This window comes from Grammomys surdaster, unplaced genomic scaffold, assembly GCF_004785775.1.
Source record: "Grammomys surdaster isolate TR1022 unplaced genomic scaffold, NIH_TR_1.0 958, whole genome shotgun sequence".
NCBI lineage: Eukaryota > Metazoa > Chordata > Mammalia > Rodentia > Muridae > Grammomys > Grammomys surdaster.
This window is the reverse complement of record NW_021605377.1, coordinates 2,243,783-2,315,871: the sequence shown is the minus strand read 5'-3', so window position 1 is coordinate 2,315,871 and position 72,089 is coordinate 2,243,783. Positions and strand designations below refer to the sequence as shown.

Sequence of the window (72,089 nt, the reverse complement as noted above, 5' to 3'; positions counted from 1 at the left end):
AATCACAAATGAAGAAACATATTTGTCTTCTAGATGTCCCTTTATTTTGATTAATGGAATTATCTCCAGCTGCATCCATTTTCCTACAAACGACACAATTTTATTCTTCTTTATGACTGGGATAAATTCCACTGTGAACATATCCCACACTTTCCTTACCCATTCTTCTATGCCACATCTGTAGCTTAGCTATTGTGAATGGTACTGGAGTAAACGTTGACCTGAAAATGTCTGTGATATGTTGACTTGAACCAGGAGTATTTATAATAGACCATACTGTACACCTAATTCTACTTTTGGGTGAAACCACCATGCTGATTGCCACAGAGGCTGATCCAGTTTCCACTCCCAGTGTGATGCACACACAACACTGGCACTTGCTGTTGTTTATTTTCTCAGTGGCTACCATTTTGACCTATGTAAGATCAAAATCTCAATGTAGTTTTGATGTGCACTTCTCTGATGACTTAGTAGTGCTGAACATGTTCTCATGTTTCCTGGCTATTCACAGTCAACCTGTTGTGAACTGTGTTCATTCTAAGCCCATTTATGGACTGGGTTGCTTATTTTCTTGTTGTTTAGTTTTCTACGTTCTTTTTATGCTCCAGATATTAAGCTATTAATCCTCATCACATGTAGAACTTCCAGAGGAACTTTCATGTAGTCCCGGGTCTAGAAGTCTACAACGTAAGCATACAAACCAAACAATTAGTGATAATAAATCATAAAGAAATGTATTTTAAAACAATCTTAGTCCACATATAATTTCCCTACTTATTAAATATGATAGCTGTGGTTGTTTATTTTTACATAAAGAATTAAATCTTGGCTGAATATTTGCTACTACAAAATGCAGAACAACTTTAATATTTTCCAGAGTTGATCAGTATCTTTAATAATTATCAATGCTGAGTGTGTGGCTTTATGCAAACATGTATTAAAAAATTCAGAAGTGTCTTTAAGACCATTGTGAAAAATGGTTGGAAATTCTGTCTTAATTCCAAGCCAAATGTATTTAATGACTTTTTATGAAATTCAAGTCAGCAACTCAAACAGCACTAATTTAAATCAAAATTTTCAACATAACACACCAAAGATTACTAATTTGAAACTAGCATGCTGAGGAGTGATAGTAGGAAAATATTGAAAGTTTTTCTTTCTGTAATTAAACCACCATTTTAAGATCTGAGAATTCTGTATACACATGAGTGCACGAATGCATGCACACATGCACGCACAAATACCTCTATCGGTAGCATACAATGGTGTTGATTCTGAGCCAAGGTATTAGCATTGTGTAGCATGAAGCTATGCTTGGTGCAAAGAGTTCATGTAAGGTCTTCTCAACCAAGACTACTGTTAAGTCATATGATGCAACATAGGTGAGTGTTACCAGAAACACATTGGATTAATTATGCGTTTGATTTGGAATTGATTTTTGGTCATTGCACTCTCTGGATTTTTTTTTTAACGGTTGTCAAATTGTTTACAGGCCCCACATTAGATTACGACACCTCATGTGGTAACACAACCCATATTTTAAGTACTACACTCAGGTCACAGCATTGCTGTGGAATTCTCTAATTGGAGTCCCTTCAGCTAGACCAGTGGTTCTCAACCTGTGGGTTGCGACGTCTTTAGAGTCACATATCAGATATTTACACTACAATGCATAACAGTGGCAAAATTACAATTATGAAGTAGCAATGAAAATAATTGTATGGTTGGGGGTTCAGCTCCACACCGGGAGGAACTGAATTAAAGGATCATGGTGTTAGGAAGGTTGAGAAGCACTGCTCTTGACCTTTTCTGAATTCAATCTCAATGTAGAACCCAGAGTGACTCTGATGCATATGTAAAGATTACTTCCCTTTTCAACCTTGGCAGCCTTATATTTTTCCTTTATATACCAGAAACATATTATAGCACCAAGTCTTCATAACTGTCTGCCAGACTATGTGTGATGTCTTCTATGTCCTTTTAGTTGCCTCTTTCAGTTACTGCCCCTGATTTCATCATACCACTTCAGACTCTACAATTTCTCAAATATGTCAACTATGCTCCCACCATAGAGCCTCTGTACTCATTGTACCTCTGTGTTTGGATCATCTCTTCTCAGCATATCTTTTTATGGCTCACACCTGCATGATATCTCACCCTTCATATCTGTGTTCAAGTACATGGTCCACCTTCCCAATCACCACACTGAATAAATACTGCAGCCTTGCCCTAGTCTTGCCCATATTGTGCCTGCTGTCTCTTCCCTGATCTATGATTTTATTACTTTTTGTACTCAATTTCTTTGTGTTGCTACTTATTCACTTACTGTATTTATTGGGTGTCTTCACCTGTAAATTTGTGTTTTTTCATCTGTGTGCAAGTGCATGTATGTCTTCCTGTGAGCATGTGGATGGTGGCCAGAGGTTAACCACACATGTTTTCCATCAGGGTAGCCATTCATTTTGTTTTTAAAGATAGAATGTCTCTCACTGTGACCTGGTCTAACCTGATTAGGCTAAACTGGCTGACCAGTGATAGAGAGAGATCTACCTGTCTCTATCTCTCAGCACTGAGATTATAAGTGGATACTACTCTGTCTAGCTTTTTACATGTGTTCTAGAACTAATGATTAAAACAATAAATTTTGGACTCTATTGAGATTTCTCAGTGGATAAAAACACTGGCTGAATAACTCTGATGATCTGAGTTTGATCTCTGGAACTAACGAATAAAAAAAAAACTGAAAGAAGTTTTCTTCTGAATTCTACATGCATGGTATCACACACATATACAAGTGCATGCACACATGAGTATACACACACACATATACACACACACCAATAATAATAATGATGGTGGTGGTGATAATGATAGTGATAATTTTTTTAATAAAACAATCAACTTTGTATACACAGACTGAATTTTAATCATGGTTCTACCATTTATTTCCATCTCTCCGAGCCCCTATTTGTGCATCTTAGAAATAAGAATCACAATATCTAATTCACATAGTGTAGTGCCTTGCCTAACAATAAAAGGAGGCCACTATTATAGAAAACAGAACTTCTGGAAGTAAGATATGGGATGTGATGACCTGCCGTATAATTTGAGAGTGTGTTAATATCATGTTATACAATAGAAAATAGAGAAGAAACCTGGCTTAAGCTCCCATACATAACTAAAACTTGGCAACAGCATATTTGGAAGTTTAAGATGGATTGAATGTTACCTTCTTCTACACAGGTGAATTGATGAATGACACAGATAACTATCATTATAGCAACTGACCACCCTGACCTGATGGTTTGAAAGTGAGGGTTTGGCTTTGTAGAATGTGTAAAATATGTCCATGTGTACCGCAGAGCATTTTGTGAAGAATGGTTAAGAATCCGTACCTCTGGTATCTCAAGGTCATTTCGGCTGTCTCTAGTTCATGCATTCCAGAATGTCATCATTGACTTTGCACTTGACATTCTTCCCTGAGTCTGTTAAACTGTCCTTGGCAGCAAGGAGAAGCCATATGGTGCCCATCCATATGGATGGGCTGGCTGCATTTTAGAATCTTATTCCCTACTGATTCTCCTGTTGTGTGAATAGAATAACTTCTATTTAAGAGGGAAGATGCAGGTTTCCAGACTTTCATAGTATGTCATTTAGAAAAGAGCAGAGACCTGAAGATGGATTTTAAACAAAAAAGTTATGGCAGATGCCTCCAAAGCATTGGTTCACATTTCATATGCATTTCTTCTCCCCCAGCCCCGTGTGTGTGTGTGTGTGTGTGTGTGTGTGTGTGTTGTCCATCCCACCATCTCTGAGCTATGGCTTCCTTTCTCAAGGCTGCTTTATATGCGCAAAGTTGTGGCTACAACAACCTCAGCACTTCCTCATTTTAGATAGAAGAACAGAACAGATAAGGAACAAAGGGCTCATGCCAGCTAATTTGTTAGCCCATTGAAAGAACAATATTCAAAGATTCACCTAATAACTTCTCTTTGAATTTCATTAGATAGAATTTAGCAATTATTAGTATTTCTCATCTCCTGGGCAGGCTGAGAAATCACATATATTTCAGCTAAGCACGTGCTGCCCCAATAAAATTAGGTTTCTGTAAAAGGAAATAAGGAGATAGTAGATATTAAACAGTTTCTAGCCATCTCCTCTCCAGAAAGATTCTTAATTGCTTCATTGGAAAGAGGATTCAAAAAAGATAACTGTCACACTTCCTAATGATATTCCAGTTACCTTGGCATCAACATAGAAACTAAAATTCTTCCATTACTACTTGTTGAATAGCTGTTTGATACTAATTAAAACATTCCATCCTGTAGGGAGGCTTGTTATGACATGAGAAGTAAACAACTCCCAAGTCTAAGAAGTTGCTGAAGTTTACAAAACGCACAGGGCCCCCCTCCCCAAAGTCTATATGAGCAGTAAGGAATGATAGGGAGAAGCAACTCTACAATTTGACAAGCTGCCTGCAACCTACCAGCAAGCTGTGCTGATAGCTCCAAAGATACAGGTTTTTTTTAAGTCATCACCCAAGTGAGGATGGAATTTTTCTATAATGAACCTCTTCTTCAGCCATCCACTCTCGTGTAAGCAACTCCTCATCCATATTCCTGTAAATAATTTCAATTAACTTACTGGTTCACCAAATTGGACTCTACTGAAATTACTTTGGTCTGTCATTGGTTCCCTATCTAGGATAAGTAAAACATCTGTTCATCCTTCTCCAGGAATGTCACAAACTCAAGGTAGTGCTGTCAAGAAGTTATTTCTAAGACACTCTTCCCATTAATGCCACAATACTGCTGCTCTACATCACCTCTTGCTGACCAGATCTCCATTTGTATAACTGTTATCTCTCCCTGGGCATTGTGGGAGGAAACATTTCACAGTCCCCATCATTACAAGTCATCACTGTTGCAATGCCCCCTTGTGTGACCAAGGACCTTGTCTGCCTCTTACACTCACACAATGCATGCTGTAAACTGGTGTTTGGGGACTTATACTTGTTTTGTGCTTCAAAAACTCTTTAAGAATGCTTTGAGCACTCATTAGCTCTTTTGTGTCACCAGGGAGGTATTTGGGTACATTTTACCCTTGCTAACAACTTCTAAGGATGCCATTCCAATTTGCTAAATGATCCCCCAGTTGCCTGGGTGAGTTATACAGTTTCAGAAAGTACCTTACTTACTCTCACACAGTACTCCATCCACTCAGAAGAACTAGATTCGAAAACCCATTATAAATTTTCTGTTGTTGCTAATTCTTTTCTCATACTACCTGAGGAATGTAAACATTTCAAAGGCAGCAATTTGTCCTAAAGGCCAGGGCCAAACTCTGGGATAAAGCTATGCGAAATATGCATGCATGTGAACTCACACTCCTTCCAAAGCACATCTCTCTTTGTCTTTCATTTCCAATGCTGCAATTTTGCTCTCTGAACACAACATAATCCACATCAACTTCATGAAAGATGAGCCCTTGATTTTTGGTCTGACTTCCTTTCCTTCTTTGTGCCTCTACGGGGCTTTCAACCTGCCAGATATAATCCATTTTGGCCACAGAGTCTTCAGAGGACAACTGCCACCGAGTCTGTGCTGTGAGATGAAAAAGCCACAGAATGCAAATGCAAAACCTTGCAGAAGTGATGAGCAGAAAGTTGTCCCTCCCTGGGATGGAAAGAGTACAATATTGAAACTAAAATGACCAGTACAACAAATGACACAAGCCTCTGTGGACACAGCCTTAGCTGGTCATAAGGTTTAACTCCCCAAGGCTCCATGTCTTCACATCTCCCCTGTCATCCCCACTGACACATTTTCAAGAAAAAAAAAAAAGAGCCAAATCACCCTTCATGAGGATATGCTGATTCAGACAGACAGCTAAGCTGGGGTGCCTTTGTTGAAAACACTCTCTGGAACGAAATGAGTTCCCCTGTGGTCTGCTGCCCTGGTGCTGTTAAACTGAAACTAGAGAATCTCAGAGTTGCTAAGAGATTGTCACATTGCTGCAGGAAGACTTTACACAATTGGCGCCCTCGGGCAAGCAGTGCTGAAACTGTCAGTATTCAAGACTGTGTAATTTTTTCAGCTACTTCTTCATTCTGGTCTAAGTGGAGCACAGCCTGCTCTCCACACTTGCACAGTCAGCATCGACAGCATGGCTAGTTCGGAAGAAAGGCCAAGCCCAGGGCAACACAAGGAAGTAGGCAGACTGTCAGCACTAAAGCGGTGGACAGCTCCTGTGGACCACACTGAAAAGACAAGCTCCAGATAGACCACACTGGAAAGACAAGCCCAGACAATGCAGGAATGGGGAGAGAGCTCTAGAAACTGTGACTCGTCCCATAATAGGGGAGAGGGGCCCACTGAGCACCCCAAGAGTGGGTTTGTAATAGAAAAACAGATCAAGACAAAAGCAAGGGCTAGGGTAGATGCTACTCAGTTTGCCCTTTCCCTGCTAATCAGAGAACTTACATCCAGCATTACCAACTGATGGGGCAAAAGAGTCAAATGACATCACATACTTTCCCATAGTCCATCATCAGATTAAAAAACCATGTAACTCACTCAAGCACAGTAGCTTTCAGCTGGCTTCCATATGTGTCCTCCTCCTCTCCCTCCTCCTCTCTCTCCTCTTTACCCTTCTCCTCTCCCTCCTCTTCTCCCTCCTCCTCTTCTTCCTCCTTCTCCTTTCCCTCCTTTTCCCTCCCTTTTCATTTTCTTCCCTCCATTCTTCTGTTAAAATGACTCACAGACTGGTGACATAGTCCTGGACACTAGACATCCAAAGCCATAGATAATGGAGTCAGTCAATGTCCCAGTGACTCAAAGACACATGCTGTCCAGGGTTAGGAGAGAGCAGAAAGTATGTCCTGGAAGGAAATCAGTGAGGAAAAAAACAAATATGCAAGGGCAGAGTAGGAGAGATGCTAGGTGAACTCAAGAAGGACAGGAAAACAGCGTAGCTGCCTGATACCCTGCCAAGTCCCAGACAGACCTTGTAGTTATTCCTACATGTGGGTTCTCTGAGGATCCTGCACACTTAGACTCTAACCTGGAAGGCCTGACCCAGCAAGTCCCCCATATTCTGCACACACCTCACTGCTGTAATGAGCCAGTTGTGCCAGACACATTCTTTGCAGTGAAGGAACAGAGCAAATTGGGCCAGCGAGACAGCTCAGTGGGTAAATGCACTTGCTATACAAACTTGTCAACAAGAGTTTGATCTCCATAACCCATAGTGGAAGGAGAAAAATGATCCCTGAAAGTTGTCCTCTAACTTCATACCAAGGCACGCATGCACTTACACACATTCACACACACACACATGCACATGTACATTATACACATATTAATAATATTTTTACAAGAGTGAGTATCATAAATGTACCCATACACTGGGTCCAGAACCAGCGGGCCACCTGAGAACTAGCATCAGTTGGAGAAAAGCAGCCCACATGGTTCTCCCTATTTCACTCAAATCCTTCACAGTCTCTTGAACTGTTGCTGCCCTACTGTGGCCTGGGCTCCCCCCCTGCACTTCAGCTAGACCTGCTAGCTTTTTCTCTTCCACTCTGCATAGTTTTCCTCCACTTCAAAGACTCTACTTCATCGTGTCAGTCACTTCCTTATAATGCCAGCCTTCTGTGACCTGTCCTGGCCTCACCTCACCTTCCTCCATAGCTTCTTGATATGGATTCCTCCTATTCCAGACCCTACGGCTAACTGTACTTTCTAGTTCAGCTTCAATAGAGAGAGCATGATTAGCCCTGTTCATTCTTTAGCAGCAGGTCAGAGGCTTCTGGCCAGCCTCTGATTTGACTATTCTTGGAACAAAGCCCACCTATTATACAACCAACTCCAGTCAATAGGGCAGGGCCACGTAGCATAAAACTCAGCGATCCAGGCCTGTCTGATCAGCACGTGATAGACACTTTAATCGATACATTTCACAGAACTTTGTCATCCTCCACTGTAACCAGACAGTTATCTTGCAAAGCCATCTATCTTGCAATTATACTTTTATTAATTTTAGTAATTTTCTAAATTTTTCCTAAGTAATATATCTAATTTTTATAATCAGAAATGTTCCACTAAGTATTTAAAAAAAAAAAGCATCCTTTCATAGGTATTCTTAGTTAGAGTTTCCATTGCTGTGAAGACACTCCGTGACCATGGCAACTCTTATAAAGGACAAGAGTTAAATGGGGCTGGCTTACAATTTCAGAGGTTTAGTTCATTGTCATCATGGCAGGAAGCATGGTAGCATACAGGGAGACATGGTGCTGGAGAAAGTGTGGAAAGTTCTACAACTTGATCCACAGGTATCCTGGACTTAAGCTTCTGAGTCCTCAATGTCCACCCCCACAGTGACACACTTCCTCCAATAAGGCCACACTTCCTCCATCAAGGCTACACCTTCTAGTATTGCTATCCGATATGGACCAACCATTCAAACACACGAGTCTATGGGAGCCAGTCCTATTTAAACCACCTCAATAGGACAAACGAATATTGAGTAATTATCATCTCTATATTAAACCCTGTAAATACAGCCACAAATAAAAGAGACCATCTCTTTTATTTGCTGGGAAAATGGCTTAGTAGATAAGAACACTTGTTCACCATGTATGAGGATCTCAGTTAAAAAACCCCAGTGCCCACATACAAAGCCGGGCATGGTCGCATATACCCGTAACGTTTCAGGGTAGAGACTGGCAGAACCCAAGAGCTCATTTGCCAGCCAGGTCTCACCTAAACAGTAGTAAGGTGGAAAGAGTGAAAAAAATTAAAAATGCATCCAAGTTCTTCTCGTTCCACATGCCTGGGGATGCTATAGAACACACACACACACACACAGAGGAAGCTATCTCTTCATGGAGTATAAGTGGCCTGACAAGGACTGAAGAGTTCACAGTAGAGAAATGCTTTCCAGGGCTTTCCATCATGAAGAACTGTGTTCACATGCGAACACTTCTGAGATTGAAGGAGAGGCTGCTAAAAATCAGAGCAGATGTCCTGGTTCAAACTCAGCCTCAGGCTCCACTACAAAAGAAAGCCTCTCCTCCCCTGCTTTCCCTCCACGAAGGATGATGCCCTCCAGTGTAAGCCAAAATAAATCCTTTTTCCCTTAGGGAAAAAAAATAAGATCAGAATCCAGCGTGTAGTCCAGTGATAAAGTGCTTGCCTAGCATGTTCAAGGCCCTGAGTTTGGTCCCCAGGACTGCAAATAAATAAACATCATTTCAGAACTAAACTTAGACTGTGCTGAGCTAACTCAAGCATGTGGGGAACGATTTGGCCAGCTGCACGTTTCAACTGAGAACTACCAGGTATGAGGCCTCAATTCCAGCCTTCAACATTAATCAAGAGAATTGAAGACTGTGTAAAGAAATGATGTAGAGGCAAAAAGGTCCCTCAAATCTCAGCATCCTTCTCCTACACTTTAGGAAACATCCAGGATCCCCGTGCAGTGAGAACAGGGGACATGAAGAATATGGCAAGGATAAGCAGAAGGGGGTGTATACTAACAGGTGTAAATCACTCACCACAGGTGCAGGCTATACAGCTGGAGGCATTTACCATGTGATCAAAGTTGCTATGACACTAAATTCTGTGATATGGGCATGATTACACTCATACACTTGAACAACCAACAAACAAAACCAGTTTGTCTCTGCTTGAATTTTTTGGCCAAAGTATCACATAGAATTCAAATTGGGTCCCATTTTTCATGGCTAATTTCCCTATATCAACTCATCTCTTAAATTTTTAACTTTAGAAACTTAAGACACTAGTACACTATGACCTCATGTTTCCTTTTAAAATACATGTCAATAGCTGTAGGTCTTCCATAAAAGTCTCTTCCACAGCCTTAGCTTCTCTGTTTATCCCAAAGCATAAACAAAGAGAATGAATTTCACTGGATACTGCTTCTTGCAACAGTTTCCATGGTCCTTGTGTAGGTGGTATCTGAATTCACTGTGCCATTTGAAAATGGGAATTTTTTGGAGGTGATTAAAGAAAAATATCTGGAGGGTACCATTAGCCGAGGGGGGGGTAAAAAATCCACTCAAAATGCCAAAAAAGTATTTGTAACTAATTTTCTGCCAATCGAGTCAGAGTAATTCTATTGATACTAGATTAGTTCATTAAAGTAATATGTCAAATTCTGTCTTGACAAATAACATCACAACTCAAATATCTATTCACTTTAATGGGATTTGACCTGTATCTACTGTTTTTTTCGAACTATGAATTGAAAGAAAAGCAGATTTTGTCAGAGGGTTTTGTTGTTTGTTTGAGAGTTTTCTTTTCCTTTTTTTTTTTCCAGTAGTGATGTCTATACTTGTTACCCAAATATTGACACTCTGAATCAAAGTCACAAGGAGAAATAAAAAGGGCTTGAAATAAAGTCACCCCTAAGATATATTTTCCCTGCCCTGTGTTAGCAAAATTCATTTACAAACTAGCACTAAAAGAATGTCAAAAGAATTTTTAACAGAGCTATCAAAAATCCTATTGTGTCTGTGACGCATCTCTGCTTTGGAGCCTGATTGCATCTTTTGAAACAAACATCTTGGAGGACCTGTGTGGGAAGGGCTGCAATTGGAAGGCCCTTCTGAGATAGAAAATCTCTTTTCATCCTGAGAGAGTCTTTGTTGAAACAAAGATGTTCATATCCTGGAAATGGCTGAAAATTATTCACCTTTTGTGTCCTGTGTACTCAAAACCTGAGAGACGGGGAGATGGGAGAACATAGTTGGATGAAGAATAGAATGATTTTTAAGATGTGAACATTTGGGTTCAGTACACAAGCAGAATGGGTAATTTCATTTAACATAAAAAGGAAACAGAATCCTTTTGTCCCCGATAACTTAAGTGACAGATCCATCCAGGACTTGCCCCACTCTTCCCATTTGGATCTCAAGCCGCAATTCAAACCAGTGTTTTAAAATACTTAGGGTCTTTATTCTCCCTCCATTTCTCCCATTAACAGCAAAATATAATATTCTTTCATGTTGTGTAGCTGATAACAAAAACTGGCTAGCGTGAGAATACCCCACTGACTTCACAGTCGGCTTCGCGGAGCTGAGCTGTAGAGAAATAAATGCAACTATTTATTGTCTCGTGAATTATGGATTTTAGAGGAGTGTTTAATAAAGAAGAAAATATTTAAAACAGCTTCATTGAATTCTGCACATGCAGAAAACAAACAGGTCACTGGAACTGATAACGGATTTTGTTGGAAAAGTTAAATTGAAATATAATGATAGTTTGGAAGCCAAGATGGTACTACAAGGACAAATCCCAGCACGGCCTGCATGCAAGAAACCTGGGAAGCATAATTATATTTTTAAGTGGTTAATTTTTTTTTTACTTGAAGCTTTAGATAAAGAACTTTTCCTACTTCTCTGGCCTTTATTTAAGCTTCTGGGTTCATAGGGATAGCTCTCTGAATGGTGCTTCTTCATCTCCCAATGCCTCAGTTATTCAGGAAACTAGATTATCTTCTCAACCAAATTGTGAGTCACTGGAATTCTTCAAACCATGTCTTCAATGGATGTAGTGAGAGCACATGTCCACTGTTCTTCAGCTGTTCACTCCTTCAAATTTGCTGCTAGCCTGCCAGTATTGAGAGCTCTACTGGCTGGTTACAGTGAGCCTGGAGCAGCATCCGATCTGGGCTGGGATAAACAACTAAGCCACAAACAGAAATGCTAGGTGGTCCCAAGCATGCTGAAAGCATCCACTGACTCAGACAGAGGTCTAGCACTTCTTACAGAAGTTGATTCCTGATCCAGAATTGTAAGCAGGATCCATGAGCGGAAAGGGACAAGGGTCTCCTGGGCAGTGGGCTTGGCTTCTTTCCAAGGTCTAGACAACTAAGAAAAACAAGGAATAGAAGAGCTAATAAAAACAATTCAGTGAGGTTGATGCATGGATATACTGTAGGTGGGATAATCTTCACCGGCCTTTGGGTGAAGATTCACTCATTCACTCCTTAATGACAGCCTGGATATATAAATTTTGATGCTTCTGTTTTATTTTGCATTCCAAAGTGTTTGGAAGCATCCAGACTTTTAGTGTGAAACCATGACTAGGCCCAAGAGAAACCAAATAGATGATGCTGCTAAATTAGTACCTATCAATGGTTCAATATGTTCAGCATGTGGACACAAACATATTATACATCTTCCATTCTCTCTCATACTTCCTTCCTTAATCTTGGCTGATTCCTATGCCAAGCATATGATGTGATTCATAAGAGTAGAGAGTGGGAGAAGGAATGTGGGGGGTAGATATAAGGACATATTAATTCCTGATTGTTGATTATAGCCCACTATTCACAGAAGTGTCTCCTTCTGCACCCTAAACTATTAAAAAAAAAATCTTTCTGTCCATAGTTCCAAATCTACAGCTAATTAAGCTTCAGTGAGTATTTACCAAACCATAAAGCAAAGCTATTACCTGGGAAACCCTGTTACTTAAGGTCGAAGTGTACAATGTCCAGATAGCTTCTCTGAGTTCGGTGCAAAATGGAGGACTCCATTTTTTTCCAGAAGGGCTTTTTCTTCTCTGACCTTGCCTGAGGATACAGACACACACCCCCATACATATACCCTCTACATGAGGAAAGTCTTAAACATACTTCCTCTTTCCCAATATGAACCAACCCAGTAAGTACTTGGGATTCTTGGAATGCCTCTCCATACAAAAGAAGCATTCACAGTACATTATGCTCCAGCCAGTGATTTTTACATTCACCATGAAAACTCCTTCCCACTATCCAAGGTTCATATATAGCCCTTGGTCACCCCAAATAAAGGCTATGCACCCCAGCTGTTTTACTGACGATCATCTGACAGAGCTGTTTCATTGAATATCATCTAAAAGAGCTGTAACACTAAAATCTTCTTCCTTGGAAAAGGCCTTCCTCCGCCCCCATGTTCCCACCCCTACTCCCCGGCACTAACTCTCAGCTGGACTAGGATCCTGCTAACTCAACCTGTTCTGGACTCTGCTTCATTCTTCCATCCCAGTGTGCGCTGGACACCCTGAGGGAGAAAATGAAGGATGATGAAACGCACCTAGTCCCCAACAGGCACACCACAATTAACAGTACTGCTTGTTGATTTAACTTCATCATCTGGAACAGAACTTTCCTGTGGAGTGAATAAAACAGTCTGACGTCTCAGGTGAACATTTTAACAGAACATAACCAGTAGTTTATAAGTTGTCATACCACTAGTACCAAACTTCTTGTTCTAGGACGCTGCCCTTAAAGAATGACTTAGTAGCTCCATGAAGACTTGGCTGGACATCACCGGGTTTGACCATCATTGTAATAAACCTTTATGATGTCTAAATCTTAGCCAAAAATAATCCCACCTGACCAGTTTTGAGTTACGGATATGAAGTCATGGACACAGATGAGTGCCTGCTCCCACACAGCACTGAAGAGAAACCACACGAAGGTCCTTTTTTCTGTCTTTGGTTGGTTGTTTGACTGGCTGGGGATAATTTTGTCTTTGTTTGTTTCTTTTCTTGACTGCCTGGCTATTATAAAGAGTCTAGGTTTGTGGTCCTGGGCTGACTTAGACCTTGCTAAGTAGCCCAAACTTGTGATCCTCCTGCCTCTGCCTCTGAGTGCTGGGATTCTAGGTATACACATCAAAGCCAGCAACTCTTACTCCATTTTCTGTTTTAGAACCAACACCTGTGTGTCACACACTCACACACACCACCTTACTCGCAGCCTGTGACTCAAGTTGCTCTTATGGCAATGTCCAAGTGCAGAAAGAGAAAAGATCCAGAAAGAGAAAGCCCTGTATTGATAAACTCAGTGATGCTCTCCATAGCACGCAGTCCTTGGGTTTCCTCTTTTTCACTCATACAATCCATTGGAAAAATGTTTATCCTTTCCCTAAATGAAAGGCGAGCATCATTATACTCAAAATAATTATTCATTCTCACCAAGTACATATAAAGTAAACAAATAGCTTACAAATTTGAAAAATTAAATTTATTCCTGTATGATAGGCTTAATAATGTTTGATTTTGTTTCTATTAATTTGCATTTTCTAATTTTTCCATGATAAATATATTTTTAAAGATTCATTTATTTATTATATGTATGTGAGTACACCGTCTTTGTCTTCAGACACACCAGAAGAGGGCATTGGATCCCATTACAGACGGTTGTGAGCCACCATGTGGTTGCTGGGAATTGAACTCAGGACCTTGGGAAGAGCAGCCAATGCTCTTAATCACTGAGCCATCTCTCCAATCCCAATAAATATATTTTTTTATAACAACAGAAATAAGTTTACGTTTAAGATTGCGTGTGTAGCTGTATACATGACTCCATTATATGTGGATTACACACGTGAATATATGTCTTCTCCTAACTATTCCTACAAATCCTTTTTTTTTTCCTCTAAGATGAGCAGAAGGCAGAACAGTAAGGTTTCCAGCCACACCCAGCATCTCAGCAACCCTCCCCCGTGCTTCCTCTTCCATGCTATCTTTAAAGCTTTGCTTGGGTGTCTGTATATGGTTCTTGTGCTTTTTCTTTACCTCTTTTTTTTTTTCCTATTTGTTCTATCCTATTCTTGTTTGTGTGTTTTTATTTTAACTTATTTCATTTTTTTAGATGCCTGTTTTCTAATGAGAGAAAGAGAGAATGAAAGAAAGAAGCAAACAAACAAACCAAGGGTGTGGATTTGAGGTGAGTGGGGAGGAGGAGAGGAGCTGGGAGGAGCTGGGGGATGGGAAATCATAATTAAAATATATTATATGAAAAATCAATTTAAATTTTAAAATGTGAGTGTGAGAGAGAGAAAGAGAGAGAGAGAGACAGAGACAGAGACAGAGACAGAGTAAGATAGCTCAAATAACTGCGAATACATGGAAAAACACATGGTCAATCTACATTTTAAAACATGTAAATTTGGTTATTTTAAATACATGTTTTCTTCATTACCTTCCCTTCATTAGGCACTTAGTTATGCATAATAATCTTATTTGTGACATGTATATTGTATGTCAGATACAGAAGGGATTACAAAAAAAAAAAGATGAAAGGTCAGATCCAGATAGACATGTCCGATAGCTTTGATATGATCAGGAGTCTCTTCCTTACTGGCCTTTCCCAGCACTTCCTCTCTCTGGAAGACCACTGTCCCTCCCACTACTCAGCCCCTCTACAACAGATCCTAGGGATGGGCTTCCTAGCCACAAGGGCCCTTATAACATTTATTAGATGGCGTGTGGTTCACACATGCGTAAACTGTAATGCCGGGTCAACAGGGGCCGCCGTGCCTGAGGATCCCTGAAGAAGAGCTGTGTCTGTGAAGATGAACCCATTAAAGCTGCAGTGACTAGGCAGGTTGGGATGTTGCAGCTCCAAGGATAATTACCTTATCTCAGCTTTCACTGCCTGAATTGCCATGTCTTGTCTGCCTCTATGTCAGAACGAAGCTCCTGTTACTAAAACATTGAAACTTTTTGAAACTTGTTAACTTAGCAGGCTACTAGCTTCCTCCAACCTCAAAGCTAAGATGGCCTCAATAGATTGTGTCTTAGGCCAGTAGAAAAGCATCCCCCATCTTGCTGTAACTGCCTGTCTGACATACCAACCAATGTATTTTTTTCTTTTTTTTTTAATTGGATATTTTCTTTATTTACATTTTAAATGTTATCCCCTTTCCAGGTTCCCCCACCCGGAAACTCCCTATCCCATTCCCCCTCCCCCTGCTTCCGAAAGTGTTCCCCCACCCACTCCCACCTCCCTGCCCTCGCATTCCCCGACACTGGGGCATTCAGCCTTCACAAGACCAAGGGCTTCTCCTTCCATTGATGCCGGACAAGGCCATCCTCTGCTACATATGCGGCTGGACCCATGGGTCTCTCAATGTGTACTTCTTGGTTGCCAACCAGTGTATTTTTAACTCTGATTTATGACTTTCTTTGTTCTGTAAAACTATGAAACTTCATGAAACTGCTTCCACATTAAGGGGAAAAAGTTTTGTTTGGCACTAACTGCAAAGCTGGCTGGAATCTAATAATTCTTAGGCATTTCCCATCCTTAGGAATATCCCTCCAGATATTCCTGCCCAACTACCACTGTGCCCAGGAGACCCTCAGTAATATCATCTAAACTTCTTCACTGGCCACCAGTTAATGTTAAAAAAAAATGGAAATGTGGAAGTCAGGGAATATATTTTCCTGATCCTGTCCATTAAATTGTATAAAGAGGAAAATAATGAAAAAAATTGGTAGTCAATTCTTCGCTTTTCGTTTTTCCATCTCATTTCCATGTTTAAAACATACTTCTCAGAATGCAAAGAAAGGGTTTCTTTCCCTCTGTAAAAACTCAGAGGTTGAGGAGACTGTGCAACCGAAAAGAATATGCCCTGAGTGAACGCTGGGCAGGGGTGTACCGACCTGGCACTAGGTAAACACAGAGGGCTACTTCTGCTGTGTGAATGGACTTAAACTTTTCACTAAGAACACAGGGGTCTTCCCATGACAAGTGTTTCCTGTGCTCACTCTTCTGTGAACCACCATACTTCAGCATGATGCATTTATTATTGACTGCCATCAGTGCTGGGATACATGGACTTCACAAAAAAGGATATGCATCTATTTCTTTAACCTAGAATATAAGTCCTTTGCAATCTCTCTTGGGTACCTATACCCAGTCGCTTGTCAAACCGCCTGCTAAAACGGCAAATGCATAAACCTCAATTACGCCATTTTTACAGTTAAAAATAACGCGTACAGACAAATTTATAAACATTTTACAGCATGTGTGTCGAAGCGTTATTACCTCTGCGGTGTGCCCTATCGGGTAGGCACGTCCCCGCACTGAGTGTCAGATAATGGAGGAATATTCATTGAATTGAAAAGAGCAGTACGACATAAGATTACAACTTTTATATACAGGGGAAGTACATCATTGCAATGCCTTTTCTTCTTTTTATCTGCTTCCCCTTTCCCTTCAGGCAAAAGTATAAATGAAAAATACCTTCTCCCTTCAATCAAATACCACAGATAAAATGCCGATTGCTTGCTTGCCTGCTTGCAACAGAGGTATAACAAATGTTAATCTATTTCTACAGCCAACAGTGACAGGAGGCTGAGGAGGGAAGAAGGGGATTAGAGGAGCTTTTCCTCCATGGCATTTTTGAGACTTCAAAATGCTCTTAGAAGCTACTTAACAACAAAACCAGTTGATCCCATTGTTGTCCTTCAGAATACTGCTTCTTGTATAGCTCTGAGTGCGGGAGCTGTGTCGTGGTGGGGCCGGGTGGGGCGGGGCGTGACTGCCCGGCCCACGCATAGTTCCGAAACCTTTTAATTAGAGCACTTCTATGAAGTCTTATAAAAATCCTCCAGCCTTCCACAAAACTTGTGTCCCCTGGACCAGTTCCACCAAAGGCAGAAATCAAAGACCCCATCATCATTTCCAAGGACCGATCTGTCAAGTTGTATCTCTAAAACCCCATCTCTGCCCGGTTTCCACTCACCCAGTTCCACTATCGTTTCAGTTCCCGTCTGGAGTGGAGTGTGCTGGAGAGCCTCCCTACCCTCGTAGGCCCCACAGGACCCTTAGTGTGGTCCCATGGCTGTTAGCCTCGCTACTTAACTGTGGCGAGCCTTGACCCCCTCCATACTCACTGAGCATCCCAGACTCTGCCCAGTAGCTGCTAGAGCAGAGAAAAAAGAGACTGACTGTTAAGTGGGCATGGGTACCTGTGTGCCCTCCCATATGTTGTGTGTTATGTGTCACCTTGCCTGGGTTGTGTGCACAGTAGTTTGCTCTGTGTCTACCTATACTTTACTGGGAAAGTACTATTTACATTGGTTAGTATCAGTCCACTCCAAGTAAAGCAGATGACCCTCTGTAATGCGGGCAGTCCTCATCCAATCAGTCAAGACCTTGAAAAGGTAAACTGGGGTCCCCCAAGAGAAAGTAATTCTGTCTTATATTGCCTCTGGCCTACCATTGTAGTATCAGTTCATGGCAGAATTTCCAGCCTGCTGCTGACCTGACCACAGTGTTTCTGAATTATAAGTCCCCACAAATTCAGGAGCCAGGTCCTTAAAACAAGTATCTTTCTTTTCTTTCTTTTTTTGTTTATTTTTGAGATTATAATTTAATTGCAACATTTCTCCCTTCCCTTTCCCCACTCCAAACCCTCCCATATACCCCTACCTATGCTCCTTTAAATTCAGGGCCTCTTTTTTCATCAATTGTCACAACATGCATATATGTATTTATATATACATATATATTTCTAAAGTAACCTGTTGAGTTCACATAATGCTACTTATATGTATGTTTTCAAAGCTGACCTTTTTGTCACTGGACAAACAATTAGTGTGCTGGTCTCTGGAGAGAATCATATCTCCCACTAATGTTAAATGGACAGATATATAGGTAGAAAACTGGTACCGATAGATAGATAGATAGATAGATAGATAGATAGATAGATAGATACACAGATAGATAGATAGATGATAGATAGATGATAGATAGATAGATAGATGATAGATAGATAGATAGATGATAGTTAGATAAATAGATGATAGATAGATAGATAGATAGATGATTGATAGATAGATAGATAGATGATAGATAAATAGATGATAGATAGATGATAGATAGATAATAGATAGATAGATAGATGATAGATAGATGATAGATAGATACATAGATGATAGATAGATAGACAGATAGATGATGGATAGATAGATAGATAGATAGATAGATAGATAGATAGATAGATAGATAGATGCATGCATACATGCATTCATAGATGAGAAATCCATTATTTGTGGGATATAAAGATAGATCAATGGCTAATTGCTTGCTACTCAGCATGGAGACTTGTGATCACAGCACCCATGTAAAAAGCCAGGCTCAGAGACATCCATATACCCATTGCTGGGAAGGTAGAGAGGAGAATCCTGAGGACTCGATGATCAATCAATCTTACCAAAATGGCAACTTCCAGGTTCAATAAAACACTCTATTTTGAAAAGTAAGTAGAGTCACCTGACATCAGTTTCTGGCTTCCACAGGTGCACATGTGCATTCATGTACTTGTATGTGCACACACACAGAGAGGGGGAGGGGAGGGAGAGAGGCAGAGGCAGAGGCAGAGGCAGAGGCAGAGGCAGAGGCAGAGAGAGAGAGAGAGAGAGAGAGAGAGAGAGAGAGAGAGAGAGAGAGAGAGAGAGAGAGAAGATTGATTTCACTGGTTCTGTGTCTGCTTCCCTGGAAAAATTCTTCTAGATATGATTCCCCAGCAAATGCTTTCCCTCCTCATGGGATAGTGCCTCAGGCCTAAAAGGCAAACTTGATCACTCAGATCAAGCTGGGAAGCCTCTTCAATAAAGAGAACATTCTACCCTTCGGGGAATACTTTCTGAGGCTCAGGGATGTGACTGCACTCTGAGAAGCCTTCAGGGTCTTGTACACTGACCCATACTCTAAAGATCTGAAAGGAAAGCCGTAGCAAGTGGGCCTTCCCTTCCCTAACACTGAACCGGTGAACTCTGTCTCTTCTCTCAGCCTAAGGAGATATCTGTTCTCTCTCAGGTCTTGGCTCCTGAGGGGAAACAACTCTTCTAATTGGTGAGAACATGTGCAGAAGACCTTGGAAGCGGTGTATTGGTCATCTTTGGACTTCAGGGTAACTGAAATGCAGGCAGAGACTCTCCTTAAAGTCCCAGAAATGTGAGGGATCCTCTCTAAAAATGTCGAAGGCCAAACTTTACATAAATCTGTTTATCTTCTTTCCACCGAGCAGAAGATTGGGTAAGAGAACCTTCTGGCAAATCAAGCCTGTGTCACCTTGTTTCTTCATTAGTAACTCAGAGCTGTGACTCTCCAAACCAGAATAGGAATGATTTGAAGGACCTCACTTTTCCAGGTGACTCTGGTCGTTTTATGGTCCTGTTAGTTCAATGGGTAAAGGCCTGTTTCTCACACTCTTTGTTCCTTCCTTTCTTCATTCCCTCCTGGCCATTCTCTCTTTCTTTGTTTAGTGTCCCTCCAGGATGCACTTGACCTGAATTGTTCTAATAACTGCATTTTCTTTCTAATCTACATGTACTCTGTAAACCAAAAAAACAGCAAATCCAGCTCCATTATTCTCTCTGTCTCTCTGCCTCTCTCTGTCTCTCTGTCTCTCTGTTTCTGTCTCTCTGTCTGTCTCTCTGTTTCTGTCTCTGTCTCTGTCTCTCTCTGTCTCTCTCTGTCTCTGTCTCTCTCTGTCTCTCTCTCTCTCTCTCTCTCTCTCTCTCTCTCTCTCTCTCTCTCTCCATGAGTTCATGCACAATGAAGGAAAGTTTGAATTGCAAACGGCCAATTGACCTGTCATCCCATCTGTATTTATAACCTATATTCATCCAAGCAAGACAGCAAGTTTCCTGGGAAATCAGCTCTTCTCCTCCCGAGGTGCAAGTAAGAGATGATATAAGATGCTCTAGAGATTTAAAGGGATCTTTGTAGTAACCTGGAAATAACCTACTCCAGCCACTCCACTGAAGCCTAAGGCTCAGCCAATTACCACTGCTTAATTAATCAAGGGGCCCACTCAACTGAATGCCTAGCTGTGCTGCGAAACCATCATTTAACAACCCAAAGGTCTTCCTGAGATTGACACAGTGGCCCACCTGTGGTGAAATATTTAATTGCACCCTCTGACTTCAACTGGCTCCCTGGTTTTAACTGGTTATCACTAAGGAGAAATCAGAGGTAAAGGCTCTCTTCTCTGATCTAAGGAACCTCATCCAGAAATGAGGTTCTTCCTGGAGAGAGAGCCACACATTATGGAGAAATCGTTGCAACCCAGGAAAAGATTTGTAAGTAACTAACAAATGTCTTGGCGTCAAAAGGAAAATATGGCCTGAATACTTAGCCAGTTGACATGAACAGAGATTGACATTGCAATTGAAACATTATTTAAGAGTCCAAGGTACAACAGCGATCAGTATGTAACATATGAGAGAAGAATTTAAAACAAAAACTCCAAGGTACAGAGATAGCCCAAGTTCAAATCTTGGCTCAGAATTTATTACATATATCACCTTCTTGTCTTTAATTAAGCCTTAACGGTAAAGTGAGCATGCTCATAGAATTATGGTGAGTATTAAATATTGATAATCCTCTACTAATCTAAATAAAATGCTTAGCTAATAGCCGCTACATGGTAACTGCTCTACAAGTATTGTAACTAATTGTTATGTATTAGTGAGTCCTCTTAACAATTATCTCATACAACGGCAATTTCAAGTTGCTGAAGACAGCATCTGCACCATAGGAGAAAGTCTTCCTTTAAGATACAGTCTTACAAAAACTGGAGGAACAGAGGATGCCATCATTATTCAGGTGAAAGGAGGAAATTTGAAGGCTCAAAGGGATATAAGAGTCCAGGAAGCTAATAGCTCGTATTATTAGATGAGGTCACAGGATGGAGTCAGGAGACATCATCCGGCTTCCTGAATAGCTATTTAAAGGTCTCAGAACAACAGATACCTACCTGGGGATAAAATGGACGTTGGGGAAAGCCTACTGCCAATGACAAGAACACATGGTAGTATATTTACACAGTGGCACACATCTGGAAGCATAATGACAAAGAATTAAGTAAGCACATCAAACATTTGATTATGGGACATTCATTAAATGATCACAGAAAACAAATATGTGGAGACATTGAGAACTGTGGGCAAGGAATTGGCCAAAAAAAAAAGAAAATGGTAAGAGGAAAGTTCTAGGGTGAGTGAAACATCCTAAATAGTGTTTCATGGTGGTTTTTCAAAATTCATTGTCCTCAACATCTGTATTAATTGTATGTTAACATAAAGGAATGTTTCTCAAAAAAAGGAAATAAAACCTACAATGAAGAAAAGAGAAATATAGAAACAAGGTAACCATTGGCTATAAAATAATGCGGAAAGTATTGATTGGTTTTTGTGTATGTATGCTTTAAGAGACGGAATTAGATATTAAAGAGAAGTTGTAGGTGACGCTCAGTAGAGAACTTGCTGGGTACGTATAAGGCCTGGGACCCAGAAAATCAGTAATAAAAATGCTACACAATGAAATTGAAATCAGAAGCTGTGACTCTTTCATGAAAAGATTGGCAAATGCTTAAAATTGGGACTTTTGACCTTCATTATTCATGAACAACATAACAAGCGCCCCTAAAAAATTAAAGCGGCATGCAAGTTCTAAACTGGAAAGGCAAGGGGGCAAAGTGAATAGAATAATGGAAACCCAGTGTGGTGAGAACTTCAGTTTCTTCAAACACAGAAATGTTATAGGAATATGCTTTTGTTCTGACCCCAGTGTGGATTATGGGGCTGCTTTAGACTGTCCACAGAAACAGACTATGATTTGCCTCATGCTCTAGCAGGGGTGTGATTTTGCCAGTACCAGATCGTCTTTGCAAACATGTGATGTTTGGAATTCTGTGGACTCTTGAGAAGGTATAAAATGCTAGAGCCCTGAGAGGTGCAACAGCTGCGGCTCCCTGTGCTCCTGTTGCTGCTCCTGTTCCTGCTGCTCCCCCTGCTCCTGCTGCTCCTCCTGTTCCTGTTGCTCCCCCTGCTTCTGCTACTCCTCCTGTTCCTGTTGCTCCCCCTGCTCCTGCTGCTCTTCCTGTTCCTGCTGCTCCCTCCATTGCTCCTGCTGCTGCTCCTGCTGCTGCTCTCCCTGCTTGTGCTGCTCCTACTGCTCCTGCTGCTCCTGCTGCTGCAGTTGCTCCCCCTGCTCCTGCTACTTCTGATGCTCCTCCTATTCCTGCTGCTACCCCTGCTCCTGCTGCTTCTGATGCTCCTCCTGTTCCTGCTGCTCCTCCCACTGCTCCTGCTGCTGCTCCTGCTGCTCCTGCTGCTCCTGATGCTCCTGATGCTCCTGCTGCTCCCGCTGCTCCTGCTCTTCCTGCTGTCACTGGTTTCTGGTGATATCTTGAAGACAAAGATCAACATCTCCCCAAAGAACTCGACACCCCAAATCAGCAGGCAGCAGTCTAATGAGATTGGTACCCACTTTTCTCTCTATTCTTCTGACTTTCCTACCTAGTGTTGGGGGTTGAAAGAGATTGGGATGGAGAAAAATGATAGGAAGGGGAGCTTATAAAGTATCGAAAAGTATGGCTACATAAAACAGTCAATTTAATACTTTAATACACCCTGTGGGACTGGAGGAGAGAGAGAGAAAGAGAGAGAGAGAGAGAGAGAGAGAGAGAGAGAGAGAGAGAGAGGGAGAGAATATGTGAGTTCAATAAGCATATCCAAAGAAACCACAGAGGCATGTTCCTACCTACATTCATGACAGTTTGATCATAATAGAAAAGGTATAGAACCAGCCTATATAAGCAGCAGGTGAATGAATAGAGAAAACATGAAACATATGTGTAACTGGCCATTAATCCTCTATACTCCATAAAAAATTAAAATTGTGACATTGACAAGAAGATGAATGGAACCAGAGACTGTTGTGTTAGTGAAAGAATCCAAACTCACACAAGCACTTCATATTTCTTCTCATACATGAAATCCAGATTTAAGCAGTACAAGTATTCATGTGTGTGGCAAATAGAAAATGGACAGAGGGGAGGGAAAAGGGTTAAATGGAGGAGAAAGAACTAGAGGGAAATGAAATATTTATTAGGTGGAAGCAGGAAGGAAACTGGTGAGAGGAAGGGCCAGAAAGTGGCGAGATGGGGGAAGACTGTGGAAGGATAAATAAGAATAAAATATAATGATATATATGTGAAAATCTGTTGCTTTGTATACCACTAAACAATTAATTTCTAAAATGATAGAAAAAGGGTAGCAAGATAGTTCAGGGAGTAAGGCTCTTGCTGCTGAGCCTGGTGGCCTGAGTTTAGTTCCAGGAACCCACATGGTAGAAGTTGGTCAGTTGTCCTCTGACCTCCACATGCATGCTATGACTCATACATACACAGACACAAACAAATAGATAAAAATAAACAAATATTTTAAATAGTAGGGGTTCATAAAGACGTCAATAATCACAACAACCACGTGTCTTGAATTCACTAATCTCACACATACACATTTAAAACACATTCACAATGACATATTGCTTATGAAAATAATACCTACTGTCAAAAAGACGGAAATAAAAAGGTAGAAAAATGTATTATTGGCAAAGGCTAATCATTAATTTCATGCAGTTGTTGCAAACCATCCACAACCAAATTTAATTGAGAAAACACTAATTAATAATAAAATAATTCATATAACCTTGAACTTGCAAACACTTAATAATATTGCTTCAAAATATATACAGTAGGGGCTGGAGAAATGGCTCAGTGCTTAGGATTCTCCTCCAGAAGAATCCTCAGCACCCACACAGCTGCTCACAACCTCTGGGATTCCAGTTCCAGCAGATCCAACGCCTCCATCTGGCCACCAGGGACACTATAAGTATAGGTGCACAAACATGCACACAAACAAAACACCCACACGTAAAACAATAAAATGAAATAAACTTTTTAAATAAGAAAATATATCCAATATATATCACAATTAATAAATTTCACCAGATGGTAAGCTTCATCTTGCACCAAAAATCAATAAGGAATTTGCCCACAAAGGACAATCCAATAAATTCTGAACATTTTATAACACAGAGAACATATTTTATAATCAAAATACTATAAAATTAAGAAATGAGAGAGGTTCACCTGGCATCACATAGCACAGGCAGGTGGAAGACATCCATGGCTCTGTGACCCACTCACCATGGGTATGTGATAGAAAGATGGGAGAGAAAGACAAACAGAACTCTCTGTGTACTGTGAAGGGATGCAGAACTAGGGACTCAAGGGTGGTGAGGAACAGCCTGATGTAGATAGCCTGTGCTGCCTCTGTATGTCACAGCCCATGGCAAGGTCCTAGCCTGTGCTGCCATGGAGGGCCATATCTAGGTCCATGACCCTGCAGCATGGGGATGGAGAGGTCTGTATCAATGTCCATGGCCCATGTTACTACCAAAGGACATGTGGAAGTCCCTGGTCTGGACTGCCACTTGGGATTATGTTTATGCCCAAGCACAGGGCTGGCCCCGCCCCTCATCAGCTGCAGGAGAGCTGGCTCCCCACCCCTCATCTTCCATGTGGTAGCACAAGTGCAGGTGGTAACTCTCTCTCTTTCTCTCTTTCTCTCTTTCTCTCTTTCCCTCTTTCTCTCTCTCTCTCTCTCTCTCTCTCTCTCTCTCTCTCTCTCTCTCACACACACACACACACACACACACACACACACATAAACACACAAACACACACACTCCTCACCATCCACGACTGGTGGGGAAGCTGAACCCAGTGTCATGAAACAGCAGGAAAGCTGACTCCATCCCTCACTAACCCTACCCCTAACTAGCCATACAGTGGAGTGGGCGAGCTGGCCCAACCGCTTGCCTGGGTAATATGGGAGAGCTGGCCTTGGTAAAATGGATGTGGGAGAGTCCATGAGGGAGAGAGAGAGAGAGAGAGAGAGAGAGAGAGCTGGCCCCACCTCTTGCTATAGCAAGCAAGAGAGCTGGCTGCACCCCTCACCTGGACAAAGCTGGAAGGTGACCCTGGTGGCACCATCGCAGAAGAGCTAGGTTGGCTGAACAACACAGCCACACCCAGGCCCAGATCCAGGGTTTTCAGCCAGCCCACCCCAACATCTACCCCATCTATGAACTACTAGAGCACATGAAGGAGCCAGTCCTGCAGATCCATCATACAGGGCAACAACAGAATATCCTAAAGGAGTCCCAGTGAGGATGCAGTGTAGAGTAGCAGAAGCCAGAGGCCTTGAACCAGACCAGTGACATTACAATGAACATTTGCAATTAAGCTGTTTGGACAAAAGGGTACACTGTGACACGCTGCACCTTCTCCCCCACCAAAAAAAAATTGCTGCTGCTGCTGCTGCTGCTGCTGCTGCTGCTGCTGCTGTTGTTGTATTTTATTTTTGTTTTCTTCGGCAGGGTTGCAGGGGCAAAGGGCGGGTATGAAGGGAACCAGAGATAAGTGAGAATGGGGTACACGATCTGAAATTCACAAAGAATCTGTAAAAAGTTTTTTTTAAAAAAAATAAAAGGGTAGAGAAGATCTAGGGGAGAAAAAAGTAATCAAATATTTAGTATAAAAAAATAAATAAATAATGTTTTAATTGGTGCTTTGGTTTCAGTGAGCAGTGCCATAGTGTTTCTTATCACTCCACCCATGCATAGTGTTAAATAAGTTATTAATCAAAACATCATTTACTTTACTACTATGACATTCTGATGACGGCCTGAACACGCTGAGACATAAAGAATAAAATACAAAAACAAGTGTTGAACTTTTTTAAAAACTTTGAATATTTGTCTACTATAGAAATAATTCATAAATACCCCAAGCCTAAATAAAGACTTATCTCAGAAATTCAAAGATGATTGATATTAGAAAATCAATCAAAATAGCACCACATTAATATGTTTTGGGGAAAATGGAGATCTCCAAGCTTCAGAAAAGGAACAAATAAATCTTAATCCCTACATATTATAGAGACTTAACTGGGTATAATAGCCTGGGCTGGCATTTTTGTTCTCTTAGGGTCTGTATGACATCTGTCCAGGATCTTCTGGCTTTTAGAGTCTCAGTTGAGAAGTCTGGTGTAATTCTGATAGATCTACCTTTATATGTTACTTGACCTTTTTCCCTTACCGCTTTAATATTCTTTCTTTGTTCTGTGCATTTGGTGTTTTGATTATTATGTGACAGGAGGAATTTCTTTTCTGGTCCAACCTGTTTGATGTTCTGTAGACCTCTTGTGTGTTTATGGGCATCTCTTTCTTTGGGTTAGGGAAGTTTTCTTCTATAATTTTGTTGAAGATGTTAACTGGTCCTTTGAGTTTGGAATCTTTACTCTCTTCTATACCTATCATTCTTAGGTTTGGTCTTCTCACTGTGTCATGGACTTCTTGAATGTTTTGAGTTAGGAGTTCTTTGCTTTTTGCATTTTCCAACTGAGTATAGAGGAGAATATCTCTTGACAAAGGGCATCCATTAAAAAAGACCTCCTGAAGAGACTTAAGAGAGATGGCTTAGTGGTTAAGAACACAGGCTGCTCTTCAGAGGACCCAAGCTAAGTCTACCTTCATTATACTCCTTCCATATGTTCTGCCTGTTCCCCATCCCAGGTTCTCTTAGCCATGAAAATTGCTCAACCCCACACCTCTTTCTAATTTTTCTTTTTTAATTAAACCAAAACGAGGGAATTGCTGAGACTCTAGCACACGTCTGCAGGTTTACATCAGACCAGCTAGACTTGCTTCCCCATGTGCACAACCACCCGCACAAAGGGCCTGGCTACCTGAGCATGCTAGTGAGGCATTCCCTCTCCCTCTTTGCCTGAGACCTGTAAAGTGAGTGCTAGCGGTGCCTTCCACTACAAAAACAACTAACATGAACGTTGCTGTGATATGGGACATGCTTGCTTTTCCTTGCCCACTGCAAACTCTAGCTGCCAGAGACACTGGGCGGCAACTTCGGCCCCTAGCAGGAAGTCCCGCCCTGCTGCCACTGCCGCCCACCCCCACCCCCAGCCATACAATCCAGCTTTCTTATTCTTGTCCTAGCCAAATGTTTCTTTGCTAATACAAAAATATGCTTTTCTCTACCTACACAATCCGCCAAAGTTACTTAAGACAGGATAGGAAAGGCTCCGTCTTGATAGATTTTTACTACTGCTATTAAATTCTATTCAGTTACAACCAATCCTTATGGCTCTCATTCTTGTCAGAAGTCGGCTAACAGTATTTTTTAAGTTTATGGGCGACAGAATTCCCAAAGCCTCTAACAGTTAACACAAGATAGTTTCAGAAGATGGACATCAGACTCCTAGAAGAGATAGCCTGGATTGTATGCGATGATATAGTCACTAACAAATGCAGTGGGCTAAACTGGATGCCCTGAGTCAAATGACTTGGCTAAACCAACGTAAGTCATTTTTCATGTCACACGTTTCCATTCCACAGAAAAAGCCCTGCGTCTTCTGCGCTTGGAAGCCAAACTGACTTCACCCGAGAGAGTATGGAGACCATGGGAACTGTTGGCTAGTGGACTCTGTCATTTTTTAAAATAATATATAACTGGTAGATTGTTGTTTACTCTTTCTTAGACTTCTGACTACGTTGACAGCTAAGCCTTCACAGATTATCTGTTACCCCATTACCTAAACTCAGTTGCCATCAACTAAATGTTTCATATTTCCTCTTCTTGCTATGAGTCTGTCCTAATATTATCTGAGTTCCTATAAACTTGCCTAACTCTAATAAAACATTCCACTATACGATCCAGCAAAGGTTCATCTTAAAGACTGCTTGTGTTGTTAACTCATGCTGTTATCTCTTTTGTAAACTTATAAGCTACAGGAAACCCACTCAGATCTACCTCTCATGGACCAAATAGACACCATCCAGATCTTGTCAAGTCCAGGCACATCCAAAACAGCTCCAGAGAAGTAACCTCCAGATGCTCCATCTCCTGTCACACACACAGCTGCTTCTACTGGACCTGTTCCTTCTGACCTATCCTCAGATGGCTCGCTCCATAGACCCTGGACAGCAGGAAACAGACAAGTCTCCTAAGACCAGACAAATATCCTCCATACCCATTCTTCTAGGTTCCCCCTAAAGACATGTCGCCCTCAATGCCAGCAGGAAGAAGCCAGATATCACAACAACTTTATTCCTGCTTCGCCGTCACCTCTTTCTAATTTTTCTTTTTTAATTAAACCAAAACAGGGGAATGTTAGCATTCTGTCTGAACTCCACCTCCACAGTTACCTGGCAACACCCAGGTATGCTCCTCCCCACAATTATCTGGCAACAGCCAGGTAGGCCTTCCCACTATAAAAGGGGCTGTTTGCCTCCTCCTCTCTCTCTTGTTCTCTTGCTCTCGATTCTCTCTGTCTCCTCACCTCTCTCCCCTTCCCTTCCCCCTCTTTCCACGTGGTCATGGCCAGCCTCCACTTCTCTCCTCTCTCTCTCTCTTCTTTCTCTGCCATCTTCTCCCATTTCTCTCCCTACCTTTGCCCTCTGCCCTGAATAAACCCCCTCCCCTTTGGAACCATTCGGTCTGGTGTTGTCTGTTCTAAGCTGCGAGCTGAAGTCTAACAGAATCAGCCAGAAAAAGAGTCTCAGTGAGGGGCTGTCCAGACTGATTGATTTGCTGACGTGTGAAGACCTGACCATTATTGATGGCTCCATTTCCAGGGTTTGGACCCTGAAATGTATAAGACTGAAGAGAATGAGTTAAGCACAAGCTTTCCTTTTCTTGACCATGGATGTAACTAGCTGTTTCAAGTTCATGCTACCTTGACATCCTCATAAAGAGAGACCTATAGATGGGTGCTAAAACAAGTCCTTTCTCCTTTAATTTGCTTTTGCAGGCTACTTTATCACTTACGACAATGACCTTCAACTCCACTTGTATTCAGTGCTTTCTTGGAAGCTGTGGCTAAAATAACAAGACTAACAGGGGCAGGGGGAGATATGTAGAGGCTAGACAAGAAGAGCCAGAGCTGTCATTGTTCACAGATAACAACTGTTTACACAGAAAGATCTATGAGAATGTATAAAGAAACTATTAGAAGCAGTAAGAGCTTGATGGATATAAAAATCATACGCAAAAATCAATAACCTCCCTATACACAGGCAACATCCAATTAAAAGGCACAACTTCAAAAATTGCCTCAGTCACAAGCAGCAACAGAAACAGTAAGCTATGTAAGAATGTAGTTGACAAACCATATTAATCTGTATTAATATCGGGGAAACAATATACAGATTTACTTTAAGCAAGTAAATTTTGAAACACGTCAGGGAGGGAAATGAGGCAATGTAGTGTTCACGAGTAAGAAGCAGGCAGTGTTTAGAGATGGCGGCTCTTTAAAAAGGAATCTATAAAGTCAACGCATTCCGATCAAGTCCACTGGGGTTTCCACAGACCCTGTCAAGCCGATGCTAAAATTCCTATAGAACAACAAAGGTCAAAGAACAAGCAGGACAGTTCTGACGAATAATGAAACAGGGCTCGCCCTCAAAGACATCGAGGACTCATTATAAAGTCGTATGGCAGGAAAATGAGACAGTGCACAGTTGGAGCAGAGGGGAAAGCTCAGAAACATACCCCAGTGTGAGCACTGGAACTCAGTGTGGGGCAGGGGAGGCCTGGAAGATGTCGTGGGCGTGGGAGGAGTGTAGCCAATTTTCTCATGATTCTTAACATCAACAGGAGCACTCAAAGAGTAATACGTCTATTAATATGAACTGTCAGTAAGAATGGGAGAAATGGACATCTGCATGTACCTAATAGGGAAACAAATTGTTTCAGGACTTTGGGCAGTGATTTTTGCAACCTATTAGACTTGACTCATTCACAAGCGGTAGCTCCACCCTTGAGCATCTACCCAGTAGAAACCAAGTACTCATTAGAATACAGTGATTTCATTTACATTGATCAGGTGTAATGGAATTGCAATAAACTAAATATTGATAACATTTTGACTGTGTAGTATAAACAGATTTTTTGCTATGTGGGTTTTATTTTGTTTTGTTTCATTGGGCTAAGTTCTTGCCGTCAAATCTTGGCTGGCCTGATCTATGTATCTCAGACTGTCTTTGAACTTGTTGCAATCCTCCTCCCTCAGCCTCCTGGGATGACAAATATGTTCCACCACACACAGCTTCCTTTATGCAAAGCTTAAAATGCATACAGCAATACTACATATTTGTTTAAAATAGAAAAATTAGTACTGTCTAGGTGGGTCAACAGTTAAAAGCACTTGCTACCCAAGCATAAGGGACCATAATTCTTATCCCCAACATCCATCTGAATGTCAAATGTGGTCCCACACACCCTGTAACCCCAGCACTGAAGGTGGGGACAGAAACAAGAGAATCAGTGGCTTACAATCAAAAAAGAGGGGATGCTCTAGGAATGAGATGAAGAGTGATAGAAGACAACACCTTGTGGCCTAAACGCACACTTAGATACACACACACACACACACACACACATTCAAACACCTTATATACATTCACACTCGCAAATTAAATTCTTAAATAAATAAATAATAGAAAAATGAAGAGAGGGTACAATAGCTCAGTAGTAGATTAAGAGATCCCCAATTCAAAACCAGTACCCCTGACATACCTCAAGATAGAAATGTTGGTACACACCTCTAATCCCAGAACTCCATAGGCAGAGGCAAGTAGATATCTATGGGTTTGAGGCTAGCCTGGACTACATAGGGAGCTCCATGTCAGCCAGGACTACACAGTGAGACTCTGTCTCAAAAGGGAAAAAAACAAAACAAAACTGAGTGTGGGAATGGGATGCACTCACTCTGTGGATATCATTCATTCATTGCTAGGCAGGTCTCAGCACAGACACGAAGTTACTTAGGTGGGAGCATGTGAGATATGCCTGATGAGATATTTTCTGTTAGTTTGTAAGATTGACATGGATGGAATTAATGCATGAAGTTAGAAGCGTGCTCTGGAGAGGAAATTAGGGAGATTCAAGAAATCCTAAGTCCAACTAAGATGATGTAGAGGTTAATAAATGGACCAAATGAAGTCGTGACCAACTGAAGGAGGCTTAAAGAAAGGTGGCAGAGAGCAAGAACTAGACAGGAATCCGCTCTCCTGTCCAGAGAACAGATGAAATCATCTATTAGACCCCACCACGTGAATCTTCATGAACCAAAAATGCTCCATCAAGATCCTTGGCTTTCTGTTTCTCTAGCCCATGCTTGGTTATCTTCTCTGAGGTTATAGCAGCTTCCTGATACACTATCGCTCTGCTCTGAGGAGTCCAACAGCCTTCACTGGAAAGGAGTGTTCCTTCATGGAAAGGCAGACGCAGCGATTCTGACTGGGCCTTTAGATTAGGATGCAAGAACTTCCAAGCTAAAATGCTGCCCTACCTTCTAGAAGCTGCTTGACCTTGGACAAATTATATTAGTCTCTCTGCTCTTCACCTTCAGAGGCGTGCCAAGAATACCTGCCTTGGGCTGGAGAGATGGTTTTGTAATTAAGACAGCTTCCTGCTTTTGCAGAAGACCAGAGTTCAGTTTCCTTCACCTACATGGTGACCCACAACCAGCTGTAACTCTATCTCCATGGAATCCAGCACCCTCTCTGGCCTCCATGGTCACTCGTGTGAGCATCACCACACATACTCGCATATGTATACACAGAATTAAAAATCAAAATGTTTGAAGCTGGAGAGATGACTTTCTGCTCTTCCATGGGACCTGATTTCAGTTCCAGGAACTATGCTACACAGATCACAATCACCTGGAACTCCGATTCCAGGAAAGCCAAGACCTTCTTCTGGCTTCCTTGGGTACCTGCAAACATGTAGCTAGAACACATTCACACAAACACATACATACACACAAAAACAAAATTAAATATTTTAAAAACACTTGTCTCATTGAGTTGTTGTGAAATTAAAATGATACAATGTGTTCAGAAATGTTACTATGTTGCCTGCCATACAGTAGTTAATAAAGCTATAAATGGTTATTGTAACTATACAAATGAAATGTTTGTTAGTTATGAAAACCAGAATCTAACACAAATTTACTCAGTGAGACCACTTGCTGGTTCTCATCACAGAAATGTAAGGATGGGAAGCCTTCAAGGTGGTTAGAAGGGACAAAGGAATAAAGAAGGAAGACCTCTATGATGATTTGCATATGCTCAGCCCAGGGAGTGGCACTATTAGAAGGTGTGGCCCTGTTAGAGTAGGTGTGGCCTTGTTAGAATATGTGTGTCACTGTGGGTATGGGCTTTAAGACCCTCATCCTAGCTGCCTGGAAGTCAATCTTCTGTTAGTAGCCTTCAGATGAAGATGTAGAACTTTCAGCTCTTCCTGCACCATGCCTGCCTGGATGCTGACCATGTTCCTGCCTTAATAACGGATTGAACCTCTAAACCTGTAAGCCAGCCCCAATTAAATGTTGTTCTTATAAGAGTTGCCTTGGTCATACTATCTGTTCACAGCAGTAAAACCCCAACTAAGACAGCCATTAAATTTGGTCACCTTTATCCCAAGGCTGACTGTCCATTATCTTAAAAAAAAGCACTTCACAGAATAAGGCTATTTTACTCTCATGGAATCCAGCAGCTCTAGAAAGGGAGAGAATTTTTTTTTTATCTGTTGCAAGATCTATAACTATGAACCCTAAAACAAAATTTAAAAATCAGTAAAACAAAAAAAATCAATAAAAAATAAAAAGCATACAAATTTTCCTACCAATTTCACATAGTATGAGAGTCTTCGAAAATAAAGGTCCAAAGAAGCATGGAAAACTGTGTATTATAGTCATACCGAAGTGTGATTGGAAAAAACATGGAAAACTGTGTATTATAGTCACGCCGAAGTGTGAGTGGAAGACAAAAGGATATACTCTCCAGATAACAGACTAAGGGGAACTAAGAGCAAGGCCTGTCTGTGCAGATCTCGGGTCTTTAGGGATAAGGACGTTTCCTTCCTTGGGGTGTAGGATACCTCTCTGGATAAGGATCTTTGACCGACTTTTTTTTTTTTTTTTTTTGAACCTAAGGAAAAACTCTGCAGTTGGGTCCTTTATTTCTTTTATACACTAGGCCATGAATTCGTATGGAATGGGCTCCAGCAGCTCAGGCTCTTTCCCATTAGTCCTCACAACGCGTGCTTCTCTGGGTGGCGCAGGCTGGCGCTTCAGCAGAACTCAGGCGCCCTTCTCTTTGGCTTGCGTTTTCTTCTGATCGTTCTCCTTCACCCGCTTCAGGAAGCCGTCTCTGCTCTTCCAGTGTTTAATGTGCTCAATCCGCACATTGATCCTCTTGGCCAGAATCTTGCCCTTAACTCGCTTGTTTACAATGATGCTCAGGGCATGCTGGGTGACACTGTAGACTCTGCCAGTTTTGCCGCGGTAACACTTGTGGAGGCATTCCTTTTTGAACAGTACCCATTCCCTTGATGTCTACAATACCACCCTTCTTATAGATTCGCATGTATGTGGCCAAAGGAACAACTCCATGTTTCCTAAAAGGCCTAGAGAACATATACCGAGTGCCTCTCCTCTTTCCCTTTGTGTTGGTCATTTTGGCGAGTTAACTGGAAGATGGCTGCCTTTGACCGACTTTTTAAGGAAGGTCAGTCACATCTTATGTTGACATCAGACGATAAGCAGTAAGAGAGTGTAAGGGAGCAATTCCTCCTTGCATCTTCAGTTTTCTCACACACCAAAGTGCTACAGTTTAACACAGCAGTCCTGGACTCGATCACTTACCCTTCCAGAAGCTCACCGTAAACTTTCTTCATGTCACTCAGTCAACCAAACTTGGGGGGAGGGGGTGGTTGACTCCCTGATAGAATATAATCAAAAGTTCGGTTACATGGGTCCTAGGCTAGCAACATCAGCACCGTCTGGAAATAAGAATCCTCTGCTCCGATCCGGCACATATCAACTCTGACACCACCCAGCCATCCTCGGGTGTATTTAACCAAGACCTCCAAATGAGTCACAAGGCTCAAGACACTCCTTAAAGCTGAGTTCAGGTAACCTCCCTACAGCACACAGGCTCTGTCCAGAAGGGTGGACCCCTCTACAAACATAATGTGATTTTACAAAACAGGCAGGCAGATGTGAAGTGGGCACCCAAACATGTGCTAATGTTCTGTGAGTTGTTACTGTGACACTCCCTTTCCCTGGGGGATCATCAGCGGCCAGTATTGGTCCATGAGGGCAAAGGGAGCAGAGATGATGGATGGGAGGGTGGGGTTGGAAGATCAACTTTACTTGGGGTGATTCAAGGCTTATATAGTTTGGGGGACTGGGGTTGGGAACACTCAGGATTGTCAAAAGTCATTGGCTGAAGGCTTAAGGTACCAAAATAACTCATTAGCACAGAGAGGCATTTCAGGAATCTGGTGCTAGCTGAATGGGTTCTTATGGGAGAAGCTGAACCTGTGATCTTACCCAAGGCTATGAGACATCCTGAAGGCAGAGATGTGAGAGGGTTAAGGTTAGAGAAGGGGAGCCCTGCTGGTGAAGGGAGTCCTCCTTTATACCAAGCCCAGAAGGCTAGCGGGACAGTGGTAGACTTCAACACTAATTATCAGGGCAGCAGTTACTATAAGCCAGATTTGATCTAACCATGTTGCTTGTGTTGTTTACCACAACTCTACAGTGGGCAGAATTTTATATGCATAATACCTGCAGAAATTGAAATGTAATGTATGCAACGTGTGTGATATCTCGTGAGAGACTGGTAAGAGAGCCCTGACTACCACCAAGGAGTCTAATTCCAGAGATTACTATAAACCACACCACTACATAGGTTTATTTGGCCTGTTTTGGTTTCTTAGAGTTCTTTACTTACAAAATGGCGAACCAGCCCCTAATCGATGGTGACTCCCTCACCTGGAGAATACCATTGCTGTAAGTGATATCTGCACCTTGCCTCTCTAACTCACTATACAAATAGGGAAACTGGGACTTAGGAGTCAGTGAGTCAGTGAGGTGGCTCAGGAGGTGGACTTTACCTGCTGCCAAGTCTGACAACCTGTGTGTGAGTCCCAGAACACACTCGGTTGAAGGAAAGAACTGACTATTGCAGCTTGTCCTCTGGCCTCCACAGAAATACCACGGCACACATTCACCCACACACATACACACACAAAAATTAAATGAATATAAATACAGTTTTTAAAGAGTAACTAAAATCCTTTCCAAAATCATTGAGTCTGTTGGTCCCATAGCCAGGAAATAAAAATCCCATTTTCTTAGACTATTAGAAGATTTGTGGGCTGGTGAGATGGATGTCAGCAAAGTGCCTGCCTTACACGAATACCTGAGTGAGGTCCAAGAGCCTTCCTCTAATAACTGACATAGTGGTGTGCCGCTGTAATTACAGCAGTGCAGGATGGGAAGCAGAGACAGGCGGATCTCTGGAAGCTCAAGGTCCGGCTAGTCTCCCCTGTACCAAAGTTACAAAGCAATGGAGAAACCCTGTCTCCAATAAAGGGTGGAAAATGCCTGACCTCCACACAGGCATCATACGTGTACACACCTATACTTACATGTGCATTCACTCACATACAAAGGTATACACACACCAGGAAGAAGAGGAAGAGAAAGAGGAGGAGGAAGGGGAGGGCAAGGGATAGGAGTGGTGGGGGAGGGGCAGAAGAGAAGGAGTGAGGAGGATTGGGAGGAGGGGGGTAAGAAGGAAGAGGGAAGAAGAGGAAGGGGGAGGGGAGGAGGAAAGGAGGGGAGGATGAAGGAGGAGGGGGCGGAGGGAAGAGGAGGAATCTTTTAGAGGGACACCTGTCTGCATTTAGAGAGATTTGTTCCCTTCTTGTACCCATTTAATTTGTTTTTCAGCCATGGAGAAAAAAGGATCTTAAATGAGAAGTTTTCACATGAAAAGGAAAGGTTCTCTTGTTCTCTCATAAAGCCTCAACAACAACAACAACAACAACAAAAAAGCCATCTGTGCTATCACAGCAGATGTTCAAGCCTCGGACTAGACTGCACGGGGACTAACCTTGGGCTCCTTTTTCTAAGAAATTGGAAATCAATGTCAAATCAGGTGATGGAGAAAGCCAACGAAGCACTTTTGTTCATATCCCCTCGCTGTGGGGCATAGTCTCTTCGTTAGCATTGATCAGGGAGCAGACAACTGTCTGTGACTGCGTGATCAGGCAAATCCTTCAAGTACTCTTACCCTGACATCAGTTGGCCTTGCTTTGTGCTAGGAAAAAAAATCTATATATTTCTCCCTAAAACTTTTATTTGGGACAGAAGCTAGATTTCTATTCCCACTACTTTGGCCCAATTGACTGAAAGATGGCACATGGGGCGGATGCTTGTATTTTCCATAATGGATGCTTTTAAATGCCTAAATGTCCCAAAATCAAAGCGAAGGGTCAGGGCACCGTGGCAGAGCAAAGACCAGTCTGATGGCCATTTGGAGTCGAGCTGTGGGGACAGAGGGAGCCAACCTGTGTTTTGCTTACACTGTAAATGCAGCGTGGCTGCTTCAGCGACCACGGCCGCAGGATTCTTCTCCAGCAGACAGCAGTTAGGTGTCCCATGCTTTAACTCAGGTGTGATGATACCAGCAGAAACCCACAGGCTGAGAGCTCAGTTCCACAAGACAGTTCCCACTTCAAAGCTAGTTGTAAACGCACTGTACCTGTGCTTCTGGTTGACCAATTATAAACAGGGTTCCCCTGACCCCCTGAAAGCTATTATAGAGGATACAGATGATGTCCAGAACTAAGCAAGGCAAACAAAAAGGCCAGGGAGAAGGGCATGGGTCCCTCCAGATTCAGCTCCCCAGAATGTCTCCATTCCTGGTATATTAGGGATTTTACAGGGCTTTTCTTACACACAGGTAATTGTCTATATCAGTGGATACTTCTTGTTGTTGTTGTTGTTGTTGTTGTTGTTGTGTTTTTGTTTTTCGAGCCACGGTTTCTCTGTATAGCCCTGGCTGTCCTGGAACTCACTCTGTAGACCAGGCTGGCCTCGAACTCAGAAATCTGCCTGCCTCTGCCTCACAAATGCTGGGACTTAAAGGTGTGCGCCACTACTGCCCAGCTATATCAGTGGCTACTAATGATCAGTTCAACCTTCATGCTGTCTCCAGTCCAACAAATATTCAAGTTGGAGTTGGATTTCCAACCCTTCCTTCCCCTAACCCTGCCTTGGTATTTCTGGTGACTGGTACTCATCCAGACACTACTCAGCAGTCTTCTTGTTAGCACCCAAAGTACACTTACCATTCAAGACTTTTAAAGACATTTTCATTAATAATTTATTTATTTACTTTATATCCTGATCTCAGTTTCGCCTTCCTCCTCTTCTCCTAGTCACTCCCTCTCACTTATCCTCCCCCATATCCCCCCCCACCTTTGCTTCTCAGAAAATGGGAGTTCTCCCATAGATATCAACCAGCCTTGCCATATCAAGTTGCAGTAGGACTAGGTGCATTTTCTCCTATTGAGATTAGACATGACAGCCCAGTTAGGGAAAAGAGATGAAAAGCAAGCAATGTCATCAGAGACAGCCTCTGCTCCTGCTTTAGGAGTCCCATAGGAAGATCCAGCTACACAACTGTTACATATGTGTAGGAGTCATAGGTCTGCACCATGCATGCTCTCTGGTTAGTGGTTCAATCTCTGTGAGCCCCTATGGGCCCAGGTTAATTGGTTCTGTAGGTTTCCTTGTGGTGTCCTTGACCTCTCCAGCTCCTTCAATCCTTCCTCCCCTTCTTTCACAACATTCCCTGAGCTCTACTTAATGTTTGGCTATGGGTCTCTGCATCTGTTTCTATCAGCTACCCAGTAAAGCCTCTCAGTTGTGTTAGGCTGTTGCCTGCAAGTATAGCAGAATATCATTAATAGTGTCACAGGTTGGCTCTTTCATGGCATGGGTCTCAAGTTGGGCCAGTCATTGGTTGGTCATTTCCTCAATTTCTGTTCCTTCTTTATCCCTATATATCTTGTAGGCAGGAAAAATTGTGGCTTGAAGGTTATGTGGATGAGTTGGTGTCAAGAGCTGAGTGTCAGAAGACTACAGAGAATGTGGTAATTTGGAAAAAAATGGCCTCCATAGGACCATAGAAACTGGCGCTATTAGGAGGTATGGTCTTTTTGGAATAGATGCAGCCTTGTTGGAGGAGGTAGGCACTGGGAATGGGGTTTGAGGTTTCAGATGCTCAAGCCAGCTCCAGTGTCACTCTCTCTTCCTGCTACCCACTGATTCAGATGTGTAACTCTCAGCTACCTCTCCAGCACCATGTCTACCTTCGTGTTGCCATGCTTTCTGCCATGATGATAATAGACTAACCTCTGAACTGTAAGCCAGCCCCAATTAATTATTTTCCTTTATAAAGGTTGCCATGGTCATGGTGTCTCTTCATAGCAATAGAAACCCTAAGACAGAGGAAATCAAGAATGTTTATCACATAACATCACCAGCCACCTCCTTCACCTTGATACCTCACTTGCCATGAGATCATTTCTAACTTCACAACATCTTTTCACTTCCATGAGATGGACAGAACAGCTAATTCTTCTTGTGGCCTCACTAGAGCTAGAAAATATTTCCAGCCCTTAGCCTCGTTTGGATTGATTTCACCTGTGGGGAGAGGCAATCAGAACAGTACCCCTATTTGCTTTCCTCTTCCTTTGCTCTTGATATGAGAACTTGCAACACTACATGGCCTCTCCAGCGAGTTTGAGAGACAAGTGAAACCAACTAAGCACAGACCTTACTAAGGAGCAGAGCCCTCCAGACAATGCTACTTGAAACAGAGATACCCAACTGAACCCAACTCAGGTGAGCCAAGCTGTACCTAACCTACATGTCCATCATCTGAACAGATACTCACTGTGGTAGACTCCTGGTATTTCTTTCTGCAGTGTTGTGATAATAGTTGACTCAAATGCTCTTCCTTTTGTGAACAAATTAGATAATCCCATGCATAGGATGGAACCTAAGCAAAATATAATTTTAATTGCTTTTGAAACAAATATAGAGGATGTGGTGAAGTTCATAAATATGTCCCTTTCAGAGACTTTTACTGTTTTTTTTTTAATATTACCTTCTTCCAAACTACTTTGGGGAACTGCTTCTAGAAATTACTTTCGAAATCAATAGCACAAATTTTGGGTTGTCAACTTAAATAACAATCAAAGGGATTCTCCAAAGAACTGTGGTGTTTATTTGGGAATAGAATAGCATTGTGTATACTGTGAGCAAATTCTAAATGAGGGAAGCAAAAGCAAGATGTTAAAGAGAAAAAAAACTTGACTATGTAGAATACTTTGAAACAATAATCATTGGCCACAGGATATTAATACAGGTAGCCCTGGCTTGGACCGTTACTACTCAGATGTCCGCACAGGCATGCTTCCTGTGCATGTCTGTTGTAGCATTATGTAGTACTGTGATTCTGTCAGAGTTTTGAAGGATGGTTACTCTCAGGCCATTTTGTATGAGGACCTTATGTTGACTCAACCTATGTTGACTCAACAACTTTCACAGAATTGTTCTGGTAACAGAAAAAAAAATCTTCATTCTTTGAAAAGATGTTTTTTCTTTGATATTTTTAAAGCTAAGAGATACTACAGATTATCTTTGTTTCTTAAGGATCAATAAGAATTATTCAAAATTTTGTTCAATAGAAGTAATATGTACCTCAAAAGGCTTATAAAGTTAAAGTAAAATGAGTCACCTCCAGGCAGTCATTACCACTGTTCTCCAAAGCATTCCTCACTGAAATATGCCTCAGAAGAAAGTTCTCTTCTGTAACATGTTGGGCTTCTTATTTCAAAGTTTGCAGTCTGAAACTTGAAACTGAATGTTTGCCATCTATCTGAATCCAGAAAGCTCTGGCCATGTGTCTTTTGCATATGTTTTACCTCTTTAGAGACAAACACAACATCCAGAATGTCAGCTAGCAAACGGCCATCCAAACGTCTCTGTTTCCTCTGAAAGACTTTTGTGACAAGATAGTGGCATAAACCTCCAAGACTTAGTAGAATTAGGACTAGAAGGTAAGATCCAAAAATATAAGTCAATTACCTCAATGGATGATTCTCTACATCTCCTAGCATAAGAGGTAGGGGTGTGTGTGTGTGTGTGTGTGTGTGTGTGATGAAATTTTGAGCCACAGGATTTTCTAAGCCAATTCTCCATGGTTAGCTCATGAGTGTTTCAGTGAACTCTTATGTGGAGTCTCAGCCTGGGCTATCCAACTTTTCTGCTTCGGTGTGTCAGAAGCATCACTTTCACCGGATACAGTAATGCAGCAGTCTGTGAAACATCAAGCATCAACAGCCCAAGAAAATGGGTGGGATCCAAGCACCATGGTACCCATGTTTAGTGACACCCAGCTATAGTGTCTCCCACAGTGTGGTTCTATTTCCGTACAGATTGTCACAAATTCTTTGCCTCCAATTCTAAGACATGATACTAATCTTAAGTATGAATCTTAATCCAAAACAAAAGACAAGCTATATTTCACAAAATTACTTCATGTATCATCCAGGAACACAGCCACTTACAGAAAGGAGCATGTGGTGTACCTTTTAAAATAACTGAAAGTTTCTCTTTAAGTCAAATTATTTCCAAATGTATCTTAATTTTGCAGATAGTTATTGCCTCGGCTAGGATTTTATTGCTGTGAAGAGACACTATGACCATGGCAACTATTATAAAAGAAAGCTTTTAATTAGGGCTGGCTTACATTTCAGAACTTTAGTCAGTCTTCATCATAGCGGGAAGCATGGCAGCATCCAGGCAAATATGGTGCTGGAGAATTAGCTGAGAGTTCTACATCTAGATCAGCAGGCAGCAGGGAGAGTGATGCTGGGCCTAGCCTACGCTTCTGAAACCTCAAAGCCCTCACAAGTGTTACATTTCCTCCAACAAGGACACACCTACTCCAAGGCTACACCCACCCCTCCAAGGCCACACCTCCAATAATGCCCCTCCCTATGAGTCTATGGAGGTCGTTTTCATTCAAACCACCATAGTTATAATTGTTGAGTTCCTTAAATTTTCTTTCTTTTCTATAATATTTGATCATAAGCATATAGCTATGCATATCTGATGATTGTAGAGTACTCCATATTTAAGATGTCAAGTTTATTTAGTCATTCTCTTATAGTTGTATATTTAGCTCTTGGCTTTTTAAAAGAAATGATGCTGACACTGAATACCTAGGTATATCAATTTTCTCTTTCTTTTTAGTTACTTGTGAAAGATTGCAGGCTGTAGGACAATGCTGAAACCAACAACTGGGAAGAGTTCTAAGGCATGACATCTATACACATTCAGATGTTTTCTAGAGTTTTATCATTACCATTGTTGGAGTAATACCAACTACTATAAGACTGCAAGCATTAGCTACCATTGCTTGTAAATCATTTTCACAGATATGATAAGCCAGCTGGTTACCACTGTACTTTCAAAGCTACCTTTTATCTAGTTCAAAAGCAGACTGAATATATTCTCCTGTTCTCTGATTGTTTTACATCATCTTTTGATGTTTATTATTATTATTATTATTATTATTCCAATCCAGTCCAGTGGGTAATACGTTCTCTCATGAACTTTAGCTATACAAGGGCCCACAGTATGAGTTTGGGGTTATGGGAATCACCTGGGCTGTTTTATTTTGGTTTGTTCATTTTTACTAGTTTATACATAATGGAGAAATGACACGAGTTAAAGAATCAGTTGTTTGCTGAGGCAGGAGGAGGGAGACCTCAAAAATTAATTGACTGCTAACAATCACCAGTCCTGATTGCTAAATACACAGAAAGTGTTCATGTCCCTAAACTGTGCTTTTGAAAGTTGCAGTTTGAAGTGTCACCGAAGGCATTATGTTAGATGGACAGAATATGCTAGATGCCCTTGACAATCTGGAGATAGTTTCTATCACGCGGGAACAATACAAGAATTTTTCACCCCACTTTTCCAAAGTGAGCCAGGAACAAATAGGCACAAGCATAAAATCTACAGCTAAGCTTGATGTCTACATAAAGAACCTGACTGGGGGACTCAGGGCACCACATCCTTGGGAGAAAATGAGCTACCCAAGGCTGGGTTCACCTTCACACTTAGGAACACCATTGGTGAGCGGTGTCTTTGGATGCACGAACATATATGACCCCTGATGAAGAGAATGGTGTACCATATCCAAGAACATAATGATGCCTTTGGGCATGGTAATGTAGCTCAGCTAGTAGAGTGCTTTCCTCACGCTTATGAAGTGCTGAGTTCAGTACCTAGCCCTGGTGGCAACAGGCCAGCCATGGTGGCATACATCTGTGATCTCAGTAAAGGCGGGAGGACCAAAAGTTCGAAACCAGCCTGGGCTACATGTGAGCCTGTCAAGAAAGAGAGAAAGAAGAAAGGAAATGGGGAGGATATGGTAACATAGATATCCTGTTCACACACAGGACTAACCACACTTATTGCATAAGACATAGAATGTAATGAAATAATGTAGAAAAGTTCTTAGCTAACCCAATGCCCAGGTTGGACTTAGCCTGCAGTAAATATAAGTATTCATTATAAAGGAAATGCAAACAAAAACGAAATTCTAGAGGTTCTTTTTTTTTAAGGACTTGGAACAAGGGAATAACTCAGTTGGTTGAGTGCTTGTCACACAATCATAACAACCTGAATTTGATCCCCAGAGCCCACATGAAAAAGCCAAGCATAGGCCAGAATAGTTGCATGCGTCTTTACCCCAGCACTCAGGAGGCAGAAGCAGAGGCAGGCAGATCTCTGTGAGTTCCAGGACAGCAAGAGCTACACTGTGAGACTATGAGCGGGAGAGACAGAGACAGGGGTCACTTGGGCTTGCCAGCTGGCCAGCCTCGCCTACCTAATGAACAGCAGCAGATGCCAATTTAAAAAGTAAGGAAGATGATACCTGAAGAAAGACATTCAAAGATGACCTTTAGCCTACACAATGCACACACACACACACACACACACGCACGCACGCACGCACGCACGCACGCACGCACGCACGCACGCACGCACGCACACAAATAAAGAACTAATATAAAACACCAGGGAATTTCTAAGAGTCCTCTTTAAAAGCACTGCTTGGCCACTTTGATCCCCCAGCCTCCCTACCCACATCACAAAGTAGCATCCAATAAGAATGTATCCCTTAGCTGGAGATCATTCTGAGACTTACGGCTTCTCATTAATACACTAATAGAAACACAATAATAGAAAACTTAATGTTGATTGGTTTTTTTTCTTAATCTTGATTATTTGCCAAGTGCTAGCATAGCAAAACTGTGCTCTGTACTGCAATCATACTATGCTTATTACAAACACAATTATTACAACTCAGATGGAGAAAAGATTCCTTCTACCAGCAGGCATCACCCGGCGGCCTCTTATGAAGGGGATGGCCTTGTTTAGAGGCCATTTCCATAAAATATAATGTATAACATTCTCCTCTTTTCTTCTTCCTCCTTCCTTTTTCTCTACTGCTTCAAGTGCCTTCAAGTGTTGGGCGAAGGCTGGGGCTCCACCTGAGGGCCTGAGGCCAGGAGCTACACCCTAGTGGTGATGTAAGGAAAACTAGCAGCCTGGGTCATACCTGGCTAAAGCTGCCCTAACAATATTCACTAGGACAGAGAAAAACAAAGGGCTCTCTTTCAGCTCTACCAGCAGCTGACTGAGGCAGGTGACTTACAGCCAACCATTGGACTGAGGTTGGGGATCCCTATAGAAGAGTTAGGGGAAGGATTGAAGGAGCTGAAGGGGATGGCAACCCCATAGGAAGACCAACAGTGTCAACTAACCCAGACCCCTAGGAGCTCCCAGAGACTGAGCCACCAACCAGAGGATACACGGGCTGGTCAGAGGCCCCCAGCACATATGTAGCAGAGGACAGCCACATCTGGCCTTAGTAGGAAATGTGCCTTATCCTGTAGTGATTTGATGCCCTAGGGAAGAAGGATGTCAGAGGGACAGTACCCTTTCAGAGGCGAAGGAGAGGGGGTATGGGGTGAAGAACTCTGGGAGGAGGAGGGAAGACAACATTTGGTATGTAAATAAACAAAATAATTAATTTTTTTTAAAAAAAAATAGTGTCTCTTTCAATCACAGCCTGTCTTTACCTTAACAGGTAGAAGAGGCCACAATATTTATCTGAAACATGGTCTAAATAAGACTATGTTCCAGATAAATAAGAAAACCTCTGCTCTTGTTCACAGTTATTTTAAACATGAAGAAACAGAGCTAAGGAGGTTCTGTGATATGCTTACTCAAACTAGGTAAACAGCAGAATCAAAACCTAAGCCAAAACCTCCCTGACTTTTGTTACACTCTCTTGCCTGCATTCTTGACTCCTGTCTTCTCAGAACAGCCTTCCTCCTCAGTTAACCATGGACTGACTACCTATCCTTGGGGCTGCTCAGCTTCTACAGCCTCAAGAAAGCAGAGCTGCTTCCCAACGCAGCAGATACAGTCCTTTGGCCGTGTCCAGGGCAAATGCAAAATAATATGCAAATGAATATGCAAATGAATATGAATCCTTGCTGGATCTCCATTAATCCAGCCACGCTTTCCATAGACATTTGCTAAAATTAGGTACAAGTGCATTTTCCTTCGAGTTGAGTCATAGTGAGATTCAAGAGCATTTCTAAGTATATGAAAATAATACATTCAAATCAGTTATTAACCGAGGCTTGAGGTGTTTGGGGTACGTCCTTTAGCTTCCCAAGATTGCTACCGGGGGAAAACATGACCTTTCCAAAAAGAGTCTGGAATGGCATTGTGAAAAAGGAAATGTTAAGCTGGCTTGACCCTCATGGCATTTCTTTGGATCAAGTTTAATGAATTCTATCTTAAAATAATTTTTTCTATTATGAAAGTAGTTCATGTTCACTGCAGAATAATTGTAAAATAAAGAAAAAACCTAACTCGGTGAGAATCATTATTAATATTTTGGTATTTTGTACATGCAGTCTCTTTGCTTCGTGATTTTTTTTTACAGTTTTTGAACCCAAGACATATAAAAACTTCCAGAGTGATTATTAATAAGAGCTCCTGTTTCACAAGTTACAAGTATAAATTGCAAAAAAAAGAAGAAAAGAAAAAAAGAAACGAGAGCCCTGAAAAGTTAAAATACCCAGAATATCAGCACCCAGAGAAAATTCATGACAAAAATCTTAAAATTTACTCCCAGAAGCCTTCTTGCTATGTATTTTTATGATCGAGATCAAGCTATAAACTAAATTTTAAATGAGCGTCAACATTGAAACACTGGAGTTCTATATGGAAGACGCTTCAAAGGAAGACTCTGTGCCTGGTGAGCTGGCATCCAAGGTCATTAATATGAATTTTGAAGAAGCAGAAGATCATAGCTCAAGCTCTTCAGCGAAGAAAATGACTAATATATATTGCTCTTTGCAAAATATGGAAGGAAAATAATTCTTTTGTTTAGCCATTTTTTCCAGCACAGTATCCCCTGCCTATAAATAGTTTTGTCATGTTCCCATTAATTTATTTATTTAGTCGCTTTACATCCTGATCATACCACCCCTCTCCTCCCAGTACCCCACTCACACAGCCCCTCCTCCCATTCCTCTTCCCTTCTCCTCTAAGAAGGGGGAGGTCCCTCCTGGGTACCAACCTACTCTGGCATCTCAAGTCATTGCAAGTCTCCCAGTGAGGCCAGACAAGGCAGTCCAGTTAGGGGAACAGAATCCACAGGCAGGCAGCAGACTAGGGATAGCCCCCACTCCGATTGTTGGGAACCCACATAAAATCCAACCTGCACATCTGCTACATATGTGCAGTGGGGAAGTGGGGGGGGGGAGGTTGCGGAGTAGAAGAAGCAGGGCTTAGTCCAGCTTATGTATGTTTTTTGGTTGGTGGTTCAGTCTCTGGGAGTCCCCAAGGATCCAGGTTTGTTGACTCTGTTGGTCTTCCTATGGAGGAGTCCTTATCCCCTCCAGGTTCCTCAATCCTTCCCCCAACTCTTCCACAAGACTTCCCAAGGTCTGTATAATGTTTGTCTTGGGTCTCTGCATCTGTTTCAGTAAGCTCCTGGGTGGAGCCTCTCAGCGGATAGTTATGTTAGATTCCTGTCTGCAAACATAACAGAGCATCATTAATAGTGTCAGAGATTGTTCTTGCCCATGGGATGGGTCTCAAGTTGACCCAGTCATTGGTTGGCCCACACCTTCAGTCTCTGCTCCATCTTTGTCCCTGCCCATCTTGTAGGGAGGACACATTTAGGGATCAAAGGTTTTGTGGGTGGTTTGGTGTCCTTAACCCTCCACTGGAAGTCCTGCCTTGCTACAGGAGGTGGTCACTCCAGGCTCCGCAGCTCGCACTGCTAGGAGTCTCAGCCAGAGTTACCCTCATAGGTCTCCCTGGAACCTCTCCCATTGCAGGTGCCTGGCAACTTCCTAGAGATGCCCCACCCACCGCTGGTTTCCATTCACTCTCCAGGCATCTCCCCCTCCCCCGCCAAGCCCCCCCCCCCCGCCCTAGTTTTATCACTCTTAGTAAATATTGCAGAATAACAGCAACTATTGTTTCAAGTGGTTTTCAGGCCGAGTAACAGCATCCTTCCAAATTATGGTGGGACGAATGTGCCAAAAAGAAAACAAACACATTGCTGGCTACTGGAAGAAGAGCTAAGCCAAGAGTTGAGAGTGAGAGCCCACTTCCTCCCTTCCCAGCATGCCTCTTCGTGACATGCACAGAGAGCTCCGCTGCCTTCGCTTGCCGTGGACGTGACTCCAAATGGGTTGTCTTCCAAGATCAAAGTTCCCACGGTCTTCTAGGGTCTAGCTCCTTTTTAAAACTATATTCTCTGTTTTTAATTGCTGTACCTGGCCACTATAGATGGAGAAGGCAGCCGCTCACAGTGTGAACCTCTCTGGAGGTGGGACGGAAATTCTGGTCCAAGAGTCCTTAGAGATAACGCAATTCTGCAATTACACTTATGATTAAATGAAGTCAGAAAGAAGCCTTGCCACACCACGTGCTCTACAGGATCAGCCCATTATAACTGTAATGCATATGCAGAATAGTCTGGGGTTTAAAGAAGAGCCCAAGAGTTTTTAATCTTCTTTCTTGTCTCCTTCAAATATGAAAAGATATCCATAGAAACTCATTAAAACTCCCAGGAGTGCCCGTCTCTACTCCCCAAACATCCCTCCCACCCTATTAATATCTACCATCACTAACAGCCCGATGCCCCAGTGGCCTCCTGCTTCTCGAGTCTTAAGAAACAAGCTGTTCGCACCCCCACTCTCCCACTAGAAGCTCAGAAAGTTGTCATTCTTTTGGCTTGTTTTTTTCTTTTCCCTCATGAGATACTTAGGTGTCGGATCCTTAATTGGAGAGAAGAAAAGAGTAGGTGAAAGAAAGCTGTGATTTGCATCCTGCCATGTGACAGGGTACTCCTAGGAGAATGGGATATTAGCAGAACATGAGGAGCGAATTCATAAGCACTGACAGCCCAAAGCATCAGTGCTTCAGCAACATGGTAGAGTAAGATGCATCATCCCAAAACACATACATCCTCACAAGTTCCAAAATCTCTGCAGAAGGGTCTAGACTAGAGGCATTGAAGAGCAAGTTTGTTTCACAGAGAAACCCAAGAACATGGTATCACCTTGGAGACAAGCACTAATAGCTCCTTCAGCGTCCCCACACCTCCACCTCCTCCTCAGCTGCTCCAGCCACTGCCATCAGCGTCACCTGCATCACGGCCAAAGTGCCTGTTACTTTACAGAAATTATTTAAAATATAAAAATATAGGGCATAAAATGGATTGCTAGTATATCCGCATTAACACACCTCTGTGTGTTAGAGTCATTTATGACTTTTGTTTCACGTGGTTCAAATCATAAAAGGTAGTCCCTCCCTCCCACCATCATCCCTGAGCAAGACCAGTTCTTTGCCCTCAGAAGTTGCTATGTTTTAAACATTATTACAGTAAAAGAAACAAAGCATTCTAGGCATAGTCAAGGTCTCCTTTTCCCCATTCTCTTTCCATGATCCCTCCAGGCACCCGTTATTATGAATTTGATGCATGTCCCCAATGCCTTTTACAGCCTTTCCATACATATGCATGCATTTATGAGCAAAGAGGGCATTATGCCGTGTGCTTTTTATACTTTACATCCATAGCATCACACCTTCGAGTGCGGCTCTGTGCTGCCAGCTCATTCCTTTAACGGGTATATGCTATTCTATTGTATGACTTACACCTCATTCATCCGTGGGCCTCTCGACGGGAATTCTTACTTTTCAGCAACAGCAACAATACCACCCCTTTGATGTTTTCCAAGTTATAATAATTTAGGCCCCATCTCCTACCAGATGATTCCAGACTTTCAAAATAATATGGTCAAAACCACATAGAGTGCACTGTGAAAGTTGATACACCAACTCTAAAATTCATACAGAGGAGAAAACAAATAAAAGTTGGCAAATACTTCCTGGGAAAGAAACTCACAAAGGAACATTCTGGCCATTCCATAATCTGCATTTTTTTTCACTTTGCATATCCTTAATGGGAGAGGAAGGATGAGCTTGAAGTGTTTGAGGAGAAGATGGCTGTCTGTGCTTTGGTGGGATACTGGATATACAGCAAGTCCAGCTAATCTGGCCAAATAGTAAGCTCCAGGTTAAGTGGTCAACCCTGCCTCAAAATATACGGTGGAGAGCAATTGAAGGAGACATATGACCAGTGGTCTCCACACATACATGCACATGCTTCTGTGCAAAGGCAAAGACAGTCTATCTCTTACTAGACGTTAACAAGAAGTCAAGTTGTAAAGTCCTGGTAGCCAGCTTGGGATCCAGGCTGAAGCTGTACCAACAATGAGGGGAAACAGAGCAAAGACCCGGAGAGAAAATAACAAGCCTGATTCCTTGTGGATACCATTGATACAATTGTTAAATTTCACTCTAAACCAATTCTTCAAATTTATCAAATACATGAGCTAATCAACTCTTTCTATTATCCAGGCCAGCTTTGAATAGGTTCTCTGTTAATTAGATTCAAAAGATTCTTAGCTGTTCCCTTTTCTCTCTGGAACGTTCCATACAAAGCTTAGATGCTAGTGTCTCAATACCAGCAGAGCTAACAGTTAACTTACACGGCACATGCTATATGCTTGGCACTTACGCAGCACATAATATATACTAGGCACTGTTGTAAGCACTTCATTCATTTGGGGTTCCATTAACTATCACTACAGTCCTGTGAGCTACTTTGTGGGGAGGAGAGTTATGAGCCCATTTGTAAAATGAGAGAAGTAAAGTACTTTGGTTAAGTATATTTGTCAAAGCTAACAGATGGCACAGCCTTGACTCAAATCCAATTGGACCCTCTCACTCCAGACTCTTGGCTCTTATGCAGTTGGCTAGCAGTCCGTCATTGCTGTCCTGGGTCCCCTCGTTAAGGAAATCCAGCACCAAGTTGAAGTAAGGAGGCTGGGAATGGTCCATGAGTAGAAAATATTCAAATGTTCATTTTCCATCATTTTTAAGGAGCCTGCAGGTACACATGTCAGTTTTCATTACTCCAAAATGCCAGTTGACGATCTAACTGTATCTCTCTCTCAGGCCACTGATAAAATGTCTTCTGCCAGGGTATTGCTCAGCTGCTGACAGCTGTTGTCTAGGCTACGTCGATATTTTCATAATCCTGTGTGTCAAGATCACTGAAGAATAAACGCTGGGGGTTTTCTCCATATTCTAGCTTCCACTTTGATGTTAGAAACAAAGTCTGAAGTTTATATTTCTGCTGCTATCTGTATAAAATGCAAGAAGTATACTGTATGATTTATTCATATAACTGTGGCAGTCTCCTAGACCAGTGTGCAGCCTCCCACCCTCCTCCTTCACTTGCTGAGGTGACCGTGGAAGCTCTGACCAATGACACTTGGCTTTCTAACCCTGTCTTTATCCCTCTGGCAAATACTCCCTAGCTGTCATTTTAAAAATTCCCTTTTCCGTGGAGTTCGTGATGTTTTAAACTAGTGATGTTCCATAAATGAAGAGACATCATTTCCTTCATTACCTTATTCTCCTCTACTGTTGTTTGTTTCTTTGTTTGTTTTAATTTCTGTCAGCTACTTCAACCATGAAAAGGACAAAATAAGCAAAAGAAAAAGAAAGAAAAAAGAAGACAGTTTCTCTGAGTTTAAAAGGTCGGTTAATGGGAGGTCATCGTTTTATGATAGCTGAATGTGGGGTGAGAAGCTTGATTGTGGATATTATCAAAGCAGAAATCTTTCCCTGGAGGCCAGAGGGAAAAGATGTGTGTGTGTGTGTGTGTGTGTGTGTGTCTGCTTTTTGAGGCAATGTTTCTCTGTGCAGCCCTGCCTATCCTGGAACTCACTCTGCAGACCAGGCTGGCCTCCAACTCAGAGAGCTGCCTGCCTCTGCCTCCCCAGCTGAGAGTATTCTTGCCCTCAGCGTTCTAAACAACCACTCAGTAAGTGGGGATGCTACTGCTAATGATCAGGTTCAAATGATAACTGCTCCAAACACTGTGATACCCACCTCCTCCACTGTTACTGAGTGTGTAAGTCACCATGGAAACCAGCATAGAAGTTTCCCAAAAGACCAAAAGGAGAATAACTGTCTGACCCAATGGTCCCACTCCTATAGATACAACTGAGAAATCGAAGTTCCCATGCACTAGAGATACTGGCATGCCCGTGCATGCAACATCCACAATATTCAACTTAGAGGAGTATCCCAAGTGCCAATAAATAATGGGTGATTAATAAAATGTAGTGTATCATCATAGATGGAGATAGAGGTGATTGTGATAAATATCCAATGAGGATTCATTCAGCCATGAAGAAGAATGAAATTACCATTCACAGAGAAATGGATAGAACTAGAGAGCATGTTAGGACATGGGCCAAGCCAGGCACAAAAAGACAAATACTATCTAATTTTACAAAACCTAGACCTTTTTAAATAATGTATTTATTTTTATTATATGTGCATTGTTTTTTTTTTTTTTTTTTTTTGGTCAACCTCTATGACTGTGTGAGGTGTCAGATCCTCTGGAACTTGAGTTTACAGAGAGCTGTGAGCTGCCATGTGGGTGCTGGGAATTATACCCAGGTCCTCTGGAAGAGCAGCCAGTGCTCTCAACCACTGAGCCATCTCTCCAGCCCCAAACCTAGATTTCTTTAACAAAGAGACAGACATGAAAACAGGAGAGGAACCATTAGAGGAGAAGAAGCCAACAGGAGGGCAGAAGGAGGGACAAGAAAGGACAGTAATAGAGTGAATATGACCAAAATACATTAGGGCTGCGTATGAGATCTCAAAATTAAGCCTACTGTTTCAAAAATTTTACATATTAATAAAAATTTTTATGATTCAATTTTGCCTAAGATAAAAATAATTCTGGTGCCCAGAAGAGAGACTATGTAAACAATATAACTTCTCCTGGTCAAGTTTTATTTCTCTTTGACTTCCTGATCAAATTTAACTACATATTAAGCGAGAAATATTTTTAAGCTGCAGTGCCAAATGTAAAGGCTATTCAGAAACTTTAACTAACTTACAAAGAAATCTTCTTAAAGCCTGATGCTTTCATGGATACATCAAGAGATTAACTCGTGTGCCTATCCGTTATCCCTCCAAAGTTTTGTGCAGCTGGAAGGAAATGTTCAAGAACATGTACATGTCAGAGACAGTCTTACACCGTGGATGACTGATGGGTAAAGGAGATTCTAGATTTTTCCAAATGATAAATCACTTTTTAAAAAGCTTCAGTGGTTAATACAAAGACAATTACAGTCTGGTTTTCCCCCTGTAGAAAGTCATCCTTCCCAGAGCCGGCTGCAGATATATTAGCCCCGTGCCTCTCACTGATTTTTTTTTTTGACATATTCTCAAGAGTCTCCTGCTCACCTTCACAGTGTACGCCTTGGATGAAGAGGCTTTGTTTTGTTTTATGCAAAGCCTTTGACTCCTGTAATATGTGGTTCACACCCTTGGTGTCAGATGAATGACAAATGATCACCGTTAGAAGCCGTAACACATTCTGATACAAAGTTTTACATCTGGTCCTGTTTTTGCGAGCTGCAAAAATCATTAAACGTATGACATTGGTGGATTAGTGGGACCATACGCCTAAGCTCTGTTTACTTAATTTTTGAATTGGCTGGAAACGGGCTTTTAATGTGAAAGTCGTATCACTGGGGTTGAAACAGCTCATACCCTGGACAAGCTTCGGAAACGAGGTCTCGCTCATTGTCAACATCCTCTGTTTTCTTGACATGTTCATCCCATCCATCGGGAAACCAAACGTGATGTCAGGATCTGCTTCAACATACAGCTCATAATTGCAAAGCTAACACCTATACGAATAATAAAATTGCAAACAGGCAGAGCGTCATCAAAAAAAATTCAAGGTGATTATTTTTAATGACTATATTTCTACATGTCTGTGATAGTACACAGGCATCAGCTTTCTCTAGAATGAATTCTAATGAATCTCTAACCCGGAGCACTGTGAAGGCAGGGGCAAGACTGTAACATCAGCTTGATAATAAATTGATAATAAAGCAACTTGGAAAAGAGAAGGATTCCTTTTCAGTTAATCACATGAGAGTGGCATGAGGAGTTACAGACCCTTGCCTCTGCCGATTCAGCACTCAGACGGTGAGCAGACGGGACTCCAGCTGTAGACCTTGTCATTGATTTCTTTTGCACTCATTTATGTATCCTCAAAAGCTTTCCCTGCTGAAGCTTACTCTAGAGCCTGTAGATGCTAGAGACCACCTAGTAGTCTTGTTCTTTCACCCAGAGGCCAGGAAATGGCCCAGTTAGCATAAGACACCAGGCTCTGTCTATTCTCTTTTATTATTTTCCATTAATCTATTTTTATTCATTTTACACCCCGTCACACCCCTCCTCCTCCCAGTCCCCCCTCACACAGCCTTTCCCCCATCCCTCCTCCCATTCTCCTCTAAAAAGAGGGAGGTCCCTCCCCCACCCCCACCCCTGGTACCAGCCCACCTTGGCACCTTGAGTCACTGCAGGACTAGGTGCATCCTCTCCCACTGAGGCCAGACAAGGCAGCCCAGTTATAGGAACAGGATCCATAGGGGAACAGGCAACATAGTCAGGGACAGCCCCCGCTCCAGTTGTTGAGGGACATGCATGAAGTCCAAACTGCACATCTGGTAAAAAAAAATGTGCATGGGGAGGCTGTTGGGAGGGGCCTTAGGTCTAGCCCATGTATGCTCTTTGGTTGGTGGTTCAGTCTCTGAGAGTCCCCAAGGGTCCAGATAAGTTAACTTTGTTGATCTTCTTATGGAATCCCCATTCCCTCTAGGTTCCTCAATCCTTCCCTGAACTTTTCCCCCAACACTTCCCAAGTGCCATCTAATGTTTGTCTGTGAGTCTCTGCATCTGTTTCAGTCAGCTGCTGGGTGGAGCCTCTCAGAGGACAGAGGCTCCTGTCTGCAAGCATCACAGTGTATCATTAGTAGTGTCAGGGGTTGGTTTTTGCCCATGGTATGTATCCCTGTGGCTCAGGCCCATCTCAACCTTTATGAGAGTTTTCCCAAAAGCATCTTAGGATTCACAGACTTTGCCTCAACTATTTACTCTGCCCAGAGTTCAAGCCCCACAACACAAATCTGGGTTTAAGTCCATCATCCTTCCTTCCTCAGCATCTCATTGCTTGCACTGCAGCCAAGGAACTGTGTCCTTGTGCTCTGGGATGCATCAACAGCAACTCCAGCAGGAACAAAGACTTCATTACCCAACAGTATCTACTTTTCTTTACTCGCTAGACCATACCACAAGCATCCCACCAAAAATCTCATATTTAATTAATATTACTGTGCATATCGGAATAGTGAAAGTCAAGGGACATACTTGACTTGCTTGAGGTCACACCAATTGTAAGGAGTGCAAGCAGAATTTAAAGTTTCCAATATCTGGGGCTCTTTACCACTGACCTTATTGCCTGCTCTTCACCACTGAGCCTACCGCCTGGTGTTCGTTTTCTATAGACATTGGTCAGTCATTCAACACCTACGTTTCAAATATTATCTATGCACCAGGCACATTATGGGAGGAATGATGGATAGAAGATGAAAAAACAAAGGTAGTACCTGGGGCTCTGGAGACAAGTGAACCCCTAGACCACTGTTTGGCGACTAGTGAGGACAATGCTGAGCTTGCCTATTATGTGGCTTAACCAGGCTTCATTCCAGAAATAATACTTTAGACCTGATCTGAAAAGACCATTCGTCTAAGCCTCCATAGGCTCGGGCTGATTTGCCAATTACAAATGTTCCTTCCTGGATGTCCTTCCATTCCTGGGTGGCACGCCCCAGCATGTTCTCTTGATTTAGGTCAATCATGGTTTCCTTCTCTGAATAGCAACATGGGACAGTCAGCAATTCTGTCTCTGCTTGCTGCTTTTCCTCATATGCTTCTCTGTTTCTTTGCCCCTCTCTCTCCCCAACTGCCATTTCAGGCTCAGGTTTACCCTTTTTAAGCCATTCTCCCACCAACTCATTAGGCAGCCTCTCTCGACTGTAGGTTTGGGGTTGCTTTTTTCAGGTTTCTTTCTTTCTCCCAACAAGATGTTGAAGAGAGTGTTCAGAGCTCCCTGTGCTGTGTTCTGATCACCTGACACCAGCCTTTTCGAGGTACTCATCTTCCATAGGCTCTCACTTGCCTCTGGGTTTCCAGGCTGGTGACATGAGGCAGGGAGGTTTGGGGTGGGAGGAACTTCTCTCTGGTTCTAATATCTCATTTGAGTCTTCTCATTTTAGTGGGTTCGTCGAGCTTGGGGAGACATAGCAATCAGAGTGACCAAGTATTCAAGAGATATAAACAAACCAAAAGAGATAAGCCTCACACAGACCAGGAGGGGGGTGGGGTGGGATCAGATGATTTACTCATAGCAAGAAATTAAAAAGTCAAACAGGAGAGGGATGGTGATGTGAGAGAAGGGAGTGCTGACAGCTAAATTACCCTTCGGGCAAAAGAGATAATCTCCTGCCTGAATAAAAGGGCATCCGGGCCAGCGCTAGAATTTAAATCCTTAGAGCCCTGCACAGGCCTTTGGACTATTTCTCTCTGCCCCGTATTCAGTTGTCAGCTCTTTTCTTCATTGCAATGAATGCTTGGATGCACCCAACCAGGGGCTCTTTAGACAATGAGCACATTTCCACAAACCAGAAAAAAACATAAATAAGGTAGAACCACGGTCTATTTCAAGATTTCCATATGTTCGTTTTTTTACCGTGACTGTCCACCTCTGGAGACCAGATTCCCATCCGAAAGAGTGTTCAAGTCATCCCAAGACCAGCTCTGCAAATCTGTTACAAAATTCAAATTGCATTCTGTCACTCGCTTGAGCTGTGTAAGAAAAAAAAAAAAGAGGCCGGGGGTAGGTTTTAATGACTCCAGAAAGTTCCATCTGTGTGAATGCTGAAACTAGCGAAATATTCATTTTCTTTCTTGGCAGCCGATTCTGGTAATTAAGGTAAACTACTAATAACCCTTTTCGGAATGCAAGATAGGTTGTTTCCAAACATATTGAGAGGAATCATATTGAGCAGCTTGAAGTCCAGACAGATCCTTTGAGAGAACCCTGCCAAGAACACAATCTCCAGCAAGGAAAACATGAGCCTAGAGATTATCAGAACCTAAAGCTTCAGACATTCGCCCTGCTTCACCCTTAATGATCACCAACTTGTATTCCACCCCATCTCAAAGCTGCTACAGGTTACCTCCTCCATCCTTTATTGAAGCAGCTGTTTGAATGACCATACTTCTGTTTAGAGTAGCGCTTGGCAAACTGAGAGGAGCGAAAGGGTCAGATAATCAACATTCTCATCTTTGCAGACTGCGGTCTCTAGCTGCTATCAGCTCTACCATTGTCTAGGCAGCAAGAGACAAAGGAGTGTGGCCCTGAGCTAATGAAACTGGCACTTAGGAAAACAGGTGACATAAGGGTGGCCGTTTTCTGATCCCTGCTTCTGAGCGTTAGATAATGGACTATGATACAGAGCCCGCCAGTTGCTTTCTTTCCCCGGAGGACAGACTTCCGGGTACCTGACCTGAGCTATATCATCCAGGGAAGATGAGCTCAGCCTATGGGGAAAACAACCAATTTGGGAAGTCTAGACTCCCTGAGCCCCTGCGATGACAGCAATGACGCATCCAAGCCTTGTTCAGCCTCTCACTCATTTGCGGTGAGTCACGACGTGATTTGCAAGATCCTCTACTTCAGTGAAAATATTGAAAGCCCACTAATATTAGTCACAGCAAGAAACTGTCCGTAAATCTGAGAGAGGAAATTACTTTGCAGTTTTAATTTCAGTCTATGCACTAAAATGAGTATTTATCAAATGGCTCCCAATGTCGCCTTTGGTACTAACAGGAACAAAAATGATACCTTCGAGTCATGCTGTTCTGCTCAACAGACTATCATCTGGAGTCCTGAATGGAGGCATCTACCCACATATGCCACAGATTACACAGGAAATGGTATAAGATGTAGACTCCACTGACTCTGGTTTACAATCTATCTTCTACCATGCCCCTACCTATAAAACCAAGATGAACTGGCCATGAATTAGAAGGTCAGGATCAAAGAGCTGTGCAATGAGATAATGCCCAGGGAATTACTTTGTTCGCTGTGCAGTAGACCTTACCCAAGAAAGGTCTGGAGCTACCCACTAGACTCAGAGCACTGACTCCCTGCTTCCCCTTGATACACAGTGCATCAACCTGGACCTCTACTGTGATCCTTGGGAGTCCCTTCTTCAACTCCATCTAGTGTAGTGAAGTAAACTCAACAAGGAACATCCCAATGGTCAGGAATCAGTACTGGGGCATTCTACTGAACCTCTTTGCACCATTTCCTACTTTCAACCCTTAAGTCTCCATAGGACTGATGGAGAAATAGGAAGCTGGACAGTGATGGTACAGGCTGAAGGAAGGAGCCATGTCTTCCCCCATTCATGAGTTTGTTCATGCATACATGTTTGTGTGTGTGTATGCATGTGTGTGGTATACGTGTGTGTGTGTGTGTGTGTGTGTGTGTGTGTGTGTGTGTGTGTGTATGATGTCTAATGTCCTGTTTTCTCATTTCCAACCCAATACTGAACCTGGAACTTCCTATTTTCAGCTAAGGCTGGCTGGCCAGCAAGTCCCTATAATTCTTTTGTCCCTACAGCCTCTCTCACAGCACTAAGTTTGCAGGCATACACATCCACACCCAGCTTTTACATAGGTACTAGGGAGGATCAGAACTCGAGTCTTCATGCTTGGGCAACAGGGTTCTTACCCACTGCGCCATTTCCCCAGCCCTGACTCCTTTTCTGAATGTTCCAGGTGTCTTGTCACTCTCCCCTGGAAATTCCAGATAGCTGGCACACTCCACCATGCTCCTGATGACAGACTTATCCCTAAAGCATGCGTTTGCTCCATAGGAAGATTGTTCTTCTAGGCTCGACATGCCCCTTTGTTGAGTTTTTCCATCTTTCATTATATCGGTGCTCAAAAAAATTAGCTGACTTCCTCCCTGCCAGGATGTGTTGTCTTTCCAGTGGTCTTGCCAGTGGTTTCCACAGGCAACTCATCAATCTAAGGTGGACCCAGAGGGTGAGATGGCATTGACCATTGACCTAAAACACCTCATAGAAGAGAAAATGTGATCTCAAGAAGACATCAAGCATGAGTTTCAAACCTGTTTCTAAATTATTAGACTACACATTTTCAATGTATCTGTCTTAGAGTTTTCATTGCTATGAAGAATGGACCATGACCAAGGCAACTCTTTTAAGATTTATTGATTTTATTTATATGAGTACACTGTTGCTGTCTTCAGACACACCAGAAGAAGGCATCAGATCGCATTACAGATGGTTGTGAGCTGGGAAATGAACTCAGGACCTCCGGAAGAGCAGTCAGTGCTCTTAGCCACTGAACCATCTCTCCAGCCCAAGGCAACTCTTATAAAGGACAACATTTAACTGGAGGTGGTTTATGCTTTCAAAGGTTCAGTCCATTATCATCATGGCAGGAAGCATGTCAACACGCAGGCAGACACGGTGCTGGAGGAGCCAAGAGTTCTACATCTTTATTGAAAGGAAGCTGGAAGCAGACTGACTGTCTTCCAGGCAGCCAGAAGAAGGGTCTCAAAGCCCACTCCCACAGCAAGATGCTTCCTCCAACAAGGCCACACCTACTCCAACAAGGCCACACCTCCAAATAATGCCACTCCCTAGGCCAAAGATTCAAACCACCACAGTATCCATTTCTCATCCAGTTTCATTCATTTTTTTTCACTTAATTTCCATTCAAATTTCCAATTATGAGGAAGGGGAAGTTTGCCTTTTATATCCCTTGACATGGTTATGCTAAAGTATCTGTGAATGGATTAACAGAATGAACTGAGGAAAGAGCTTTTCAAATGAAGAGGGAGTGATTAATACATGCTGTGCATTCTTGGCTGTGCATTCGTGTTGAGTAGTCAGTACATAAACAAGAAAATGGAAAGCAGATCGATGGAAATAGCACCCCACTGAAACTAATACGCCATGTGTATTAGTGGTGAAGGATAAATGACATGTTAATGATTAAAAGACAAAGAACCATAATGAATGGACAAGGGTCTCCCTCGACCCTTCTGGTGTGTGAGAATACAGTGAAAAGAAGCCTTGTAGGAAACAGAAAGGGGTCACAACACACACACACACGCACACGCACACGCACACGCACACGCACACGCACACGCACACGCACACGCACGCACTCATGTGCACACACACCCGACCAGTGTCCTATCTGCAGGTACTTTGTCCTTGGATTCCCAGCTTTCAGAACCTTCAGAAACCCATTCCTGACAACCCATTGCTTACAACCCAACCCATCTCAGGTTCTTTGTAGAATCAAGCAAAATGGACCAAGACACTTGCCCACTTTACCAATATTACCTAATTCTCTTTGGTTCTTTAGTTGTTCCAGTGGGAACTCTGGGAACAACAACCAAAAAAAAAAAAAAAAAGCAGTCATCCCTCTTCTGCGTATTTGCTTATCTCTCTCACAGGTGTACAGACATCTCTTCTACTGACTAAGAAACCAAAGTCACCGAAGACCACAGATGTGTAAGCACTCTTTGTAACATTCAAGTTCCTGATCTGTGATGGTCATGAACCTGAAGACAATCCATGGTCTTTAAACCTGCTTCTAGATTGTCAATGCAATGTCTTCATCCAGCCAGTCACTCAGAGCATATACAGATAAGCACTCACACTGAGCAAGCACACACACACACACACACACAGACACACACACACTCAGCACTTCTAGATGGAAGGTTTAATTTGAAAGTACACTGCTGTTAGCTAAATGATCCTACAGGCACCAGCCACACCTCTCCCCGCTTATCTCTCTTTGGTTAAATGTTTTGAAATGAGTTTCAAACAGGGTTGGCTCAAATGGCAGCTCTTCATTTCACCTTGTTTCTGCAGATGCCATTTGTGGAAATGCTTTACGGTTCTGTTAATTACCTACACCGAGAGGTGATTTTATTGTTTCTAGAGAAGTACTTATGAATGTAAATATTCTGAGGCAGGAGATTTCTCCAGCAAACTGAAGCAGGAGTGTTTCATAGAGAAGTGGATGTGGACATTTAAAGAGCGGCATGGCTATTAGTAATATATCACTAGGATATTTCTCAGGTACAGTTCTAGGCAGAGAAGAACTGAGGCAGACTGCCCTGTCTGTGATGCAGCTGGGAGTTTGGACGACTCTTGCTCTGGCATTTGCATGTCTCCCATGTCTCTGACTCTCAGTGTACTCATCTCTGAAACAGTAGATATCTCTAAGAGAATGGGATTAGATTCCTAATGATGATAAACATGTAATCGCTGTCTGTGGATAATGAGGAGTTGGGAATCTTGTCCCAGTGATGGAAGATCAGGAGTTTAAGTCCTCTAGCCTTACTTCCAATAAGTATTCTCTGACTCTCCCACTCATCAACTGTGCTACTTTGGATGGGTTACTTAAACTCTCTGTGCTCTAGTTTCTGAGTTCATAAAATTGGTCAATGATGCTTTATATTTCAGAGTATTATGGAGACAGACAGATAACCCATGACACAAGAATTAAAATAGAATTTGCTCAAAGTTGGGTGGATGATGCACATTGGAATCAACAAGTATATGTTGGTCCTGGGGACAATCATGTATGCACCTTTGAGACTCTATAGTGTGGGAATAACACGGATTTCCTTGTTGGCTTTCAGTTGTCCCAAGTTGGCCAAATGTCCTTTCCATTTCTACGTGGTTCCTCAAAACAGGAAGTTAATGCCTTCATTATGAACAAAAATGAAATTTTTTTCTCTTCTGTATCAATAAAAAAAAAGATTATTTTTTTTCCTAGGGAAAATACTCTTAGCCCTCCTGGAGAGTCAGTTCTTCAGAGGCTTGCTGTGCCCAGCATGAAGACCTTGGCTCTTGCTAAGGAGAGCATATATGTACACCTCAGTGCCTCTGAGCACAGCCAGGGGCTGGTGCACTTCAGACATGTGCAGAGCAACTCAAAACTTTGACACACACTGGGGTCCCACCTCAGGGTGCTCTCAGTTGGTACCAGAGAAGAAAGTCTCTCCAGCTGTGGCAACCACAGCACTGCTTTGCATGGCAACCTGGCTCCTAACAATCCCTACCTTGCCCTGAGAGTGATGTCTCCATTGTAACAGAGGAGCAAAGCCTAAACTTGAGAATCCATCCAATGGAGTGTAAATTGTGACTCCATGATTTCAGGCAGCACAACAAAGGATGAGCTATTTACTCTCTATGAGCTTTAGTCTCATTGGCATCCCAACAAGGGGTAAGACACTTACCTCAGCAGCAGTAGTGAAGAATAAAAGAAAAAAACATGAGCTGAAGTAAATAAGGCATTTTTGCCAGTAGCTGGCATAGAGATACTGTGGCTATGATTTTCCAGACCTCAGCACTAATGTATCTGGAACATTCCACACATGACTTGTGCAAGAACAGAAAAGAAATAGAGGTTCCCGAAAAGACCTTGCACTGCATCTTGTCTCCAGCTTGGTGGAGTACAAAAGCAATTGGTTCTTTTAATCTCTCGTGGCCTCATGTTTTCAGGTTCCCCAGCTATGCTAGAAGGCACAGACAAAGTAGGCAGAACCAGCCCTCCTTAGCACAGCTTGCAAGCCTCTTTGCTTGCAAACTGGCCCAGTTTTCTTAGCTTAAAAGGTTGCTGAAGGTGTCAAGAAGAAGCCAAAATAGATCATTATTCTGACCTTTCTCAACACTTCCACTAGAGGTACAGGCCCATGGGGACATAGGGTCTTGCTTCTAAGGCTGCAAAGAGCATCACTGAGAAATGTTTCCCATGTTCTAATGGGTGTCACCAGCATGCAGTCCCTACCTGCCAGCTATCCCACACTCAGTCCCTGACAAGGAAGCTGATGTCATATATTCTGGAGGAAAGGGAATTGATGGGAACATTTGGATTCTACTTTCAATTTCTTACTAGAAAGCATGAGGAGTTCGGTGGCCTTTACATACCAGAAATTAAAATAAGGAGATGCTTCTGAAAGCATACAGCCCATGTTGCCATGGATATTCCAACAGTCACCACTACATGACCTTGGATAGACTTCTTGAGTGCCCTGAGCTTGTTTCTTCATCTTTAAAATGGAATGGTGGTCATACCTTCATTATTCCATTGAAGGGCAAATGAGCACAATAGATAGATAAATGGATAGATAGATAGATAGATGATAGATAGATAGATAGATGTAGATAGATGATAGATAGATAGATAGATAGATAGATAGATAGATAGATAGATAGATAGAAAGATAGATATTTGGTACTGAGTATGTAGTACTATGATCTTAATAAGCTTGAGATCTTCCCCCAGACCCACACCTACCCCTGGCAATAAGAAAAGAGACATCTTGTTGACGGTGTTCTTCTATCAATCAGGGGAAGGGCAGATGGCAGTCCTTTGTTCATCCTAGCTTGATACCTGGCTTGGTAGACAAAGCTGTCTTATGCCTAGAACACATAAAAATAGAATCCAGGCAGTGCAGTGCAAGAAGAGGAAGACAGACAAAGACCTGTGGACCATCCTGCCCTCCACTGTGTGGCACAAGCCGGCCATAGATACTCTCTTGCTCCCACACCTCACAGCATGTATGGAGAATGTCACCCAGAAGCCAGCCTGCAGCAGGAGCCACCACAATGTGCAAGTATACGGTGGTCAGATGGGGGAGAGAGGTGCAGCAGCTTGAGCATTATGAAGGGAGATGGAACTGGAGACTAGAGGATGGAGAGGGGTAGTCTGTTGTGAGTGGCCAGCCCCACCATCTGGGACCACCGAGAGAACCCAGCATGAGCTGCCACTCAGAACTGTGTCTGAGTCTGTAGCAAAGGTTGGTGTCTATGTCTGTGACTCATATTACCACTCAAGAACATGAGGATGTTTCTGGTCAGGGTAGCCACTGGGAATGAGGTGAATGTACAGGGGTTGTGCATAACGGGCCCCACTCCTCACAGGCTACTGCAATCTGGAGAGCTGGCCACACCCCCCACTGCTGCTACACTCTGGGGCTCTATGTGTCACCCAGGCAGCACAATAGTACTACTAGCACTGATCCTGGTAGAGGGGGAGTGGCTGAGCCAGCCCTGAGGACAGAGTGAGGGTGAGCTGGCCCTGCCACTCATTTACCATGAGGTGACATGGGTATGGGGGTGTTACCCTTCCCTACCTCCCTCGTCCCTCACCACCTGTAGCAGTCAGGCGAATTGGCCCTGAGGTCACGAGAGTGGGTGACTTGGCCCTGTCCCTCACAGGCTATAGAACTGGGGAAACCAAATCCTGCACCTTATCTGGGAAGCAGATGGCCCTAGGGAGGAGGGGTGTGCAAGTGAGCTGGCCTAGAGGGTAAAGTGGCACAGACATTGCCCTCCCTTTCACAGCCTCCCCCTTGTCACCTGCAACAGCCAGGAGAGCTGACCCTGGAGTCATGAGAGCAGGAGAGCTAGCCTGCTCCTTCTCTGGCTGTAGCATTCAGGAGAGTGGCCCTTGCATCTGTGAAGCTGGTCCAGATGGTGACGGCTTGAGCGAGGTTGTGAAAGCAGGAGAGCTAGCCCTGCCCATCACAGGATGCAACACTTAGGAGAGTGGGTCCTGAATCTTGACTAGGGAGTACAGTGGAGCTGGCTCTGGAGATGTAGGTGCAGGTGAGATTTCCATCGCTCCACCCCCAAGAGCATAAAAGCACAAATGCAGGAGAACTGACGCTGCCTCCTGCCCACAGTGGCATTGGGTGGGCCAGATGGAGCAGTGCTGAGAGTCCCACCCTTGTGGTGCAGATAAGGGAGACCCAGTGGGCTGATTAGCTCAGCTACCACTCTGGCCCAGATCCCAGGCTCTGAACTGGCCCATACCAAAATCTGCAAATGGTTGGGACATGTGGAAGGGCCAGTCCTGCTGTTCCAAAGCTGCAGGATCTCCATGACACAGGGCAACAACGGGATAGCCAGGAGTCCCTATGAGGATCCAATATTGACAGTGTCACAGAAGCTAGAGATCTCAAACCAAACCAATGACTCATTGCAATGAACATTTGCAAGTGAAGACATGTGGACAGAAGGATAGACTGTGATACACACTGGGACATACTACAGTTTCCATGATGAGGTGTTTTCTATGCATTGGTTTTTGTCGTTGTTTGTTTGTGTGTATGTTTTATTGTGGGAGTTGCAAGGGTGAAGGGTAGATATGAGGGGACAGAGAGATGAGGAGGACTGGGGTACATGATGTAAAACTCACGAAGAATCAATAAAAAGTTAAAAAACCACTTGAAATCTCATTACTATTGTATTGATATATATTGTTACTAATGTTATTGACATACATTGCTGCTACTTGTGAGAAAGATGGTTAAGTAACAGGCTACCGTTCGTCCCCTGATCTTGTGAGGTTTATATAAGGATGCTGATAACTCTGAGTACAGCAAGAATGATCAGTGCAATGAAAGAGACAGCTCACATTGCTACATCCTTAGCCCACTGAAGACTCCAAGGACTGAGGACCAACATCTGTAACATTCTACATGGAAAACGGACATAAAACAAGTAAGTCATGCCAGCTCATCACACTTTGCACCGTGCTTTAGAGCTATTTGCTCTGCGGTTTTTGCATCTAATTAGTGGCATGGTAATGTCATGACATGAGCTTGAACTGCCAGGGTTCTAATTCATGTTCTACCTCTGGCCAGATGTCTGGTCCCTGTCAGGTGTTCTACCTCTTCCTCATCTCTCCCCACCATATTATTCAAATTGCCAAATTAGTCAGTATCCATAAACTATGTAGAACACTTGCACATAGTAAGCACTCAACATGTAGCAGTCCTAGCTAACTGGTTTTAAAATCTTCAATTCCATTGTTTGGTTCATTTCTTTGTGTAAGTGTGTGCACACACTCATGCAGTAATGTATGTGTGTATACACTCATGCCATAGTGTACATGTGCACACACTCATGCCACAGTATACATGTGCACACACTCATGCCATAGTGTACATGTGCACACACACACTCATGCCATAGTGTACGTGTGCACACACTCATACCATAGTATACATGTGCACATACTCATGCTATAGGGTGCATGTGCACATACTCATACCATAGTGTATGTGTGCACACACTCATGCAGTAGCGGATGTGTGCGCACACTCATGCAGTAGCGGATGTGTGCACACACTCATGCAGTAGTAGATGTGTGCACACACTCATGCAGTAGTGGATGTGTGCACACACTCATGCAGTAGTGGATGTGTGCACACACACTTATGCAGTAGTGTACATGTGCACACACTCATGCAGTAGTGTATTGTGCACACGCTCATGCAGTAGTGGATGTGTGCATACACGCTTATGCAGTAGTGTACATGTCCACACATTCATGCTGTAGTATATTGTGCACACACTCATGCAGCAGTGTATGTGTGCACACACTCATGCAGTAGTGTACATGTGCACACACTCATGCTGTACCATATTGTGCACACACTCATGCTGTACTATATTGTGCACATATTCATGCAGTAGTGTACATGTGCACACATTCGTGCAATAGTATACATGTGCACACACTCATGCAGTAGTGGATGTGTGCACACACTTACGCAGTAGTGTACATGTCCACACACTCATGCTGTAGTATATTCTGCACACACTCATGCAGTAGTGTATATGTGCACACACTCATGCCGTAGTGAAAGTGTGAGGATCCATGGACAACCTGCCAGAGGTAGTTCTTTCTTTCCATTGTGTGGGTCTGAGGGACTGAACTCAGACAGCAAGCACCTCTATCTGTTGAGCAGTATTATTGGCCCCCTTTTGAACTTCTAAGTAGACCTACAGATAAAGTAGCTATCTCTACTGATGAAGAACTGAGGCTGCAAGGATTAAACTAGTAATTTTCAAAGCAAGAGCTCAAACTCGGGCCTCTGAGCTCCATGTTCATAATTCTTTCCCCTCCTGCCTGCAAACAATCTGTGAAAAGAAAAGAAAAAGAAAAATATATATATATATTCTCTCTAAAAAGCCAACACATAAAGGGCACAGATTAAAATGTTTCCTGAAGACAGGATATTGTGACACACAACTTAGTAAAGTAGCAAAAGAAGCCAGAGGTTTTAATTAAAAAGATAAATAAATAACAAAGTGACTAGCTTAGAACGAGTTTTCCTGCATAACTAAATCTTTAAAGATTTGGTTGGAACACCATAGTTCATATCAACTTAAAACAAAATGGCTGCTCTACAAGCTTGTGTAAAGAACTGTAACAGCCAAGCACTGTTAACCAGCCAATTTTGAGAGTATAATCACTACCTGTAAGGCAAAGAGGCATGACCATTAGAAGGGCTACATATTTAACGCAGTACAGACACGGAAAGACTGCATTTACTCAAACATACACATTTATCTAAAACTTGTCTTTTCATCTATTTTTGAGACTCTGATGAGGTGGTGCCCAACATCTAATTCCCTATCTTAACCATTTCTAAGCACAGCTCAGCAGCACGGAGCTCATACACTTGTGTAGCCATCACTACCATCCATTACTGAGCCCTTCCCAGCTTGCCAAACAGAAGTTCTGTACCCAGGAGACAGTGGGTCCATCCTCCACCATGGATTAAGTCAAATTGAATCAGTTCTTGAGCTGGGATTCTGTTTGCTCACCGATGTAGCTACTGTGCTGGGAAGAAAACTCTACAGTTTTGAGGATTCAGCCTTATTTACTCCAAACACATGAAGACTGTTTAAGGCTCTGTGTTGTTTTTACATCTCCAAGCACAATTCTGATTTCAGAACATCAAAAAGCAGAGGGAAGTTGTTTGTAAATCTAAACCCGATCACAAGGACAGAAGTTTCTAGAATCCATCTTATCCATTGAATAAGCTGTTCCTATAATTTAATCACAGGACATCAGTCCCGTCTCCATTGAAACAGGAGAAAGGATGAGAAGTTTTGTGCATACAAAGCCCTTTGTTTGACTCCCTGTTTGGTTTGGTTCAATTTTGGTTTAGTTTGTTTGTTTGTTTTTGTTTTTGTTTTTGTTTTTGTTTTCAGGGAGAATGAAACCCACTTCCAGAATTGTGCCTTTAGTCACATCTACCAAAAGAGGTCAATAGTCTAGCTTCTGTCAGAGCCTCAGAGCCGCTTCAGAACATCAGCCCGACAGATAACAAACCACAAAGAGTCTATTCTTTGCAGATAACAATGAGTTTCTCATCTCAGGCTTTTGATGGGTAAGGACAGATATTTAGAAGGAAAGCCTTTATTTCTGCTAGTCAAAAAAAAAAAGGCATTTTTGAAAGCAAAATTTATCAGGAGTTTTCTACAGGACAAACAGCATGGCCTGGGGCTTTGTTCCTGGAAATATGTCTTTAAGGACAATGGATGTTGTGACAGGACTCTCTGGTCGCTCCCTTGCCTGTGGTCCTTACCACAGACTCCAGCCCACTGTGGAGGTGCTGATGAAAACAGTCAATCACTCTGCATTTATTTGGCACCATCAGTACCCCTGGGTGTCATTTCCCATTGCTTCTGAGCTTTGGTGGCATTGCTGCTTTGCCTGCTAATGACATTAACAGGAGTATGTGTCTCTACTACTAGCAGTGGCCATTTTTAGCAAACACAGTTGATCCAGAAAGCACCAGACTCACTCACCAACACACAGAGAATCTTTTTCAGAACAAACTGCTCTTCCTACCAGTCCTGGCAATGGAGTAGAAGTGTCTTTGGGGGTGAGGGGTGAGCATACACACACATGCACAATCAAGCACACTTTATCTACTGTCTGTGGATTTCACATGGACCCCCTGATATTTTTACCTTTGTTTAGCAGTCAGGACAGGGCTCAGGGTCGCCTGCCCCACTGGTCTTGGTGAAATCACCTCCCTAAGCTCTGACCATACTAACTTTTTTCCATCCCCTGGCCTCAAAGATTTGGTGAAAATAAAAACCCCAGCGTTAACCTGGCCCAGGAATGCGCACCCGTGTAGTGTTCGCTTTAATGACACCATAATGTCATGCCCCTCACTGCGCTGTTTTATTGTGAGGCTTAATCAAAGGCTCAGAGAAATAAAGATGTCTATCTTGGATGCAGGTGTTCCTGGGGACGGGGAAGCAGTATACAGGAGTTGTGGGGGGCCGTGCATAAAGGTTGAACTTCCCAGGTTCTGGGGTTGTTTGTGAGTCTAGAGGTTTCTCTGTCTCTGTGTAACTGGTAAAATCATATGCTTTATGTATGAGACAGGGGAGAGAAATTTGTCAAAGAGCTTTCTGTAACGGGTCTGAAGTCAAACATGTGTGTGGCATATGTATGATTATGTGTATATGGAAGCATAGAGGGATGCTGTGTGAATATGGCGGATATATGTTGCATGTGCACCCTATCTCGGTTTGCACATGTGATGCGTGTGATATATGTGTAAAGGGCATACATATTCAAGCAGGTTTTTGTGTGCTCTATGTGTGCATGTAGGGGACATAATAGGATGTGTATATGATGTATACATTCATGTGCTCTCTTTTTGTTTCTTGGTTTGTCTTGAGACAGTCTCATGAAGCTGAGGTTGGCTTTAAGTTCATTATCTCCACGCCTTCCCCTCCCAAGTATAAAGACTAATAAGTGTGCCACCATGCCAAGCCTATTTATGTTTTCTCTTATGTGTTGTATAGGTACATATGAAGTGTATTCATGCACATGCTCTATATGCTCATTGTTAGTGTGTCTCATGTGTGCACACATGTGGTAGTATGTCTTCATGTAGCATGTGTGTCCTTCTGGTGGGTATGCATATGCATGGACATGCATTCATGTGCCTACATAGTGTCAGCCCTCATATTTATAAGTTCCATACCATAGGTTTTCTATGAGATGAAGTGTGCTAGAGGGCATATACATGCATGTTAGAGCACATGCTACATGTGGTAAAGAACCAGTGCCCAGAAGATACCGAGGAATAATTGAACACACACCCTGTAGAATTCTTTCTACATCCTGGATTCCAATGTATCCATTATATGGAAGTGTAATTTGATGGGTCTATGTGCCCATCTGGATACTGTGGCCATAAACACTATAAGGGACCAATGACCACAGCTATTTAAGAGGAAAAGACTGAACACCCGCAGCACCAAGGTCTTGAAGGTCACGAAGGTCAAGAAGGTCACTCTCATTGGTGTTGGTTTGGTTTTTGTTTGTTTGTTTGTTTGTTTGCTTGTTTTAAAAAAAAAAAAGAAAGGGAGAAGGGTCCAGAGAATCTGAAATTTGGGATTTTTCCCTTGACGTGAATGGTGTGACCTTAAGACTGGATTAGTCACGTGTCTTCCCTTAAAGGTTCTGGATTTAATGAGGAGCTAGCTGGGCACAGAGCTGACCTACAAATATGCTCTGTTGAAGAACTTGCCAGAGTTGAGTTAGCAACTAAATGGCCAGCACTCCTCCCCCCAACCCCCACAGCTCCAAAGGGCAGAGCAGCCTGCTGAGTTTCCGACATAGTGGGTAAATGCTGCTGGAGAATAGAGAAGGCTGGACTTACATACACAACGACTCTCTCCTCAGCCAGGGTAGAAGGCAAGAAAAACAGTCAGGGCTTTCTTCCTGACTTTTCCAATCTTCAAAAAATTAGAAGTGCCCCTCTCCTTGATCAAGGTAGGAAAAGAGAGGGGGGATGGAGTGATTGAAAGGAGGGGGGAGAAAGGTGTTAGGGGGAGGGCGATATTTCTCCTAAAGTTCCAAAGATTGTGCTGCATCAGCCCCTAGGCTTCAGTATCCAGCCTGTGGTCAACCAGAAAAATATGCGAAGTACTTGTGGTCAGTGGTTAGCAGTTAGGTAGGAGTTAGTGGTTAGGCAGGAGACTGGGGTTAGGTGGGAGTTAGTGTTTACTCAGAAGCCAGTGGTTACCCAAGAGGCCCCTTTGAGGCCTTGTCTCCAAAACCAGTCACCACACTTTAAACTTCCCCCAGAAACTGTTGTTGAGCAGTTTAACTCCAAATTGGCAAAACTGGGTCATTACATACTCCTGGGCTGCCAGGGGTGATGGCACATGCTTTTAATCTCAGCACTCCAGAGGCAGAGGAGGGTGGATGTCTGTGAACTTGAGGCCAGCCTGGTCTAAAAAGTAAGCCCAGCCATGGCTACACAAAAAAGCCCTGTCTCAAGAAAAAAAAAAAAGAAAGAAACAAAAACAAAAAAAACAAAAAGCGCTCCTGTGCTGTAACAGAGGCCACAAATTTCATGCCTAAATCTAGTCTCGCCTTTAATAGTATCCATCACTGTCAAAGGAAGCCCATTTCCTTTTCCTTAAATTTGTACGTAGCACTAAACTGATTACTTCTGCTGTCATAGAGATGATCTGTACATCTGGCTGAAAGGTAGGAGAAGTCCATGTTCACTGCCTGGGCCATGTGCATCACAATCTTCCTTCATACCCCCTGTTCTGTTGTACCATCAGGAACCCTACAACTGTCCAGGGCAGTCACTGAACCAGCCTCTCTCTCCATGGTGGATTGTTGCAGTTCTACATTTCAGTAGAATGGCAGGGAGCCTGCTTGATAATAGTCCAAATATATATTCTACCTACCAAAGTCCAAAGGCTAGGATTCTACCAGGTGATAGGAATCACTGCCATTGTGTTGGGGAATCACTATAATATATACAGTCTGGCATTGACTGCTGCCATCGTGTGTCACATGACTGAATTATCTCACTTCAATGTGCTTGCCTCTCTGAACCCACTCTATTCACCCATGTGATCATCATGGTCTTGACACGACATAGTGAGAACTTGGACCCGTATCTGTCTGCCCTCCTGGAAACTTCTCAAGGACAGAGATTTTGTGTGTGTGTGCCTTTATAAAATCTGGCTCCATGTGTTCCATCACATTTAATCCTCACAACAAACAATAATTATCTCTAGTTTAAGTCTGAGAGAAATGAGATCTGGAATGATTGAGAAACTTGTCCCTTTTGCACAGGGCAAACAGAAGAACGAGTCTTCACATTCAAGTGACTCAAATCCAAGACCAGCTCACATTATTACACAGGAAGCAAGGAATCTGAGCCATCACTCTAATGCCTCATGGCACGTACATGGAATAAAGGGGGAAATTTTATGAAGTAATTGTTTGATAAATAAAGGGGTTCTGGCTTCCTGTAAATTCATATCTGTATTCCACCTAGAGACCATCCTACCCCCAGAGAATGATTGCAGTAGTAGAACTTTTTCACAAAAAAAAATAATCACTAAATGTACCAGCTTCCTGTTTTATAGACTGCACATGCTCGGTTGAAGAAGGAAGATTATGGTCTGTATCCCGGAGAGGTCCTCACACGGGTCCCGGGGGAAGATGTTCACTGCAGCATTGTTTGTAGTGGCAGGAAATTGAAGAATCATTACTGCAGGAGAAGCGGAATGAGATAGATGTTAACCCCGGGGAGAAGGCAATCAGAAGGATGGATGGTAAGCAGACAGAGAAACATGGGCACTTATTAAAGGCAAGGTGCTGAGTGCAAAAGCAAGAAAGCGCACTATACCTTGGATGGTAGCGCTATATAATGCCATCAACAAAGACTGAAAATGCAAACATGCCAGCATGAGTGGTACAGTGAGTGATTAAATACATGAGTTTGACAAGGCATGGTTGTTCATATCTGTAATCCACAACTCTAGAAGCTGATGCAGGAGAATTAGCACAAGTTTAAGGGCAACCTGGGCTACAAAAGTGAGTTCCAGGTCAACCTGGGCTACAGAGTGAGAGTTAGTCACAAAAAAAAAAGAAAAAAAAAAGGAAAGAATCAACAACAATACAATAAAAACATGATGCTAAAAATTCAGCTGC

General features: G+C 42.6%; 1 non-coding gene and 1 pseudogene across 1 annotated transcript; one reads left to right on the top strand and one right to left on the bottom strand.

Annotated features, from left to right (window-relative positions):
* Positions 1–33,681: 33,681 nt before the first annotated feature.
* Positions 33,682–34,197, bottom strand: LOC114634508 (annotated as a pseudogene).
* A 28,394-nt stretch (positions 34,198–62,591) lies between these two features.
* On the top strand, positions 62,592–62,732 carry LOC114634527. The gene has a single exon (XR_003713343.1). It is a non-coding gene; the product is annotated as a small nucleolar RNA SNORA48 (small nucleolar RNA).
* The last annotated feature ends 9,357 nt before the right edge of the window (positions 62,733–72,089 follow it).